The sequence below is a fragment of the Neomonachus schauinslandi genome, chromosome 14 (genome assembly GCF_002201575.2).
Source record: "Neomonachus schauinslandi chromosome 14, ASM220157v2, whole genome shotgun sequence".
NCBI lineage: Eukaryota > Metazoa > Chordata > Mammalia > Carnivora > Phocidae > Neomonachus > Neomonachus schauinslandi.
Window position 1 is genome coordinate 33,761,351 of NC_058416.1, and position 72,089 is coordinate 33,833,439.

Genomic DNA, 72,089 nt, shown 5'->3' on the forward strand with positions numbered 1-72,089 from the left:
ATGAGAATTTTGTCTTTGCTGGCCTAATTCAATGAAATCATATGAACAGAAAAACTTACCAAAAAAACCCAAAACCAACAGGCTATGACATACTATAACCATTAAGAACAATATCAAGAAATCAGACAAAATAAAATAATTCAGTCTAACTTTCAGTGGTTACAGATCTCAAAATGTCTGATAGTAGTTAGAATTTTCCATAAACCTTGCTGCATTTGACATCCTGTAGCCCAAGCCTTTTGGCCTCCTCCTTATGGTCCTATAAGGAAGTAAGGCTTTGTAGTATGCCGCGGTGAAGTTCCATTTCAAATCCAGGCAGCAGACAGGATGAAGTTGCTACATGACTCTCTTCTCCTTAAAAACATATTATCCCCTAATGGGTATATCCTCACCTTCCAACCCTTCCCTAGGAGACAACAGTCCATGGCATTTTAGAAATATGTGCTGCAAACTGGCAGGCACAAGCACCCTAAAAGACTATAAAATAAACATGAATCCCCTTTGAAAAAAACTTTATATTTTCATCACATCCCCTGTAAGCTAACACACTGAACTGTTTACAGTCTTCCACTACAATATATTTTGAAACGATTACCTTCTTCTGAGTCATTTGTGTCATAATGCTCTCCATAGGTACCCATAAAATGAAAATGTAAGCCGTTTTTATTGGCCACACTACATCTTAATTGAAAATATTAAAGGGGATTGCTCTCCTACTGATTTTTTTCCTCCATTTAATTGGCTAATCATATGATATTTTTAATGGAATAATCGTGAAGGAAAATATGAATCTAATTTAAATTCAAACTGGATTTGGGATATTTAAGAGATTATCCCAGAGTAGCAGAGGGTGCATGAGGCAATAAACAGCTGTTCATTCCTGACCACTAGCCTTGGTGTTTATGAGCTTGGGGGATATTTATTTTCAGGAGACATGATTCTCTCTACATTTGAGCTTCAGCTGTTTTACTGCTGTGTTTTTAGTGAAAAATTTTAAATTTATCAGCAGATTTTTGTCCATTTTTTTTTACCTCCCTCTTTGTACTTTTATCAAAATGCAATTCTGACAAATGAGAAATTGTCCCAGGGAATCACTACACCCTACTGAGAGGAAGAATTCAACCATTTATTTATTATTGGCTACAATATAGTGTAAATAGATGAACCAAACCATGTAACAGCAACTGGGCATGTCCTTCTATAAGACTATCATAGCCTTAGTGATGGAAAATTAAACATTTCATTCATGCATTCATTCAAGTGCTTTTGAGTATATACCACTGCTACAACACAGTAGAAACTACTCTAAGCTACATAAGGACAAGTCCCAACAATCTCAGTGTTTGCAGTCTAGAGAGGGAGATAGAGTCCACTCCTGTGAAAACTAAAAGAACATCTCTGCAGTTTTAGGCATTCAGGATAATATAGGAATGACACAAATGAATCCATAATGGCGTTCACAAATATCAACTATACTTCAATTTAAAAAAATTAATTGATTTTTAAAAATCATCACTAAATGAATGGTACAGGCAACAACTAATATGCAAATTCAAAGAAGAATCAGTTCATAGTGGACTCAGGTAGCCAAGAAAGTGTTCACTTTAGAATATTGGCTTTGACTTTCAGGGATGGAAAACCTTTTCGAATTTTGATTAAAAGTAACTCAAACAGATGCTATAGGATGTATAAATACCCATGGCTGGCTAGTGAATAGTAAGGGACAAAGCTTACAAGTATGTCACCTGAAGTTTCTCTGGTCTTATCAACCTGTGAGTATAAAAGAGCTCTCAGCAATAGCAATAGTGCCTATATAACAGATTTCCTTTTTCTATCTAATTCAAGTTGAAGTCCCCTGCAAATTTTCCTAGAGTATATCTAAGAATCTATAGGTGGCATTTCACCAATGTTTATAATCACCACAGTGTCAGGCATTAAAGAACATCCTTTTGCAAAATTGTTGCTTCTCTAAGTCTTGCTACTCTCTCTTCAGGCTCCAAAGTCTCATTATTGGCATTCTCACTGCAACACTGGGTGATGTGGTTTTAGCCATACCTCTGCAGGACACCACCATCTCCTGGAATGGTTCAATGTACATTGCTGGCTGGTGAGAATCTAAACTCATAGAATCCTAAGATGTTCAACCTCTACCTATTTCCAAGGTAAAGCGGGGTCCACCTCTCTCAACTTTGCATTAGATTCATTTAGAGGAATCTCAAGAATATGACACTTACACTTCAAAACCCCTAAAAGCTTTGGGTGAAACCACTCTTCCTTGTTTCTTAGGGCTCCTGCCATAAGGCTCCTGAGGTTGCAGACTTTAAGCCCTGGGTGCTGGTCCATCAGTTTATTTGAAGCCAAAGCTTTGTCCCTGGGTCAGCTCATCAGGTTGGACTTCTTCCCTTCAGATGATTTCCAACTTTTCAATTCTTCTATAAAAAATATGTTTCTGTGGGATCTTCCAACAGGTAACCAATCCTATGTACTCAGGCCTTAGACCCTGCAACACTAATTAGTACCTGGACTTGAGGTAATGTACCAAATTTAGTATCTCAGAGGACATAAGACATTAATACATACCAGCCATTATCATTCTGCTGGGCTTATATTATGCTAACTGAAATATTCTCAGAAAGTGTCTTTAACATAGGAATTCAGTTAAAACCTAAGGAATCCACTTGGGGCCCCTTTGGGCATTTCCAAGTAACTTGTGAGATTACAAAGCAGCTTCAGAAACTGCCCTACAGATTAACATTTGGTTTGAGAATAGTTACAAAGAAATGCATGGGATTTTAAATGGTTTTAGAGAGCTGCAAGGAATAACAGGGATGGCAATTTTTGAAATTGTACATTACTCTGTTAAATAACATATACTCCATCTTTGAGTTAGATCTTTTACTGCAAAAAAGAAATACATGGGACAGGGATTTAAGCAACCAAACTGTTATTGTCAGTGGTATAAGTGGTGATCTTAATTCACTGTAGTTCAGAGCAAAATTTCTTCCCAAGGTGAATGCCTCATCAAATGACCATTCATCTTAATTTGGAGCCAAGATATCAGTGGTATCCTTGCTCGGAAAACAGAAAGAACCTTTAGAAATAAATAATATATTGGGTGAGGGATCAAAGTTAGGTTAAGTGAATCATGAGGCAGAAATGAGTAAGCAAATGTGGTCTATGACCTCATAATACTGCTCCTGTTCTTGTATATCTAAGGTCTGTAATTTAATGTCCTCTGTATAATCAAGGTCTTGAGAAGGGTAAATAGTATAAACCTCCTAAAATGGGTTTATACATATATGCACATTTAATATTACCTCTTTGGATTTTATCACCACTAACCTCAGATGACAGATAACTGGGGCTGGAAATTAGATGGTGTGGTTTTGTTCCAGCTCTGACTTTAACGTTTTATGTTTTTCTAGGCATATGTTTTTCCTTGTCTGGGACTCAGGTTCACACAGTATAAAATGAAGATCGTTGACCCTGGTATTCTCAGAGGTCTTCTATTCTAGTATTCTGTGGTGCTTTGATTCTCTTTGTCTATTCCCAAGTGTTGGCTAAGAACCAGTTCTTACTAGTAGGGCTGGTTTCTGCCCCATAAGAACTATGTGAAAGATTAGGGGAGGAACTTTCTGGAACAATCAAATACCCCTGATCCTATTCCTTTATGTTGCCTATATATATTCTTCTTGGCCTGAAATTACTTATCTAAGTGTTTGGGTTGACTTTGTAATTAAGCCACCCAAAACAAGTGTCTTCCTGATTTCTTTTAGTTTCCCTTTCAATTTTCTGATGCTTCTTGCAAACCTAGGCCTCTCCTGACTTCCTGGTATACATGTTGGTCCTTCAGATTTTTATGCACTTCATTCCTGATATTTGATACATATAGGAGACTAGATAATTTTTGGTACTCAAGTCTCAATGATGATGTACATTTTCCTGCTTTGTATCTGGCTTATCTAAAGACTATCTAAATATAAGATACATATTTCAAAAACGTGTGGCATCAAAATCATAACCACAGGGGGTAGATTATTTATTCTTCTGAATTTTAAGATTTTATCTTCAGATAATTGGAAAGATAATATGTATTTATAAAGCTTCCTGGTGACTCTTAAACCTCAAAAACTTGAGATCCTGAGACTGTCATTTCTTCTCAGCCCATGTAATTAAAGCAGTTCACTATTTCCACTATGGCATACATTTATACATTGAGGAAAATGAATATCTTTCCTTCTTTGAAGCACACTGAACTTGGAAAGAGAAGACATAAACAGCCTTCTAGACCACAGACAGGGTAAAATTCAGAGAAATAAATTCCTATACCAACAAGTAGGCATTCTAGTGCAGAAACTGAAAGTATGCATTTCCAAACAGCTTCATGTTCTGCTAATTCATAACTTCACATGTGACTGGGCATGGTGCAGGATATGAAAGAGTGGAATTATTTATTTTTATTAGTTTTATTTTGTTGCTACCTTATTAAACACTAGTGCAGAGGTAGTTGTTACCTTACATTAAATACTGTTGTTACCTTATTAAACACTAGAGCAGAGGCAGTTTTGCTCAAATAACATGAGGTTGGGATAGAATATTACACATCCTGCGTATTTTAGCCACACATTTCATTCTCTGGCTCTCCAACATACCTTTTAAAAATCTCTTCTGCTTGTAGTGATTGTTCAAGTTGTGTAAATACATGAGATAACCAAAGAAACAGTAAAGAAGAGGCAGAGAAGAAGGTCAAGATCATAACCCAGGGGGTTCCTTATACTGAAGTATTGTGTTAATGAGGAACAAAGGATAAGGGTAATGTCAGGGTTATAGTTGGAGGACAAAAACACTTTAATGACTGGCAAGAAGAAAAATTTGAGAAGGAGAAGAGACAGTCAACAGTCTGAAAACAGATGGTAAGTAGGATATAAAGGTGGGGAAAGGACAGTAAATCTAGGAACATGGAGGAAACTGTTTCTGTATGTAATTGTAGGTAGATACAGTATACATACTTTACTTATCCCCACGGCCCAACTCCACCACACCCAGAATGTTATAAGGCAGTATCTTATACATAGAATTTATAACCACCTGTTTAAAGGAAAAATTGATAGTCAATGGTATATCAAATTAACATATTATTTCTCTCCTCAATGGAGACATGGTACAAATAAATGATAAATTAATTCTTGGAATTTAGCTCTGAGATGCATATCCATCAATACTAAAACTTAGTATACATCATATATCTTTCTCAGCCAGTATTTTGCATAACCTCTTTTTAATGGTGGACACTGCCTCTAAGCTTCTCACTTAAACTCTCACATGCAAATGACTCATCTACTATTGAAGCTCATTACTTTATTGAAACTTTATAGGACATGAAGTGACATGGAAAATTTAGAGTCCACCGCTGTCATTATGATCACATTAATTAAGCAATAAGACCCAGCAGTGCAGGAACTACATTGTACTAATTCATATCTTGGGATGAATGTTCAAAGTGGTGCTTGGGAATGAAGCCACCGGACTCCCATTAATGTCATGAGACTATGTGGATTAATGCTGGACACCTGCTCCCCAACTCTGCCATTGCTGTGAGTCCTGACTTAATCCTTGTGGAAATGTGATTATGCCTCACTTCTCTTCTTCATATCTCTGTTCAAAATCATCTTATTTGCCAGTATTTTTCTTCATATCAAATGTATGATTCAAAAATTTTAATGCATAAAATTAAATAGTTTAATTATAATTAGTTTAATTAATAGTTTAATTAAAATTATAGTTTCACTACTAAAACTGGGAGGTGTAGCAGGTATCCTAGATATGGACAAAGAAGTTTCAGAATCTGAGAATTCATGAATCTAGTAAAGTTTCAGACTTCTCAAATCCCATGAAGGAATCTCATATTTGAATAAGTCTGTCTTTATCTCTGTAGTGTTTTTTACTCCCTGTTTAGTGTTGGTGACTTTGGATCACTTCTTATTAATGACAGTTCAGGAAAGTTTTACTCAGATTCAGGGGTTCTCAAATTGTGATCTCTGACATACATCATCAGTATCACATGGAAATTTGTTAGAAATGCAAATTATCAGGCCTCCCCATAGATATACTGAATCGGAAACTCTGGAGGTGGGGCCAGAAACCTGTGCTTTAACAAGCTCTCTGGGTAATTCTGAGAAATGTCAAAATTTGAAAAACAAAGCTATAATTGAAATACTAATAGAAATGCTGTCATTATTTCTGAATAGTCTGTCTTTTCTATCTGTCAGAGATAGAATCTTGGTTATGGGCTTGCTAGAAAGCTCTTTTAGGTATTTACATTAAATTTTAATATGGCTTTAATTTCAATAGGATTCAATAAGTTGGTTTGGCTCTCGCTACAAAATATGCCCATCAGGACCTACTCAGTTATTCTTCCTCAAAAGTCTACAGTGATACAGGCATACTGAACATAATTTCAGCTCTACCAAAAGCTTGGCTTTACAATGCAAATAGCTCAATTGGTTCAGCATCATGTCAACAGTGGTTTGGTTCTAGTTTGTCTCTGACCTGTACCTCTTTCTAGCACACAAGATGTCTGTCTTGATCCTGAGATGAAATCAACAACTTCTTTCTCTTTTGTGGTTACTAGATCCCTGCCTTATATTCTCAACCTCTGTCCCTGTCTTGATATATAGTTCCTCTAGGACCAGAAATGTACCTTCCTCTAATAAGTTCCTCTGAGAGAAAGAGCCATAGATCAGCCATAGAACTGAACTTCAAATACTACCTTACCGGATTTCTGCATATGGTTCTATTTCTGAAACACATTCATGCTTCATCTGCCAGTTAAGATACTCCCCTTTCTCCTTGTTGGATCTGCCTGATAGTGGCTGCTTGTCTGGACACAATGTCTGAAACTCTTCTTTCTGGACTCAGTGTTCAATCTTCCTTCCTGCCTATCTCCTACAGCGAAGCCTGTGTCCACCACTAGGCCTCCACAGTGTTTATGTCTGGACCTAGTCTTTCCCAGCTGACACTGCTCTGTTTTGGCTAGATCTTTTGTCACTAACCCCCCCATGTGAAAATGCTATGCCAGCTTCCATCTAGGACTCTCTCCATTGCCTATTTAAGATAAGCAGGTTTATTACTACAGAAATAGCAAAATGAATCTCCACTGCCAAAGGCTAGATTCAGGTCAAGACCACTACATTTATAATACAAAGGTTAAGAGATGAGTTCTGGAATTAGACAATCTTGTTTCAAAACCTAGCTCAAGTTCTCAGTAACTATGTGATTTCAGCACGCTGCTGCCTAAACATCCGGGCTTCTTCTTGTTTTTCCTACAAACTAGTAATAATACTACTACCTTTGACATAGGATCATTGAGAAGAGTAAAAGAGCCAAAGAGAGAGTACCTGACACATATCTGTCCTCAATAACCATGCATTATTTATTACCCTTTCATTTCCTGAGGATATACAGAGGAATTGCACTGTGGTCCCTGTTCTCAAGAAGTTGACAATGAAGCAGAGGAAATTAAATACATGTTTAGATAGTGATAAATATTAACAGAGGTACAAATACAATTATGCATTACATTTAGGAAGCAAAACTTTCAACTAGGGGAATCAGGAAAAGGATCTTGGAGGTGTTAGCATTTAACTGTATCTTGGCATTTGGGAGCGATTATCTTTTCAGCGAAACTAGTAACAATGGGTGACATAGTGGGGGTGGATTACAGTGGATTCCAGATGCTGAATTAAATATTGTAAAGATACTATGTAATTTAATCTTCATGGCAAAAGAATGAGATAGGTTTGATTATGTCCATCTTTAAGATGAGGAAACTGAAAGTCTGAAAGTCAGTGGGAGTAGTGAGAGGCTAGGACGGTATGGCTGAGAACAGGAGTCTTGAAGTGTCCAAACCCTGGTCTAAATCACAATTTCTCTTCTAGCAGCCTGGAAAGAACAAACAGGTCAACCCATCTCTCTTTGAATGTCTTCACTAACAGGGCACTCATGAGGTGATTTTTTCTATACCTAAAGAGCTCTGGTTTGTTAAAAATATTAGTTTTAGAAATAATATTTATCCAATTATTTTAGGTTCTTTCTCTGACCTTTTCAATATTATGTTAGGAAAAAGCCCTGACAGTTCAGGGGTGAATTCTTGGTCCTGGACTGGTAGAGACTACCATGTGACTCATATGGAGCAGGACATGTTGATCTCTCTTTTTTTTTTTAAAGATTTTTATTTATTTATTTGAGAGAGAGAGACACAGTGAGAGAGGGAACACAAGCAGGGGGAGTGGGGGAGGGAGAAGCAGGCTTCCCGCAGAGCAGGGAGACCAACACGGGGCTCGATCCCAGGACCCTGGGATCATGACCTGAGCCGAAGGCAGATGCTTAATGACTGAGCCACCCAGGCGCCCCATGTTGATCATTTTTAAAGTGAAATAAATTTATTTGGATAATGTGGATAGCATTTATTTTTGAGTGAGCACAGACACTGAGTGTGGTATTATGGGATGGAATAAATGCAGCCAAAATACTTATTTTCAAAAAGAATGATCATAACAACACTGCCTATATGAAGTAAGAGAGAGAAAAGCAGAATGGCAACTTTTGGATTTACATGAAGAAATATGCTTAGACGTTTTATGTATTACACTATCAGACGAACTGTATGTGCTACGAAAGATGTTCAGATAAAGGAGATAAAAGAGCTAGAATGGTTAAACTGTGTTTTTTTATCCAAGACATAAGTTGCTTCTAACAGAATCTTAAAATAGCATTAATATATACTATGCCCACTTCCATTATCCAGTTTAAATGTGTGTTTTATCCATGCCAAGGATATTTTCCTGCCTTTTTACCTCTTCCAGGTATCCCTTAAGGTTCATTTCATGTCCCAATCTCTCCTTTGTTAAATATTCCACACCATATCTGACTCTCCTCTTTATGACATTTATTGTCTCTTCCACAAAATTTAGCAATGGATTAAACAGAGTGGAATTTCTCTCCACTCTTTGTGTTTGATTTTCTTCCCTAGATGATTATAAAATAATCTCAAGCAAAAGTTACGTCTTATGCTTTTTCACTTGTTTCAGTAAATATTTGATTGAATGATAGAATTGATGGACTTAAATTGTGCGTATGTGTGTGTTTAATTTCTCAGTATATAAGCTAAAAAATATAGGGCAAAGTAGAAATCCACTAAAATCTATTACAGTAGAGGGATAGGGTCAGTATAGTTAGTATACACTATGTAAAAATGTGCATATTGCTCGGTTTTATTTTTAAAATAATTTTACCTTGAAGTCATTAAAAATCTCCCTTATAATGTAGGGGTTTTTTTAAAGATTTAATTTTTTTTTAAAGATTTAATTTATTTATTTGAGAGAGAGAGAGTGAGAGAGAGAGAGAGCACAAGAGGGGGGAGCGGGAGAGGGAGAAGCAGACTCCCTGCTGAGCAGGTAGCCCAATGCGGGACTCGATCCCGGGACTCCAGGATCATGACCTGAGCCGAAGACAGTCGCTTAACCAACTGAGCCCCCCAGGCGCCCTATTTCTGGTTTTTGTTTAATTTTTTTTCTCATTGGAATGGCATTAGCATTTATTTCAACCCAAGTGCACATGACAATAGAATAATGGTAGTCCTTTATGGCTGTGACTGGGCATGAGTCTAGTTTCCAATAGAGGGAGTGGTGAGGCATGGAATTCCAGCTCTGTGGTAATATTCTTCCTTCTGCAGAGGAATGCTGTGTGATGGTTAATTTTATATGTTAACTTGACTAGGCCACGGGTGTTCCCAGAGGATAGTGGTGAAGAGAAATCCTCCCGGGGGCAGAACTTTGAGTAGTGGACCTGGTTGTTTACTTTACTTGAAAGGAGAAATGACCAGCCATGTAACTGTATAATGATTTATGAGCTGTGACCAATGGATGGTCAGGGCCTTGGAAGGATCAGGATTGGAAATCAGTGACAAGGCAACTGGGGAAGAGGTATGTGGAGAGACATCTCTGAATGGGCAAAAAATAGGACTATATTTGTGTCCCATGTGGATGCTCACCAAAGAAGAGGATTTTAATAATCAAGTGGATAGGATGACCCATTCTGTGGATATCAGCCAGCCTTTCCTCAGCCACCTCTGCCATTGCCCAATAGGCTCATAAAAAAAGAGGCCATGGTGACAGGGATAGATATTATGTGTGGACTCAAAAACACAGACTTCCATTCACCAAAATCAACCTGGATACAACCACTTCTGAGTGCCCAACTTGCTTGTACCAGAAACTAATACTGTGTCTCTAATATGGCATCATTACTCAAGGTGATCAACCAGCTACCTGGTAGCAAATGAATGACTCTGGACACTTCCATTACAGAAGGGGCAGCAGTTTGTTCTTACTATGAGGTTTCTAGATGAAATTAACACTTAAATCAGCAGACTGAATAAAGCAGATTGCCCTTTCCCAAGGTGGGGCTCATTTAGTCTGTGGAAGGCATGAATAGGAAAAAAGGCTGAGTAAGAAAGAATTCTCTCTCTGTGTGCCTGTTTTTTAGCTGAGATATTGGTCTTCTCCTGCCTTTGAATTTGGACTGGAACTTACATCATTGGCTCCCCAGTTCTCAGGCCTGTGGATTTGGACTGAAATTACACTATCAGCTCTCCTGGGTCTATACCATGCCAACTGCAGATCTTGGAACTTCCTAACCTCCATAATTGTGTGGGCCAATTTCTTATAATAAAACTCTCTCTCTCTCTCCATCTCTCTCTCTCTCACTAGACGTAGATACAGATATAGATAGATATCTCTCTATGTTTTGTATTGGCTCTGTTTCTCGGAGAACCCAGACTAATACCTAATGCATACTGATTCCAACTAAATCTGAATAAGTCCAACCTAACTTCCCTGGGGCTAGAGGCTAACTGCCCCAGGGGTTGGTACTTACCAGCATGTATGTCTGTGGATCAAGAAAGCCTTGAGCTCTTCTGCCTCCTTAGTAGTACTTTTCAGACAAAGTCATTTTCTAACCCCAAATCCTGAATAAATTACCTTTATTTCCTTCTTGGTGTCTTAACTTTTCACTGGTCTTTAATTTCCATTGTTTCCTTAGCTGATGATTAATGTTTTTCTCAATAAAATTTATTATATTACACTTTTAAATTAGGATATAATATTATAGAGATATCTTGCTTCAAGCAGCTTAAAAGTATAGAAAGTTTTCATGTGGGAGAATGTGTGTGTGTGTTTGAGACCATACATGGAAGCCGGTCCAGCTGATGATGGGCATCCAAAAACATAATATATATACATGTATTAATATATAATTCCATATATACACACATTGACATTAAAATATTGTTGAATTTCACTTTATAAAGTAAATTTTTGTATTTCACTATTTAGTTTTAAAGAAAGACTTATAAATGCTTTTAAATATACTTTTTATTTATATATTAGATTATATAGAAAGAAAATAAATGTGTTTTCCAAGAGTACACCGTTAGATCTGGGATTGAACTAAAAGCTTTTGAAATCTAATCAGTTTTCTATATAAAATATGTTGTATCAATCAAGAAATAAATGAACACCTAATATGTTTTAGATGTTATTCTATGTAAAGACAAAAGTGTGACCATTGCTTTTTGGGTCTTACAATCTAGTTGAGTGGATAATACAACTGCTATTTTGTCATCCTTATTACATGTCCACTAACATACATGTATTTTGCAATGTATCCTTCAATTAAACTACAAAATAGATCCCATATCTACCGAAGCAGATGGGAAGACACTGAAGTTCAGTCAGTCAGGTAAACCATGGATTCAAGGCAAAGGATTTAAGACTGAACCCAGGTCCTTTTCTTCTCACTACATCAAGGTCTCTCAACGACTAAGAGTCAGTTCCAAATAAGGAAGTTATCTTCAGTGTTCAGAGAAAACAGTCACCAAGTTTCTGTTCTTGAGCTGGGATTTTTGAAATCAGTAAAGACAGAACAAATGCAGACTTCTTTATACAAAGGAAAGAGCCCTGTTGCCTATCTAAATCAAAGCCACACTAATTCTCAAAGCTAGACGTTTCCCAAGCACCTTGCAAGAAGTACATTATTGTTTAGCATCTTGTACCTCCCAAAGGCCAAGTAACATGTGCTCGTATAGCTCACAGACTCTCAATGAGGTATAGTCACTTTGCTGTTAATTCGGAACAAACCATATTGTCTCAGCACTGGGTAATGCCAACTGACCGATTACAAAGCAGAAACACTTGATTGCAAACATGCTGTTTCCCATATATAAATGCATACAATACTTTTCATTTTGGCAAATGTAATGAAACCAAACCTGCCAGGAATTTTCTCAAGACAAAAATCATCCTGGGGTTGGAGATAATCAATTTATAATTTGAAGAGCAATGATTTGGGCCTCTAGACTTCCAAAAGAGTAAAGTGGAACAAACATTCACAGCAAGAAAAATCAAGCATTTCACCTCTTGTCACATCTAAGCTTGAACCTCAGCTCTGGGGCAGAACTCAAGATCTGATATTAAAGTGTTTCATTTGCAGCCAATTAGGCCTAGGATTAGACTTCGCAGCCTCCTTGCATATAAGGACAATAGTGCGATTTCTAGCAACCTTATTTCCACTCCCTTACCCCCTCACACATCCCTTCAGAACCATCACCGCCTTCATCAAAACAATTTCATTTGTACTTATGAAAGCGTTACAGCCGGTAAGCGGAAGGTACGGAACAAGCTTAACCACTGTAGCTTTTTTCCCATCTGAGTATCACGAATCTTGTATCTCACTGTGGTGTGTAAGGTCTCTGATTACATCAACCTCTCCAAATTATGCTGAAATGAAGGCCATTCAATTTGCTACAATCAGTAACTTTCGAAAGAGCTCACATAATTGATTTCACAGTAATATAGGCATAGGTGACTGAGAGCCTCAGCTTCATTTAGACAATGTTTTCTTTCATTCCAAAGTGCAGTATTCAATAGAAATCAAATTCTTTTCCCAACAGTTGGCAGCTAAGCTTTGGCACATACGAGGTTTTTTTTCTTCTTCTTCTTTTTTATGGTGCAGAAACATGAAATTGAAATTAATGCCCAGGGTGATCTAATAGAAGTTGACAGGCGTTAGGTGAAATAACTTCTTTTTGGAGCTTGCCCTGATGAGGATTTCAGCCAGCAGCCAAGGAGCCATTCTGAATGCCATTCAGACCTCCAGCGACATTTGTTACTGAGGTAGTTTCTCAGCACCCAGCTGATGGAGAGCTGCGATGTGAATGTGGCTATTATTTCAAATGCTGCTCTCCCATTGTTTGCTTATTTACAGTGTGATCTGATTTTGACTCCATTTTTTACCTATAACTGCCGAGGATCTCCACTATTTCCAGACACACACACAACTTTGAATCAGCTGAACCTCCTCCTTTGACCTTCAGATGGATAAAATGCACATAGAATGCTTACTTTTACTGTCCAAATTGGGAACTATCTGAAAGTTGTGAAGAAGCAGGTTCTGAACCTAGAAAGTGTACAGTCAAATACTCTCAAAGTTTTCATTGAGAAGTTAGGCATATAATGAACTGTTAAATTCATGACTTTATTAGGCAGACATTTGGTTGGGGGTGGGAGAGAGCATGACTTAACTCAGAGCCTGGCAGCCTTGGATTCAATTCTCAGCTATAACTTTGGCACCTATGTGATAATCTTCACTGAATTTAGTTTACTCATTAATGTGATACTTTTTTAATAAAATTGTTGTGAAAATTATGCCCTTAATAATGGGTATATTATGACTATAGAATACATACTGGGTATAGCTGGGTGATCTTGGGTAACTTACAGGATCCTATGAACCTCAGTTTCCTTAGCTGTAAAATTGGAATAATAATGCCCCTTACAGTTTTTAAAAGAATCAAATTAAGTAATGCCTGCTAATTGTTAATCACAGTATCTGGCAATAATTATAAAAGATTTAATGATGATTATTATTATAAATTGTATTTTATCACTCCAAATCTCCTTGGTTGATAACTGTCAGTGACACTGAGTAAAGTTTCATGTTTAAATTCTACATTTCCAAATCACAGCATATACTATGTTTTTAAGGTAACCATAACAGAAAAGAAAGCACATTCATTTAACTTATTTACAGAGTATTAATGTACAATTGTCAAAGGTAATTTCCACTGGAAAATAAGGTACTGAACCAACAGTTCCAATATTTGGGGCACTTTTAGAAGTCATGATTGGGAGGGTGATAGCACCAGAATGAGCAAGGCGGTAAAAGTGCAATAAGATTTAGAGTACAAGCAGTGCTGTGATCTAGCTGTGGTGTCCTCCATGGGAGAGGGACATATGTGACAGCATAGATGCCATGCCTTTTCCATCTCTGGTTTGACCTGGTTTTGTCTATGTATCATCAGACTTTCACCATACACAGTACCTAAAAATAAATCACGGTTTCTCATTTTATTTGTTCTTTATCTTTAGCTCTTCTTCTCCAGTGGCCCTTGATACCTACAGCATTAAGAAGACATTGGTTTCTATACGACAGATGTTGGCGGGGATGCGGAGAAAGGGGAACCCTCCTACACTGTTGGTGGGAATGCAAGCTGGTGCAGCCACTCTGGAAAACACTATGGAGGTTCCTCAAAAAGTTGAAAATAGAGCTACCATATGATCCAGCAATTGCACTACTGGGTATTTACCCCAAAGATACAAAAGTAGGGATCCGAAGGGGTACGTGCACCCCGATGTTTATAGCAGCAATGTCCACAATAGCTAAACTGTGGAAAGAGCCAAGATGTCCACTGACAGATGAATGGATAAATAAGAAGTGGTATATATATACAATGGAATATTATGCAGCCATCAAAAGGAATGAGATCTTGCCATTTGCAACGACGTGGATGGAACTGGAGGGTATTATGTTGAGTGAAATAAGTCAAACAGAGAAAGACATGTATCATATGATCTCACTGATATGAGGAATTCTTAATTGCAGGAAACAAACTGAGGGTTGATGGAGTGGGGTGTGGGGTGGGAGGGATGGGGTGACTGGGTGATAGACACTGGGGAGGGTATGTGCTCTGGTGAGCGCTGTGAAATGTGCAAGACTGTTGAATCTCAGATCTGTACCTCTGAAACAAATAATGCAATATATGTTAAGAAAAAAAAAAGAAGAAGAAGAAGAAGGTAGCAGGAGGGGAAGAATGAAGCGGGGGAAATCGGGAGGGGTAGACGAACCATGAGAGACGATGGACTCTGAAAAACAAACTGAGGGTTCTAGAGGGGAGGGGGGTGGGAGGATGGGTTAGCCTGGTGGTGGGTATTGAGGAGGGCACATTCTGCATGGAGCACTGGGTGTTATGCACAAACAATGAATCATGGAACACTACATCTAAAACTAATGATGTAATGTATGGGGATTAACATAAGAATAAAAAAATTAAAAAAAAAAGAAGACATTGGTTTCTATAATTGACAAAGATAATTTTTATCATTAAAAATCTTTATGTGATTATGTGATATCAATAAAATCAGAACTATATGCTAAAAGAGAGAGATTTGGAGACTATATTAGATAAAGAGGAAACAAATGCAGAAGGAGTGATTTTTAAAAAAACAAAATTTAATATGACCTACAAAAAAAGTTTCTGCTATTACATGTTTATTATCAATCTGTTGGACTGAAAAAAAGGAATATCAATTTTCTCTGCAATAAATGACCATGGCACATATATTTAATGACTTATTTATAAATGATAACATAACTCTAAATAAAAATCAGCTATGCCACATCATCAGAAAATAATTTTTCTACCCAATAGCCTTAATGTAAAACTTAGCATGAGCCTCAAGGCACATTTTTTGAAAAACAAGACTGATCTCCTTAGATGTTGAAAGCAGAGACTACTGTGGTGAAGAAAGTAACATTATGAACCAAAAACACAGCAAAATCCAGTCAAGGATGTCACCAATGATCGAGAATTTTCCTAGGGAATTCCACCATTCATTCTCTCATTCATATATTCAAACAACAAAACTGTTCAAATGTTTTATTAGTGAGGCAGCTCAGATCTCAAAAAACTGGTCAAAATGTATTTGACTAAATGATTCATATGGTTCAAAAATGCATTTAATTTCAAAGTGAAATCAAAAAGATAGTTCACAGTAGATTCATACCGTATTTTCATCATAATTTTTAAATTTAATTACAAAATTTTTCATTTGGAAATATATAATTTCCTAGAGTGAAAAATGTTTTAATCTTTCTAAAGTTGTCTCATGGTCTCAGTTACTCACTGAGTTGTGTTAGCTATTTCTTGATTTGTCTCTCTGGACCTACTCCTCACCCTTTTCCATCATGCTTTTTGCCCCAAGACATCAATCTTCATAAACTAAAGGGTACCTTCTTCTGGCTTCCTATTGGGTTTGCCCAGTGGTGGGTACCTATAGAAGACTAAAGGACAGGAATGTTGAGCTGGGGTATTCATTCTTCTTGCTCTTGTCTGGCCAAGATGCCACAGGTTGGTTGTGTGCCTCTACCAAAGGCCACAATTTCTGTTTGATATTCCTTCCCTACAACTCCCCTTTCCACTTACTCCTCTTGACCTTTCAGGAGTGGTGAAGACTCTTCACTGTCACTAGCCTTGGAATACAGTGTCATTCTTTATTGATTTCTCTTAATCCTGCCTGTATTTTTTCTAAACAGTCTCCTTATTAATTTTCCTTAATTACTCCATTTGAGTGCACCATCTAATTTCCTGATGAGACTCTGAGTGGTACCTTGAAATAGAAGATGCTGGTTCTTCCCTTAGGTATAGCCTCCCCCACCCAGGTTGTTCTATTGACTGGCCTACATTAACATTCTCAGATACAAAGTGAGGGACAGACTAGAAGAAACTTCCAATTGCAGTGTGAATTAGTCTAGGCTCTAGAAGTTCCCAGGCTAGGAAGGATGGCCAGGAGGAAAAGCAGTGACAGATTGTCATTCCATATGCTCATACCAGGCATCATTAGAATAGCAATTTTATAACTTGCTTTTTTATTTAATGTATGATTTAATCATTTTGTCATATTCTTTTTTTTTTTTTTTTTTTTTTTTTTTTTTTTTTTTTTTTTTTTTTTAAAGATTTTATTTATTTATTTCAGAGAGAGAGAATGAGAGAGAGCACATGAGAGGGGGGAGGGTCAGAGGGAGAAGCAGACTCCCCGCCGAGCAGGGAGCCCGATGTGGGACTCGATCCCGGGACTCCAGGATCATGACCTGAGCCGAAGGCAGTCGCTTAACCAACTGAGCCACCCAGGCGCCCTCATTTTGTCATATTCTTAAGGCTTCATTGTAAACATCATTTTGGCTACATATTATTCCAAATTAAAGGCTGGTTTTCTAGGATTCATAAATTATGGAAGTATAAGAAACATCTCTCAATTTTATTTGCTATTCTACTTTTCCCATTCCTATGATGCAGTGTCCAGTTGCGCATGTAGATCTCCCCAAAGGAACTTAATGGCTGAATGAATAAAAAAAACCTCAGGTTTTTTCCAAAGATGCCTATATTCATCTTAGGCCCTCTACCTAGGATGCGAGTATCTTCTTCACTTGGTTTCATACAGTTGAGTCAATAGCTTCATGAGGGATCCAATCTGGATTAAGTCATATATTTTAAAAGAGGCTCCCGTGACTTACCTTATAGGAGTGAGCAGTGTAAGCAGTTACACACATAAGGCAGGTAGAAGTGAAGAGATACTTCGGGAGCTTTCATAGCATACTGGACGGTTGTCAGATCCAGTGAAAACTGGTTTCTGGGTAAAATGTGACTGACTTCATTTAACCTGCACTCAGCACACAGTGGAACTCTATAGTCCACTGCATCAGAGTCTGGTGAGAGACAGGGGACTGCAGCCAATACAACACTGACATTAAACCATAAAGAAAGATAAGAGCAATCAACAGAGTAAAAATTCTAAGGGATAATTTGGTTTTGTTAGTTAGAAAACCTAGAACTCCCCTACTCCCCTCAAAAATTTTTTAAAAAGGATGTAAAGAATAGAAAATAATGGGGCACCTGGGTGGCTCAGTCGTTAAGCGTCTGCCTTCGTCTCAGGTCATGATCCCAGGGTCCTGGGATCGAGCCCCGCATCGGGCTCCCTGCTCCGCGGGAAGCCTGCTTCTCCCTCTCCCACTCCCGCTGCTTTTGTTCCCTCTCTCGCTGTATCTCTCTCTGTCAAATAAATAAAATCTTAAAAAAAAAAAAAGAATAGAAAATAGTACTTCACAATCTTATAAGGGACCCAAACTGCCTTTGAATATCCATAATGGTTCATATAGAACTGGGTGCAAATTGTGGCTCCTCTCTACTTGTTCTCTCTTCCTAGACCTGGGCCAGGCATATACTGATGTGAAATTCTGGTAATCACTGGTTTCAGGTCCTGGATCAGAAATGCAGAGACATTACCACATTGCCATTCCGCCACACTGCCATTCTCCCAACAGGGGATTTTTCAGAGTGTGCAAAGCTAGTTAGACCAAGCAACCTTTTCTCACATCAACCCCACTTTCAGATACATTTGAGAGCTGTTTAAATAAAGAGGTCACCCTCTATTTTGGAGGTTTTGATTTTAAGAGGGTCAATTAAAAAAAAAAATCCTTCTGCGGAATGTACTTCCTCATCCCACTTGCGTACAGAAAATCTGGCCTTTCTGTAAATTAGTCTATATACATATATATAAAAATATAGATAGATATAGATATAAAATTAAGAATTGTTTGTTGTGATTTTGTGTGTATATGTATGTTGCACATATTTGTTTGTTTGTTTGAACATGGGAGTTCAATTATAAACTAGCCAGAAAATATATTTCTACACAGCAGATTTGAGCAGCATTAAAGTTTATGCTGCTTAAATCACTTCAGATTGCGGGATATTCAGATCTCAGAATTTTATGATAATGTCAAGAGAGCTTCTGGTGAGTTCCATTAATTTTTTTGGTATTGTTTAATTTTACATGAGTAAATATAATTACTCCTTTTGTCATGAAGAGCAAGTTCTAATACCAATTTATAATTCATGGAGCTAATTATGTTAATGAGAAGGCAATCTTTCCTCAGCTAGCTTCCCTGTAATTTTAAAGGATTTTGATTTTTTCCCCTTTCCTCTACAATTTCTCTTCCAGCTATGAAAAGGAAGTGTACACAATTCATCTGTGATATAATTATTTACCATGGCAACAGTTTGTGAATGGGATTGGGAAGTTGCACAGAAGGAGAAAGCAGCTTAAGGGAAACAGCCGAAGAAATCCTTTCAAGACAAGTGAAGAGGCCTTTCAGGTGGGGATGGTTTTTGTTTTCCTGACATTTTAAGGAGGGGCTCAGGTTTGCCTAACATTGTAAAAACTGTTGTTGATCCTAAAATAAAAGAGTCTATTTTCTGCAGCTGCATTTCAGAAAATCACTTTAAGAGAGTGGCACAAAAGGCAAACGTACATTTCCCTCTGCATTTCAATGAACAGCCCCCAGGAAGGTGAAGGGAAAGTGTTTGCTGCTAAATTATCAGATGGCATTGCCAGGGAACATTTGGGGGAAAAAAAGAGACTGAGTTCCTTGCATTCTTAAAATGAGTAATAAGCTCCAACCCTGCTCGGCAACAAAAATCTTCCTTTTGGGTGACATACAGATTCTGAGGAAAGTAAAGAAAATCTATCCGAATTCACTGGTCCAACCTATGGGCTTCACCTGAGGCTCCACAAATTCTCTCTTCAACTCCCCTGTTCAATGGGATATTGATGATTGTATCCCCAATTGTGTAATGCCAATGAATGTAATCAATATTCTTCAAAAGAACACTAGCATGCATGTTAAAATAATAATAATATCAAAATATAAGCCACCTTTTCCTGGGTGTTTGCAGGCTTATGTTCTTTTTACCTGACAACAATGTTACTTTTCATAACTTCCTTTCTTTCAGTGTTCAGCAATAACTAACATCTAGCTTTAGCTGAAGTATTCTTGATTGCATGATAAAATTACTTCTGTTCAATATTCCAGGATGCTAATTGCATCAAGAGCTGTGGGAAAAGCTCACAACTGGGAGCTGTATGAGTAGAAAACTCCAGAGAGCTTCATCTTCTCAGGAACATACATAAAAGGATGAGGCTGGAAAGAGTCTGGCCATACAACATTTTAAAATGAAAACATTTGAAAAAAATACAATTTGATTCAACAAAACTTAGAGTTCCTATGTTCTAGCTGCAGAACCCGCAGAGCTGCTTCATGAGATAACTGTACTGGTTTGAGTTCTTGCTGGCGTTGCTGCATTTGGAGGGCTGACATTTATACGTGCCCATGGTGTGCCTGGAGTCTAGTACTAAGCATTGCTCTTCTGGTGTTCTGCTTAAACTGGACTGAACATAGGATTGTGCAAACTAAACAAAGAAAAATATACTTCCCTTCAGGGAGAATGACAGGGAAGTACAACATAGTTTCACAGGACAATAGAACTGGAGCTGACCTTTGAGATCTATATTCCTGTTTCTTCATCTTAATAGATAAGAAAATTGAGTTTCTAGGAGGTTAAAAGACTAACTTTAGGTCTCTGAAACTTCTTACCTCCAGGCTATAATTGCTCATTCAAGCAAGATGTACAAATAGGAAACAGAAAAAACTTTAAAATCAAGCACAGGTAAAACACTTAAGAAGGACAAACTCCACAGAAATTTAGAGAAGGAAAGATTAATTGTGCTGGTTAGTCAGGACAGACTCCATGGAAGAGGGGGCCCTGACATGAACCACACATGATATGTGGGATTTCATTTGGGAAAGAAAAGGAGGTCCTTTCCCAACCGTCAGACCATGAAGCCTGCCCTTGAGTTTGCCATGAACAATACTATTGATGAAAACCCTTAATAATTGCAGCTTTACCTTTTTGCCTTGTGGCCTAGACAAGGAATAATGGTTATTTTTCCAAAGTAAAGGCGATTGATGCCCATAGGAAAAGGGAAACTATCCTTAATTCAATCTCTACAATTAGGATTAGTTCAAGTGTGATATTACTAAAAAGTTAGTTGAATCCTTTAACCACACCCCATCTAACCAACCCAGATACCTCCTTTTCATTACTGATAAGATCATCATTTCAGCAACCACAGCCTTTAAGTGACTCCTCACTGTCTCCACCATGAGGTTGTATGTATAACTTCAGCCCTCTTGCTATATCTGGATTGATCTTTTTTTCTTTCTTTTCTTTTTCCTTTTTTTTTTTTTGTTCCTTTAGTTGCTCATGTCCTTCCCCCATGTATTCTCATTCTGTTACTTTATTGCCAAGTTTCTCAAAACTCACTTAACTTCCCTAGACTTTTCTCTGTTTAGAAATTCCCGCTTTGGACAAAACCCCCTCTTGTTAAGGTGCCCTGTTCTATCGGTGTATTTTCTAGCAGAATGAAAGCAAATAATGAATTTATTCACGTGAAGTTGTTTATGCCTAAAAGTGACTTTTTAAAAAAGCCGAAAAATAAGAGACTGCCTTCAGAAAGCCAAGGTCTGAGAGCAATAGGATCTCTCTGGTATGAAGGGGAAGGTAGGTGGAGAGGGTAGTGTTTACTATTGAAGACTGAACAAATGAAAAGAAAAGAAGCAATGGTTGGCTGTGCCCATCCCACCACTATTCAAGAGAAAAGCTTTACTCTAAGAATGCTGGCTATTTCAGCTCCTTAAGGCAGTCCTGGATTCGGTGAAGACAGTCTTGGCTGTACCTACTCTATCAATAAGAGGGTGAAGAGTTGAATTCATCTTTCCTTCCCTGGTGATTCCTTGATCACAAGCACAAGCTTTAGTTTAGGATTTTGCTGGTTTACCTATAATGTCTGCACTAGTCATGTGACCTCTGTATGTTCCAAATCCTGTTGTCTTATTATTTCTCACTGTGAATTACTTAAATCAGCACTCTGGTCTGGTAAAACAATTCCACAAACTTAGTGCATATGCAAGTGACAGTATGTTTCTGTAAGTGATGGGATCACAATCAACTAATAGAAATTAGGTTTCAGCACCAACAAGGCTAAGAGTCCACCCCAGGTCCAGAGTGAGTGCCCCAGAACAATGAGGCCAATTCTTGAGGCCTCTTGGACCAGACCTTATTGGCCTTTGCCAACAAAATTTCCACTATGTTTTATATCTTTGGTTGTGTTTGAGAGCATATATTCTTTTCTCCAAGAAATAATGGTGACTTACTATTTTGGAACCCTTGGAAATATAATGTTTTCATTTAAATTGATGATTTCCTAATAATGGACTTTTAGATACTGAGGGAGATTAGTGGTATAAAGATACTTCGATTGGGCCAGTGCACCTGCTTCCCTGGGGCCCAGCTAAACCCTAGTGCAGTCTTATTGGCAATACTTATACAGGCAATACTTATTCTGTGTATAAAGTTATCCCTGGTGGTCATTTTACCCTTCTATGTACATGTGGCCTGTGACTCCTCAAAATGTTACATTGAGTGTGTCAAGCCAAACAGAGGGGATCCTTCTGCACTTAACGGGGTAAATATACAGTCTGTGCTCCTGCAACAACTAGATGCTTCTGTGCCTTGGGGTAGGAGTGAGGGGAAAGAATATTCTGATTGGAATCACAGCATGCCTGTATGCAAATCAACAGTTAAAGGCTACTCTGTAATTATGCTAAAATGACCCACTGTTAAACATTTCTCTTGTCCTTTTCCTGACCCCCAGGTAAAAAAGAAGAGGTTGTTAAGTGGCATTGACCATCTATGTCCTCATCCATGAGGCAGCTCAGGCTATCGCTGTGGCAAAATGGTATATCCCAGCCCTGTTTGTGTCCAGATGGCTGGTTTAAAGCATCATGAAGTGAAATGAAAAAAAAGAGGAAAACATTAGCAGACAGAATTGTAGCTTGTTCACGGAAAATTAGAAGACGCACCCTTTGATACCTTTGTGGTTCCCCACCCCCACCCCCAAGTGGTTTAGAATTAAAATGGGGACAAAAACATCTCTAGATTTATTTGCCTCTGCCATATTAACCATAAAAAAGATCTAGCCTGTTCCAATCTTAACCCAGCAGTAAACTATAAATCCAACTTCCCCTCTCTGCTGGGGAAATAAAATCCAAATACAGTAGCATCCAAATAATTATCAAGAGTTGAGCTGTGCTGGCAGGGTGCAATGTACAAGATTCAATTTTAACTAGTGATTACAGACTGGCAACCTTCTAGCCCTGAATGTCAAACGGCCATGTCACTTTCTCCTGTCACGGAGCATGTCAGGACTCACCGCAGCCCGGTGACTTTTCATCAGAGGTAATGAATCTTGTACTCCTGAGATGGGAAATGTCACTGTGCCTCCCTGCCCCTCCCTCTCCCCCCACTTCACCCCTCATTCCCTTCCTGCCACCTGTCCAGGTCCCAATAATTAGGAAAAGAATGTTGTGTGTGACATTGCTTCTCACATCCCCACCAGGGCCCTGCTACTGTCGATTTAAATTGTGTGGTCAGTACTCAACCCGCAACCATACGTGATGAAATGGCTACCTCAGTAGACGGTTTATGGGGCTGGAGTCTCATGTATCAAGTTCCCTTGTCCTTGAGCAATAAAATGGAAAAACAGTTACACTCTGACCTTACAGCCTGTATGGTATGGGGCTTCAGTCCAACTCCTGAAACTTTGCCTTTAAATCTTTCAAACTTGAGAGTTTTTTTTGTTTCTGACCTTTCTGCTACTCACTGCCATTTGGGACATCAATGAGGGTGAAGCCTAGTAGGTCTATGTGGGTGGTGACAGAGAAGGAGAGGACACGGTTTGTGATGTCATCTTTTAACTCTAAAGTTCAGTGTCCAACATAAAAAGAAACTGGACAAGCACTTTGTGTTTTTTTGGACCCAATGGAAACACAGATGACATACATACACATGTAGCCACTGGTTTTTGAAAACTATTTCTTGAATTTCTTAAATTCATAATATAAATCCCAGAATCTTAGAGGTCTGGAAGGAGTACATATGAATTTCTATTAGTGATAAGAAAATTCCCCTTATCTTTTATGCATTTCATCATTTTTTAAAAACACTGACTACCTAAAATGTTCAACATAATATTGCTACTTATTTAGAGATATAATAAAGCAATATATGGCATGATCCCTGCCTCACTTAATATGAGCAATAAGACATATGTATGATAGGTATAAAATTAGGAAATATGTAGTAAGTGAAAGGAGACAGTCTTCCTAGTATGGATAACAATGCCCACAAGACCTAAGTGAGTTAAAGTCATCTCAGATGATAGAAAAGACATATAAAACCAAATATGGTCTGGAGTCAACCAAGGAAAAGGTATCAAGGTAACAGTGCATGCAAACACAGGATCACACTGTTTGTTAGTGCTAGGAACACCTCCATATCTGGCTGTAGTGATTAGGTATCCCATGGAACACAGCAGTAAATTATAGCTGGAGGTCAGTTAATCCACTGTCATCCAATATAAGTCAGACAGATGGAAGGCAAAATCAAGGCTAATGATAGTGTCAAAGATAGTTCCAAAGGAGCTGTGGGCCAGCTAGTTTCCCTTGCTAAGTAGGTATTTTGTTTTTCTTGAAAAGTTCGGGGCTCTTTTATGAGTCAAGATTCTAGGAGAAACACTTAAACCTTAATGTACCAGGACTTGTTAGAGAAAGTTTATTTCTAGATACGAGACATGCCTTCCTTCCTTCTTTTTTTTTTCCTCCCTCCCTCCCTCTCTCCCATATTATGTTCCAGACATTGAGCCAGGCATAAGCAATGAAACACTAAGCAAGGCCAACAGGCTTCTTGTCATAATGTAGCCTAAAGCCTGGTGGAGAAAATGGGCAAGTATCCAGGCAATTACAATCCAGTATGAGAGGAAAATGAGAGAGGCTACAACATGCTAATGGGGCCCTAATAGGGGCACCTGGTCCAGACATAGGACGGTAATAGGAAGAGCTTTCCAGAGGAGACCCAAAGGTAAACAGGAAGTCTTTACCACTGATCCTCTCAGGAGTCATGAACCTCTGGGTAGATTTCAAGTTCTTTGATCGGATCCTGAAATCTCCTCTATCAGCCACTAGAATGGGTCTCCTCGCTGGTGGGGGGGGGATGGAAATTTACCCTTACTGTCATCAGTGTCTTTATTCTGTTATTTAACATGGCATTTAGAGGAGTTCTTTAAGAACAGAAAGGGGCTGAATTTGAGGCACATATAATAGTCTGATCAAGGTTCTGTGTCATGATATTGCATGGCATAAGCATGCCTTCTCCTTCATCTTCTCTGTGCCATCACAAATTCATTACAACTAAAGATTGGGTAGTAAAGTTAGAAATTTTTCCAAACCATCTCCCCCAAGTATTACGGAAAGTTGATTTTCTAGTATTTATTCTCCCCATATCTATTTTTTACATTTGTTTTTATTTTTGTTTTAAATTGATTCAAAAATTGAGACTCTATCATGTAGCAGGCCAAGTTCAAATTATTGAGGGACCCAAGAATAAAAAAACAAGAGTTTCTTTCCATTATGTAACTTGCAGTCTAGGAGAGAGAGTCGTAGACAAATAATCACAAAGCAATATGATGCCTATGATGATATGGGAAGATTGACCTTGTATACTAAGTGGGGAATTGTGGCTCTGCAAAAATTCACGGACCTTTAAAAAAATAGGCATAAGTCAGTATACCTGTTTTTGTTAAATAAGCTGTGAGCTGCCTTTCCAAAATATAGAGATAATTCTCCACTGATCATTAGTAGAACCATTTGTAGCTTCACAGATAGGGCAGGTGCTACTATGGGTCCTGTGATGATCCTGAACAGTGCAGAAGTGAGGGACGTGATAGGTGTGGCAAACAAAAAGAAGGTGCTAGAATGTTCCCTAATTAGACAAGATGCATGACAGACATATATTTCAGGAGGCTTCTTATAAGTCAAACAGAATTAAATTGCAAATGTCCTCCATTCATCACCAACCCTTAGGCCCTGGTCTTTCTTATCTTCAAGTCAGGATGAATGAAATGCATTTCTTTGGGGACAAACATACTCCCTGCTCAGTGGAGCTGAGAAAACTGATGTCTCAGTGTTTGTACAAGCAGTCACCAAAGGGACACAACCTCTTTGAAATGCAGGTGTGTCAGGGACAAAAGTGAGTAGGTCACAGAGAAGTCAAACTCTTATTAACTGGCACACAAGAACATGTAACAAGAGAAACTAGAAATTATTTTGTATGATACTGTAATGGTGGATACACGTCATTATACACTTGTCAAAACCCATAGAATATACAGCATAAACAGTGAAACCTAATGGAAACTATGGACTTTAATTAATAATAATCTATCAATACTGGCTCATCAATTCTAACAAATGTACCACATTAATGGAAGATGTTAATAACAAGGAAATGGGGTGGGTGTTGAGGGAGTATATGAGAACCCTCTATAGTTTGCCCTCAATTTGTTGTAAACATAAAAATTCTCAAAAAGGGTATTTTTTAAAAAATACTTGTGATATTGTATGGTGGTTATTCATGTAATCTTGGTCTTCTTGTTAGTCTATAAGCTATGAGATGTTTGTATTTTTAAAATTTTCTATTTGGTAACTTAAAAAAATGTTGCATGATATAAAGAAATCTAGGGTTTAGGAAATGCTTCTTTGTTATAAAATATAAAACTGAGATGCTTAGGAATTAGCAGGCAAAAGAAAAATGGCAGCAGTCTGAGTGGCAGTTCCAGGCAGAGATGACACACTGTACAAAGGTCTGGGTGCAAAAGCAGGTTCATTTGACAATTTGAAAGGACCTCTCCTTGTGGAAGGCCTTTGGGGAACCTGAACCATGACCTTGGTCCATTGCTGTGGGAATATGTAAATGCAGGTCCTCATGACTCCATACTAAATGTCCTGAGATAATCTTTCCTGGAATGTCTATTTAGCTACATTCATCCTACTGTCTTTGATTCTGGAAAAAATTAAAATTCTGATAATTGAAAAAAAAAATGCTCTTTTACTTGAAGCCAAAAAACAGCATCATGAATACCCTATTTAAATGCAAACTTCAGAAATTATATTTCAAATAGTCCTAAGAGGACTAATTAATAATTGTAAAGTGCTTTGAAGATGGAAAGTGCTAAATTAACGTCAATATTTATTTATTAATAATCAGAGAAGGTGATGCTGCCATCTTGAAGTTGCCTCTTTTACGATCAAGTACCGACTACTACCATGATTTCACCCTCTTAATTGCCTTCTCCAGCCACTATTGCCATGTGGGAATTCCAGACTTTATGCTTGTGTTTAGTATCTTATTATTTGAAAATACTGCCAATTCTATATACATGACTGGAAAGAATTTCTACACTTTGTGTGCAGTGAAGCTATGCATGACAATCAAATTTCAGGCATCAGATAAAAAGAAACTATACTTAATAGTTAACACTAAGCACAGTATCCATAGAGTAGGAGCTCAGTAACAAAGTTTTGAATGAATAAATGAATGAAAAACAAATTAACCCAGTTTCTTTTTATATAAAGTGTAAATGTTGCCTTTAGCCTCCACATCATATCTATTTGTATCACTTGGGAACCTACTTCACATATTAGCTGGAACTCAAAAATATGCTTTTTTATTTCTTGAATGCTAGATTGCAATCTTCACTACCATATATATTTTTTAGCAGTCCATATGCATGGTGTGTTACTTCCAATTATGTTTGAAGGTGTGCCAGTGGAAGGAGAAGTTTTTTTGTTGTTTTTTTTTTAAAGATTTTATTTATTTATTTGAGAGAGAGAGAATGACAGAGAGCACATGAGAGTGGGGAGGGTCAGAGGGAGAAGCAGACTTCCCGCCCAGCAGGGAGCCCGATGCGGGACTCGATCCAGGGACTCTAGGATCATGACCTGAGCCGAAGGCAGTCGCTTAACCAACTGAGCCACCCAGGCGCCCGGAAGGAGAAGTTTAAAAAAAAAAAAAAAAAACTCAACAAATAATTAAAATATTTAAAATGCCCAAATAGCTGGCATCACTGAGATCAAACCTCAAGAGGGCTTCTTGGTTTTCTAATTTTAGAGTTAACTATTTTACACTGTCCACAGTGAATAGTGTTGCAAGAACTGTTGACACAGCCTGGAGTCCATGGCTCAGTTTCTACCTTACAATCTCCCTCTAGCTATAAACCAGAAACAGTCAGGACTCTAGTGTGAGAGATACCCATCTGGAGCAGTGCTGGTTACTAGCCAGAAACCACAACCCTTTCTTAGGAGCAGCACATATCTTTAGTCAACTAGTCATAGGGACAAGAAGAAGGGAGCTGGCAAAGAACAGTAGGCAGTAAAAATTCACTTACAGTTTCAAGTTGTGGTCTTCAAAACTAAGGTTCAGATGCATAAAGATGGGGAAGATTATGAGGGGAACACGTGGACCAGGAGAGAAATACCAGTGTGAATACGGCATATCAAGTCCTCTCTGATTTGGAAAGCTGAGCATCCTGGCCTATTTTTTGACTAAATAAATGTACTTTATTTGTTTTATTTTTTTAAAAGATTTATTTATTTATTTGAAGGGGGATGCAGAGGAAATGAATCTTAAGCAGACTTCCTGCTGAGCATGGAGCCTGATATGGGGCTCGATCTCCATGACCCTGAGATCATGACCTGAGCTGAAGTCAAGAGTCAGACACCCAACCGACTAAAGCCACCCAAGTGCCCCCTAAATAAATGTATTTTAAACACCATGAACCCAAAGCCTTAAATTAGGCTTTATGGCAGATACACTTATATGGCACTTTGAAGATTTGAAATTCTGATTATTCTTAAGGAAACTCCATAAAGAGTACTTAGGCTGAAACACTCAGCAAATGAGTGACAACTCAACCACTTGTCAAGCCTTGCCATCTCCATGGGGCTCTGCTCCATTCTCTACCACATACTCAGTTATTTCCAGACAATTATATATATATATATATAGCTATTTTACACTGCCCACAGTGAATAGTGTGGACAGTGTAAAATATTTTTGGTTTTCTAATTTTAGAGTTAGCTAGTTAACCAGTATATAATTATATATATATATAATTTTATATGCTATATTATATATTTAGTTATAAAGCTTCAACACATAAGAGAAAAAAAGTAACTGAAAATTTTAAAGGTTGTTATATGAGAGCACATGCTCCTTGATAGAAAACTGATTCTGAAGGAAGCAAGAAACCTGTACAGTCATTTCCATATAGGTAATTTAGAGAGTTTGCCAAGAGCTTAAGTATGCCTCTTTGTGACCAACAATATTTTGTGATCTAAGACACCATTCATTTATTACCATGTGACAGGTAAATGCAAATTCTACGTGTTGGGAATACAACTGTAATGAGATAATCATTTATTTTTTTTCATACTTGTAAAATTTATCTTATCTACCAGATAACTAGTTGCTTAAATAACGGGCCGGTTCTTGATTAATTATTGTGCATACTGCCAGATATACACTCAGAATGGACTATGGTTGACTGATCAGTATAAAGCAGATAGAAAACAATACAAGGAAATCTACAGCTAAATTCTAACATTAGTGCAACAGATGCATGGGAAGCCAGAAGGAGAATTTCCAACTTTACTATTTTGAAGGATCTTAATGCCCCAATATTTAGTATAGAATTATGGAATGATGTTTATATATATATATATATATATATATATATATATATATATATATATATAAAACAAGTTAAGTCCTAAGGCCAACTCAAATAACTGTACATGATGAAAACAATACTATTAAGTTTATTTTCCTATCTTTACCTACCCTGTTATAATGTTCAGTGCAACTTCCCATACCAGCTGGGTGGTTTCAATGGCTACCTTCCCACTCCTTCAAACATTCATTGCAAATATCCTTTGGGAAATGCTTGGCATCTCTTCACTGTCTACCACTTCTACTTCAATTTCCTTGCTTTTCTTTGGTTTCCCACACATTCATCTAGTTGATTAAAAAGTGAGTTTCTCCAAAATTAGCATTTAAATAAATATTCATTTATTTTTGGTTTGATGTCTCCTTATGAGGGCTTTTCAGACACCCTCTTCCTCCACATATTCATAAGCTATATGTCATGGTCACCCACCAGAGCCTGACACCACAGTGCAGCCACCTTGGGGAACCCATCTGTGGGATAACGAGGGGCAGTTGAAGAGAATGGGGGAAGCCACCTCAAAATGTCATCCAAGAAATTACCTGTAAATGATAAAATTATATCTCAACTACTACTGAGAAATTATTTTGAAATAAAGTTATAAGAGATTCTCTGGAATTTTATTTTTGAGGAAAACACTGTTCTAGTTTGAGGTGAATTTTTTACTACCTTAATAGCCACCTCCTTTTGCTCTACATTTTTTTCTCCTCTTCCTCAACTCATTATCATCACACTTGTGTTTCCTACTAAAATAAGATCTTTCACCCATATTCGGACATCCATTTTGCAATTTAGTAGTGAGGATGCTTCCTTCCAGAGGGAAATCAACTATATTGAACTGCTGGGTATTTTACTACTCACATCTCTTATGTAGTCTCCTCAGTTATATCCTCTTTTTTTTAAAATTCCTAAAGCACTCCTGGTCATTCTCACATTGTCATTTTAAAGATATGTGTCCTAGTAAATACTCTGGATTTTCCAAGAAGGTAAATGCCGATCTTGGAAAACTTTCTTGAGGACAGGACTACGTTGTATGCTTTCATATCTTCTGCCGTTACTGGCACAGAACTAGGTATATTAGAAATGATCAGATTTTATTTGATATTTGATTGACAGATTTATTGACTGGCTGAATCTTTATGGTAGAGGCTGTAGCAGAGACAATTATTCTTTCAATTTATTGTTGTTTTGTGCTTGGTAGATAGATGGTCTAAACATAATTACAATAGAATTCTGAGGAGAATACATCTAAGGAAAAGAATTCTGAGGGGAAGACTTCTAAGGAATAATACTGGATGTTATATGATGTAATTTGTAATTATGATGAAAACGGTTTCTATCATATTTTACAACTTCATATAGGTTAATATAAATTTGTGTTTTTCTCTTACTTTTACAATAAAACAATAAAAGAAAACTTCATTGCAAAGACACAGGAAGATTGTACAGTCTACTATACACACACATTTGGACATACACACACATACACACACACACATACACACACCCCTCTATATATCAAATAGATACCACAAGAAACACTAAGCATCTTTGTTGGGTCTTTGACAGCTAAATTAGATTAATTTAAGTTAAGTTAAATCAAATACCTTGCTTTGTATATTTAAGTTGCCATTCAAATCGTACAGATTTTTCTGCCTGTCATTTAGAATGAATTCAGTACCACAAGTTTTCCATTGAATGAACAGAGCTAACTGAGGGCATCCAAGAAGAAACCTTCATAGATAATTGGCTCGCTCAGGGAGCTAGTGTAGCGGAACATGATTCCAGATTGAATCAAATTCTGGAGCTCTCCTGAAGAGAGGACTAAAGAATGGGGGGAAAACAAGGTTATATGCCAATTAAAGAATAATTTGTACTTTTAGTTTTATCTATATGTATTTCTTCACCTGTAATACAAATGTCTTTATGAAAATACTTAAGAAAACTTGGTCTCTCTTTTTTACATATTATGAAGTAGAGCAAGAGCAAATTTCTGTTAAGTGAAAGAATGATGAGCACACAAAATAATCAGAATTCTATTTTCCCATTTTTTTTAACTTTGGAAAAAAGTTAGTTTAATGGAGACTTTGGTAGAATTGTCACCATGACATTCATTAGGCACATGGAAGTTCTACAAGGAAATTTACCTCTAATGAAATTTAACACATCACTGACAACATCAGAGATTAAAATGGGCTTTTGGTCCAAACAAACATTATCATCCTTGATGTGAAAAGTTGAAATAAGATTACATTTACTCAGTCAATCAATTTTGTTTCATATTTGTGAATATAACTCTAAGATTAAAATTGGTCCTTTATCATTTACCCCAGCTAACTCTCTATTGTCTATCTACCTACCTACCTAAGTATCCATCCATCCATCTATCATTTATTTTTCATCACAATTTCTAAAAACATACTGTTTTACCATTCATATTTATGTATTTTAAAAATACATTTTTGTGTCTATGATATCTGTCTAAAGCCACACAATATCATCTCTAAAGACACAGAGACTTATCCATGCAAAGATATCTGAATACTCTGCGAATACAAGGATATTTGTCATCAGTTGTGTTGCTGGTCTGTATCATATGCGGTCTACATTGTAATCATAAAAACTGTGTTTCTGTTTTATAATCCTGTGGCTAGATACCTCTGTGATCAACTCACAAGGCCCCTTTTCTTTTTCATCACTCCATCAAATGTGTATTTTGCTTACTTTTCTGTCAGATCCTTGGTTCCTCTGAGGGCACTGCTTTATTCATCTGAATTTTCTATAACATTAGCAGGATGAATTGTATATAACATGTGCCTCTTGTATCTTTAATAAATTCATGAATCATCCCTGTCTGACTTCAATGGATGGGAGGAGACTGAAATTTCAACTTGAAACATTCTTTTCTATTTTTCTTATAGGCACACTAATGTTACTAATATGGTATAGCCTGAATATTGGATGCTACTCTCTGTTTTACGTAACAATGGGATGCTATCTTTCTCTAAACAAACTGAACACTTAGTTTTACTGTTTCAGACCAAAGAATAGATGGTGTAAGGCCTCCACCCTATTGCAAAGTCCTATTCACTGCCCTCTTTGCAAGTGCCACCCCTAAAAGTTGTGCAGTGCTCAGGCTGACAGCCCTGGCTGCAGTGTCTTCCCTTTCCTCACAATTCATCCAACCTCACAATTCAAAAGCCAAGCAGGTTCCAGTTGACCTAATCTGTGTTATGAGCATTGCAACCTATGGTGCATGCTACTGTTACAGGAAGACATTTCCTTCTCTCACTCTGTGTACTTGGAAGCTAGAATTTAACAGATTCTTAGAACACTGAGGTGATGAAAATGGAAAAAAAAAAAAACCACCAAAACACAGCTCTGCTGAGTAGAATAACTAAGCCATACAGAGCAATGGTTTGGGGTATTCTCTCTAATAACCTGAGTGACTTTAACCACAGAATGACCTCTCCTTTGGCAAAATGGCTAAATGGGAGACTTTACTGTAAATGAAATATAGTGTAGGTGTATAAACAAACACATTAGTGAACAAAATGCTTTAAAAGGTATAGTTGTCTAAAGAAACATACAGCACTGAACTGAAAGATCAGTGGTGATTCATGTTTTTTGTTACTTTTGAAAGAGGACTGGAAGAGTAGAAAAATATCTTCAAGTTCTCCTGTGAGAAAATCAATGGAAAGATCTGGAATTATAATTAGGCAAGATGACTTGCCAGATGGCATAAATTTTTTATTAAGGAAGTATTCGCATTTTATAGGCAAAAAAAGAGTGATTAACAGGAACTTCTGGCCACCTTCAGCACACTTTCAATAAATGGAAACTATGCCCTCCACGGCCACGCTACAACTGACTGGCAAGCTGTCCTTATTTCTCATCCTAACACATGCTCCCCAGTGTTGCCTTGATTTTGTGGGTCCAAGGGCTATGATGGAAAAAAAAAAATTAAACCACAGCAATAAGCACATTGTATCCTGTCAGTTCTAAACAATCGATTCTGCCACTTACAAAATATTGTCATGTCTTTCTTCTTCCCCATCACTCCATTAAATGTGTACTTATCTCTCTCCTGCCATATAACAGGTTTCTTTGAGGGTAATGCCTTAGCCACTATTGAATTTTCCATAATTTTTACTATAATGCATTGCATAGTTTATATCTTTTAGATCTTTGATAAGCACATAAATCATTCATGTTTGGTTTTCAATGGATAAAATGTAGGATGAGACTCAGATTTTAATTTCATATATTCTATTTTATAAAGTATCATTGTGCACAAAAGCACAGCTGAGAGCGCTAAGCTTTAACTCTGATAATCATGTAGACCACTTTCAGTTGACTTTTTCAATCTATTTCTCCCTGCTCCAGTATTCTCCAGCACTTCACACACCTTGCACTACCAGTACTTCAGATCTGACCAACAGTTTTTCTCGGTAGATGCAATCTAGTATTTGATTCCAGCTTGATACACAGCACAGAGCTAAAATTGAAGAAACCTCTTTTGCTCTTTCTTCTCCCCATCTACAATGGACCATACCCATCGGTCCACTCTTTCAAAAAAAAGGAAAAAATGTTAAGAAATATGGAGTCAAAAGAGGTTTGGACATGTGATTGAATAAGACAGACAAGGTTAGTATAAATGAGAAGATTCAAATGAGTTATCAGAGGGAGGAGGATGCTGAGGCATATAACACACACCAGATTACATCATGAATAGCCTAGAAGTTTAGGGAGGGCGAAAGCAGGGTGAGTTAATAAAAGCAGGTGGACAGAAGGGAGGTTTGGATGGATTATGAAAACCATGCTGCTGTCAACACTGGACATTTGGAATAGGCATGATTTTATATACCCAACATAGGATGGATGTAAGCACCAATAAATCACCCAAGAGCACTTGTGAAAATATTTTTCAGAAGTACCAGATGTATTCTTACAAGAACTGAGGAAAATGACTTGGGGGATAATTATAGATGCAGGGAACTACAAGAATAAAACCTGAATTCAAGATTCTTTGAGATACAACATCTTCTAAAATGCAAACAGAAAACCTACTAAAATGTTTTAGCTTTTCTGATAATTACTACTTTTATTATTTTTTTAGTTTCTTTTTAATTAAGTCACTGCAACTTGTTACACTCAAAAACAGAACTACTAGTTTAAGAATGGAATTTTGCATTGGTCATATCCAACTTTTTCCAAGACCCAGTTAAAAAAAAAATAAAAAAAGATATGGCAAGAGAAAGGGCTATTGATTCAAATCCTGACTTTCATCTGCCTTCTATTGTCCTACAATGTTCTTTTCAAACAGCTTAAGAACCATGAAAAGATGTCAATGCACCTTGTGTCCAGGAAACAATAAAAATACCCACCTGTGTTCGAGCTATACAAACTCATCACATATGGCCCTCCACGAGTGCATACTGGATGGCACTGCAGAAGAGCAAAGTCCAATTCAGTCTTTGGTTTTCTGCAAGTGCACAGGATGATCTCTGGTTTGATATGGTGATCAAGTGCCTGCATTTGCCTCTACTTCTCATTAAAATAAGTGAGAATAAAAACAGAATTAAACCCATAAAGCCTAATAGGAAATAGAATGGGAGAAGGGCCATCATTCAACATTAGATGTCAAAGCATTTCTGGGAGATGAAAAATGGATGAGAACCATACAACTGAACAAATAAGACTGAGAAATCTGCAGCCCAAAATTAACATAGGAAAGGATGGTAGGGAAAGAGGGAGTTAATTTTCTAGGCAGAACTCCCAAAACTTCTGGAATAAAATTAAAAAGAATAGAGTGTAGGATTATGAAAATGAGCCAAAACTGGTAGAGAGAAATATAAGTCTGACCGAAATTCTGTTTCTAGAACAAGGAGCCAATCACTTCCCACCCTTCTCTCTCCCACATTTCTATCTGGATATAACAACAGTACAAGAAAGCTCCTATGGCTTTAAGGCCAAAGAAAACAAAGCAAATAATAATTACCATAACAAAAACAATGACCCCTACATTAAGAAATGTAATGAGTTGAGGGGGGAGAATTAGGGCTACTAGCTGGGTGCTAGCACCATGGAATAGATTTCTTCCCATTTTAGTAATCCCTTATCAAAAGCCTGGCTCCTCAGTGATTTAAGTACAGATCTGGCCAGGTCAGCCTTCTGACTGAAGGAAAAATCTTGTAAGGAAAACATGCATGCAAATATAGCAGTGGAGAAGATCCAACCCACTCCCTGGAAAAGCCAACTCAGTATTTCCTGTTTTAAAAATGCACAAATAACTTATAATCACTCACGCATATAAAGAAAATTAGCAGCATTAAAATGGCAAAATAAACAAAACAATCCCAGTGGAAACAGAAATAACTCATTGAAGAGAAGAAACTTGAAAAAACCTAATTAGTATTCTCAGAGATTTGAAAGATTATACCAAAAAAACAAAAACAAAACACAGTAACACAGTAAGATAAAATCAAAGAACTCTACATAAGTATAGAGCAAAAAGGACAAAGAGACAGAGAATATGTGATAAAATATAAAAGGCATAAGAGGATAATCACTGATATCAGACATCCAACAAATATGAGCTCTAGAAGGAGAAAACAGAAAAGGAAAGAAATAAGCAAAATAAAACACAGGAAAATTTTGCACAACATGAATCTATTTAAAGGGTACCCTGCTTACATACAAGAATGAGTGAAAAAAAAATACCTACTATAAACATAACATTAGGAAATCTGAGAACATAAAAAGAAAGAAAAAAAAACAACAACACAAAAAAGCAGCCATCTCAAATTTTGCTAGTTGCTATGGCAGAGGACTGACAGATATACACTTAGGTGCCCAGATCTGAGAATGACTCACTTCCCTGCTGCTCAATTAATTGGCCAAAGCTAGTCCCTTGGCTTCACCAGCCACAAGGGGTACAAAGTTCAATAATTCCATGTGCAAAGAAGGCAGAGAGGAAGAAAAATTATTTGTGAACAGCACCAATGTCCACAACAACTGCTTCTACATACCTTTATGAATAGTTTGTATATGAAATTATTCTAGTACAATGAGAGTGAAAACTGAGATGTGCAGAAACACATTAATTTTTATATGAAGGTCAAAAGATAAGAAAAGTTGAATAGGAGATATTTTTATATTTTTTATTGTGGTAAGATATACATAACAAAATTTACCATTTTAAGAATTTTTAAGTATATACAGCTCAGTGATATTAAGTATATTCACACTGTCGCATAGACATCATCATCATTCATCTCCAGAACTTTTTCATCTTCCCCCACTAAAACTCTATACCATTAAATAACAACTCTTATTGCCCCCTCTCCCCAGCTCCTGGCAACCACCATTCTACTTTCTGTCTCCAGGATTTCATTACTAGAGGTACCTCATATAAGTAGAACCATAGAACATTTGTCCTTTGTCTCTGGCTTATTTCACTTAGCCTGATGTCTTCCAGGGTCTCCCCTTGAAGTGCAATCTTTTTTAAGGCTGAACAATATTCCATAAAAATATGCAATGCTTCATTAATTTGCATGTCATCCTTGAGCAGGGGCCATGCTAATCTTTGTACCATTCCAAATTTAGCATATGTGCTGCTGAAGCAAGTACGAAAGATTTAACCAACTAGAAAACTAAAATATTAACCATGAGTTGAGTAGAGGAAGGGAAGTTGGGGTCATATAAGTGAGCTAAATCTTCATCTTTAATAGACAGGAAATGATAATGCCTATGTTTCATAAATCAAGAAAAAGTCATACCAACACCTTGCTTACAGCTATGGATGTAGCCTCCACAAGAAGCAAAATTTTTAAAACTAACAAGAATAAGGACTAGGTAATTGGAGAGGTAGAGCGAGGGGGAGGTGTTAGTTTAAGCATTACTGCATTACTGTAGTTGGTGGTTGTTTTTAAATTTTTACATATAATAATCTAATAATAAAAAGTATCTCCAACAACAGTACTACTTAATTACCAGAACTGTAACTGAGAACTCCTGACATTTAATAGCATCTATTTTTCAATGCAATAGGTTACCTCTCCCATGACACTTCCTTGAAGACCCTATTGCCAGGGACACCATTAAATCACATGGAAAAGGACATGGAAAGGCGTAGCAATGGCCTAACTCCAAAGGCCTTCTTTTCTCCTTATTTCCATGTTTGACTTCTTATATTACTGATATTATTCTATTTTACATAATACTTTATTACTATAATTACCACTTTTACTACTACTTTTCTTTTTTTAACAAGGTCTATCTGCTTCTTTTGGCACTGGTTTTGCTACTTGACTAGAATGTGTATGAATTCCTTGAAAGCATACTAGCTTACTTCCCCTACACATCTCAGGAATTTTCTCAAAGACCTGTTCCTGTTCAGCACAGTTTCTACATAAGCATCTGAACTTTCCTGAGAGTTCCAGGCAAAGGCATCAGCAGCCAGGAACTTCTGTAGTGGCCCCAACTTCCACTATAGCTATGGGAGGAATGCCTCCCCTCTCCTGCTCTTCAATTTTCCTTAACCACCCAAAGCCAGTCCAACCTACTTCTCATTTCTCTTTCTGATTAATCTGAAAGCCTGAGCTCTGTTAGCAACATTAGCTTGGCCAGAAATTTACAGTGGAGCTCTTAAATGCACAAGAATGAGGCACCTCCTGTGTGGCTGCACCTGAGGTGGCTGAGATGAAAGCATTATCACTCCAAATTTCAGCTGATGGAGGAAGATGTAGTTACAGGTCCTCAAATCAAGTAAGAAATCATTTAAATTAAGTAGTTTTTTTTTTTAAAGATTTTATTTACTTATTTGAGAGAAAGAGAGCACAAGCAGGTGTTGGGGCATGGGGAGAGGGACAAGGAGACTCCCTGCTGAGCGGGGAGCCCAATGTGAGACTCAATCCCAGGACCTTGGGATCAGGACCTGAGTGGAAGGCAGATGCTTAACCGACTGAGCCACCCAGGCACCCTTAAACTAAGTTTTGTATTCAGTTTTACAGAGAAAATGGTGATGTTTCAAATAAAAAAAAGAATCCTTCTGATCTGAAAATTGGGTCTTCTCAATTGTAAATATTTTCTCTTCTTTAAGTTTTGTACTTTGGTATTCTTCTGATGTCAGTTATTATTCCTTAATAACTTTTGCAGATGCAAAAACTTGATTTGGAAAAATGATGAAGAAGGGTGGCCATAGAATCTTCTATATGCTGCATTTGTCAAACATTTCTGTATTATTTCCAGCTCAAAGTTCCATACATTAGGAAAGAAAGTTAGAAACCTATAAAACAGAATCAGCTATGATCATGTGGTGACTGAAAGTCATATTAATCAAGGAATTCTTAAGGATGCAGAGATGTGCAACCCAGAAAAAAAAGGGGTAAGAAGATAACATGGAAAATGAGGAGCTAGAAGCTTTTTGTGCGTCCACTATGCAGAGTGCCTAAGAGCTTGAGCTCTGCAATCCAACAGACGTGGGTACAAATTCTAACTCTCCATTTATTAGTAGTGTGACTCTCAGCAAGGTCACTTTAGCACTCTAGGTCTTGATTCCGTTTTCTGTAAAATGGGAGCAAATATTGGGGTGCCTGGGTGACTCAGTTGTTAAGCGTCTGCCTTTGGCTCAGGTCATGATCCCAGGGTCCTGGGATCGAGCTCCGCATCAGGCTCCCGGCTCAGCAGGAGTCTGCTTCTCCCTCTCCCACTCCCCCTACTTGTGTTCCTGCTCTCACTCGTTCACTCTCTGTCAAATAAATAAAATCTTTAAAAAAATGGGAGCAAATATTAATGCCTATAATATAAAATGTTTGTGATAACAAATGAACATAAACATATGCAATTTTATTACATGCCTAGTATATAGGAAAAAATTCTGTGAGCCATCATCATCATCATAATTATCATTATTATTGTTTTTATCAGACATTATTCTTATTATTCCAAATGGGAAAGCAAATACTAATGGAAAAATGTCCTAGATAAATAAAAGGGTGACTTTCTTAACAAATGAAACAACTAACCATGGGATGGAAAGTTCAATGAAATAATGAGCTTCCAATGGCCATCTCACAGGAATTCTGTAATTAAAAGGAGCTCCTGCATCAAGAAGGAGGTAATACCCGATGATCATTAAGGTCCCACTTACTTTTCAAATATAATGTAATGATTAAGTTCATGCAGCTCATTAGTGTCAGCAAGTTGTGGGTGTTGTGTGGTCCCAAACTGTCCTTCCTTCCAGTTAATAAGGGGAGAGGCTGACTAGGGAGTTTCCAGTTACTATTTCCACACAGCGCTGCCAAGTAAAGTTTCTTATACCCCACAAGCTGGCAGGCCTTACTCTCCTCCTGTTTTCATCATGAAAGCCTTAGGAAGCAGAGACGCCTGTTCTTCCCATCCACTCCCCCAAGAAAATGACAAAATGACATTCTTTCCCACTCTCTGTGAAATGATTTCTGTTAACAGCTCTGGAAAGAGGCTGCAAAGATGTGAGTGAAATGATGGCAGGATTTGTTGACAAGAAGGCAAAATGAGGGAATTCAGAAAAAATCACCCACATTAGAGACTGAGGGGCCTGTGGATTCCATCTGCTACTCTCTCCCCTGGCCTGGGGTAGTCTCAGAATCATCTCAGGAGATCGTCACTCTTCTTTTAAATGACTCAATCAATGGGGCTTCTAATAAAGTCTAATGGATCTCACTATTAACAGATTTTTTCTTTATATTCAGTCTAAAATTTTCCTTTGATTAATTTAACCTATTTCTCTTCATTAGATGATGGCAGTAATTTCGAAACAAAGGAAAGCATGCAAATTTGAAAAGAGTCACTGTGGAAATTTCTGCTTAAAATATCTTATTTCTGCAGGAACACAGGGCGTAATGAGTGTTCAAACAACCTCTAGAGAAGTGAGGTTTCCCAAACAGGAAGGATACTTGGAGCTCACCTTGCCCTGATGTACATATTTCTACTCTTGAAACTGTGATTACAGGGATACAAAGAAAGGTTACCTGCCCACCCATATCAGGCCAACGTGCCAGATGTTATCTGCAGAAATTCACTCTAGACCTTTCTAGATACTTTTTTTTTTTTACTAGAATATCTTTGAAAGTTGTTACATAAACTAATAAGAGGATGAATGAAAAAGAAAATACCACTCTGAGGGCAACAATCACTGTACTGGGAGATAAACACAGGCTTTGGGGACAGTGACTCGTAGTTCCTGGCTGTGCCACGAGCACTGCCTTAGACAATTTACTCATCTTTTGAAGCCTCAATTTTTGTCCTATAAAATGGTCACAATAACCCATACTTCACAGAAGAGTTGCAAGGCAATTTTTGAGAAGACCTTAGCATAATATAAAGGCAGAAATCTAACACTCAATAAAGATTATAAATAATCATTCCCTTTTTGGTATAAATGAGGTTATTATAGATATAAGTATGAGATTTGGGAAAGAGTTATTGAAATGTTTCCTGATGACTGAAAGCAGGTGATAACAGACAAATGTAATTAATTGTGAATTTGCATGAAACTAAGGGAAGGGAGCTCATTTAAGAGCAAAATGATTGGGGGGTGTCGCCAGAAAATCTCAATCTTGGTATTCAATGGTGGGAGAATAAATAAGATGGCAATTCAGGCAAGGGAACACATGGCATGTTAAACTGAGCATGGAGTATTCAAGGAACAATAAGCAAACAATCTGATTTAAACAAAGATGAATACTGGAGAATGAGTGGACAGAAAGATGGAAGGAATAGGTGGAGAAAGGCCAGAATAGGGAGAATATGAGAAGCCAGGCAGCTATCATTGCAAGCTGAGTGACCCCTTTTGAAAATGCTCCTATCCTTTGTAAAGAAGACACTGGTGTGCGTCCCCAAATGTCACAAGTATTACCCTGTGTCACAGGCTTAAACAGCAGTATGTATACTATAAAAGCTCTATACTTGAATGAGGAAATCGGAGTTAAGATCTTTTTTTTTTTTTTTTTTTTTTTAAAGATTTTATTTATTTATTTGAGAGAGAGAGAATGAGAGAGAGCAAGCTCATGAGAGGGGGGAGGGACAGAGGGAGAAGCAGACTCCCTGCCGAGCAGGGAGCCCGATGCGGGACTCGATCCTGGGACTCCAGGATCATGACCTGAGCCGAAGGCAGTCGCTTAACCAACTGAGCCACCCAGGCGCCCCCGGAGTTAAGATCTTTGCTCAGCCAGAAAAACCTGGGCAAATGACTTAACTTAAACAAATCACCTAATCTCTTTTTGCCCCAATGTTTTCATATGTGAAATGGGCACAATGCTAGTGCACAGCCCATAAGGACATCATGATGATTAGATGAGGTTGGTGTATGTAAAGTGTTTTTGCCTAGTTCTGGGCACAAAGGAAGCACTCAGTATTGGTTTAAAAATAATACAAACAAACAAAAACCCTAGTTCAATGGATTGAACCATTTAAATGGGATCATCTCTCATAAAACTCCATGAGTAGCCCATAAAACAAGGCTTGCGAAATCCTCTAACACAGTGACTGTGTTGCTTGTAGCAGGAATGTGGAGACAAAATGATGGTGGGGCCAACTTTGCAGCTCTGCCCTGTGAATTTCGGGATACTCCGTCTCCCTATACCAAGCAAGTGCTTGGCATGTTTCATTAGAATCTGGAGTTCAAAAAAATAATGAAGAACAGAGTACCAGAAACACAGCATTCTGTACATGTTGCACGGTACTACTCAATGGTCATTGAGTTTTTATTAAATGCTATTTTAACAAAAAGAGCTGTAACTGCCTTTTTTCCTACCACCTTTCTGGTGCTTGTACTTTCTGAGTATAATCAAGCTACTCTGTTGCAGACCTAGACAGAGCTCACCTTTCCCATCACATTTTCCTTCCTCCCCATTCACCAAACATTCTTAATCCATAAAGATGATTGGTTGGGCTTGTTAATTCACCACACAAGTGTTTTGTTGAAGATAAGATCCCAAGATCTGTTGTAAAACAAAGAGTATCCTTATGTTTTAGGTAATAAAATCATTGATCACCAATAGAGAGCAAACCACATTTATCTGAAGACCTCGCTCTCAAAGGATTTACTCATAGCAATAATACTTACCTATAGGAAACTAGCCGCTTCTCTGCTTTGCCAACTCTGGCCAGTAATGTCCCATACAAATGAATTTAGAGATTTTCTCAGCTTGTGTTCATATGCTACAAAAGGGAAATGGTCCAAATTGCACCTACTTGGGCCTGAATTATCGACTTCAGCTTTGAAGTGCAAATGAGCTGAATGAAAACATACTTAGGCTGCAACACAGAAACTATTCCTACTAGCTGATTGATGGTGCATTAACTCTCCTGTAAGGAAAGCCTTCTATTGCTATGGATTTGTAGTGCCCTGGCCCAATTATCCCACAGATGAAGGCAAATGCCACCCACCATATGAACCAGTCAATAGTGGTCATCTCTTAAAATTCTTTACTTTCTCTTTTTTTTTCCTAGTAATTTGAATTACTGGATCACCCATAAAATAGTTCTTTTGTGGTTTATTGGCCCTGCTGCTTCTAAAGCTAGACTTATGGACTCGAGCTAAGAAAACAAACTGCTATAAACAACTTCTCAGTAGGCTAAAATCATCAGTATTTATTGTGAATGCAAACTCCTTTGGAAACTTCTAATCACCATAATCCATCTGTATAAAAATAATCCTTGACTAAATGAATATGTCTGGAAGGAAAAGTGAACAGGGCATTTATATGACCACACAAAAGGCCATGTGCAAATTATTAAAGGGTTTTCAATATTTTGCAGCTTCAAAAAAAACAAATGAACCTTTTATAGAGCCTGACCATATTGCCCTGTGAATGAATGAATATTGACTTTAGAAAATAATGTTAGGTATTTTGGTAACTCCTGCATTAAATCATAGATACTTAAATGAATAAATATAGTCTTTGTTCATCACTTCCCATCTGTACCAATTTAAATCATGTATCAGGCATAGCTGAGAGGTTCTGCACCAAGATTTCTCCAGGGAATCTCTTGGTTGTGTTGGCATATTAGAATTTGCTTCTAAGGAGGGTCCCCTTCTTTATTGAAAAGAGTAACAAATAGGTAATGCTTAATATCTGCTTATGTTAAGGTACCATAAACATTTATTTCGTAAGATGATGATTTTTAACAACTCATTCATTCACCTTTATTATTTGTCCAAGAGAACTTTCTTTTCATATTCTAGAATACTACTTAGATCTTTTAAGAAGGTGAGAAAGAAACCAGGTTGAAAAGGGAACAAATAAGGATAAATCCACTTTCGTTTTTACAGACTCCTATGTTAGGAAAGTATTTTAAGCTTCACATGAAAATTCTACTACTAAAGTAGTAATTTTTTTTTTTTTACATAGAGGTTCTTTTTCCAGAAATGACAATGGCCCCAGGAGTGTTTGGGAATAGGTTCTAACATTGTGTTCCCCACTAATGAGACAAGGAGTATGGAAGTAATGAAATGTGGAGACAATCTTCCAAATTCATTGTACTCACCCAATACCTTTCACCAGTTCTCTCACAGCATTTTCAAGCATACATGTGAGAGAAGAGCAGGATTCACTGAATTGAAATTCCTATTGCTCATAAAAAAAGGGGACAGAACAAAGGAGTCTTGCTAGCCAACAAATGAACTAATCAGACTCCAAATAATTAGCAGGTATCAGTTCAGTGGTGCTGAAGTTTGAATTCCTTCATAAAGGGGTAAAATTATCATGCGATGGGAACCAAATGAGAAAGAAGCAAAGAAGATGAACCCATTTGACTATAAAATTGTACCTGAGCCATTTCCCCAGATTCGATAGACCTAAAGTCCCACTTTTTGCAGCTTCAAAATGGTTTCAGAAAAGTTTTTATTATTATCATTGTTCAATTTCATGCGTCTCTGCACTTGAACTTCCAGCCAGGAGCAGGAGTCGAACTGCCAGAAATGCTGTGAGGAAACTGTGTTTTTCATGGCTTTTCCAGCCAACATTTTCAGGCCCCGGAGATTTGAAGACACATCCAAACTTTTGAGTGCTAATATGATTTGAACCTCTGAATCTTCTGAGACTTTTTTTTTTTTTCTTTCTCAATCAGAACCCAATTATGAGCTAAGGAAGCAGAAGAACGGAATACAATTTCAGGAGTTATTTTCTGTACTGTATGCAGTATCTGCAGGCCTCCAGATTTCTGGTATGTTCCTTCTCTACTCTGAACATTAAGTGTAATATCTATAAAACTAATTATGATGCATATTATCAAAAGTGACCAATGTTTCTTGTGAATAGCCTCTTTGTGAAATTTCAATCTCTATTTGAATGAGTATTCAGCTTAACAAGAAAATGTATATGCTTAATGATCACCATAGAACATCTGTGTTCTATACAGAATATATTAAATTATCATTTAATTTATCTGGCATTATAAAGGGATGGGTATTTTCCAGATAACCAGAGCCTAGTTTCACAAGTCAAAACTAAGCTTATTTCAATATAGTGTGATAGAGATCTTTCTAAGCTGGCTGATCATAGAAAATGCTAAACATCATTTAACCATTTCTTGATAAATCACCACTATGATTATTTCTGTGCTATCTGGAAATATACACTTTATCTTTAGTATGACTTTTTTTGCATAACACTTTATTGCTCTTAACTATAATTTCTTGCAAATGCCAGTCTGCCTGATTCAAACAAAACCTCTGTCCCTTCCCTAATTTGAAACTCAAAATATGTTCTGCTATGAATAAGCAGATAATCAAGTGCAGTATGTTAAAGTTGTTAGGTGTTGAAAGAAGAGCCCAAGTACTTGCCTTTTATGGTGCGGTTATTATGACAATTAATTTCTGTTGTCAGAGAATTTTTTTAGTTCTAGATATGGGTTTATATTCACATGGGACAGGATTACTGTAATCTCTGCACACGATTCATCAGTTTTGGGCATCTTATTTAGGAGGTTGGTGATATAAAAGACATACGCCTACACTTTAGAAAAAGGAATTGAACTCATGTTCACAAAGACAAAGAAGACAACTCTCTGCAGAATGTAAATGGAGGGATGCTGGCATGATTACACCTGTCCTGAATATCTTGTATATCTTTTGGTCATGAGGCTATTTTCAAAATAACCTGTTTGTTAGGTATTACATTAGGTCTTCTCCATATAGAAGGAAGCACTGTCTTCAAATGATTAAAATCATCATAAAAAGACTGCAGTTTCTAAAGACAGCCTGAGTTCAAGGGCTGACTCAAACATTTTCTAGTTTTTAATCACATGCAAGCAATTTAATACCCATCAATAGGATTGTTTGGGATGAAAATATTTAATTTGTACACTTACATCAGTAAGCCCGATATGCACTTTGCCCTTACACCAGGCAGTGTTCTAACTCCTTTATATATGAAGAATTTGAATCCTATAATGTCCTTGTAGAGTGGGTACTACTGACACCTACATTTTACACTTAGGGGAACTGAGGCACAGAAGTTAACTAACTTGTCTAAAGCCATATGGTTAGGAAGTAGAGATTTGAATCTGAATCTCAAGATTTAGTCTAGATTTGAACTCAAGTAGCATGATTCTGGAACCTATACTTAACCATCCATCTACACTATAATTAGGAGAATGTTGAGCAATTTTTTTTTTTGTAATTGATGAATGTTATATTACCTGGGGAGGAAAAGAAGGTCTGTTCTATCATGTTACTTTCACCTCTCTTGTGACTTGCTGGAAGTTTGTGTCCTGCTGGTCAGCTGTTTCCTTGAAGAGCCTAAGACTCTAGCCAAAGGGGATTGAACACCATCTGATAAAGATTCCAGGCCTGCCCTTGGATAACATGTTGTGAGGAGCAGGAGACAGAAAAGTTGAAAGTGGAAAAAAAAAATGGCTAAAAGAAAAAGAAATAGTAGATTTATAGTCTGAAGACAGTGTGTGAAGGGGAGGCAGGGGCACTCTGGAGCAGTCCTCAGACAGAAAGGTGAAGTAAACAGACTGGATGGGCATGGGGGGAAGAAGAGGGAGTGCAGGATTTCCTTGGAATTTAAGGTTCCCCATTAGTCACTGTTGTCTTACTATTATCTTGAGTCGTTGTAGATTGACCTTTCTCTCTTCCCCATCTATGTCATGGTACAAAAAATGATCAATAAACTTGATGCTTCATGGACACCTAATTCTTCTTTTCAGTGATATCTCTTCATATAAATGATGTCTGGTTTGTGTTTTGAAAAAAAGGGGGGGCTAATTTAATTAATTAATGATTGCACTATATATTTACATTGAATTTAAATTTTGCTTTTGAGGAAAAAGGCATGGCATAATGTAGAACTTAAACATCTTATGTTGAGCTTAGGCATACACACACACATCCTACTTACAATATGCAATTATTATAAGTCAAAATAAAAACGTAAACAGTATGTTTTTCAAAATATAAATAATACTGCAGAATTGGTATTAACACATCAGGATTCTTTCATGATCTGGACAATACACTGTATGTGGAGAGTGATTCCATGTGCGTTTTTAAGGAAGCTTATCACTATCTGAAACTAACATCCAGAACTTCACCTAACTCCATGGACATAAATCATGCTGTTGTCACTCTGGGGAATAAAAATTGCATTTTGTAAATGCAGTGAAACATGCTCCTTCCTTCTTCATCACCATCTTTATCAAATAACTGTGAAGAACATGACAGTATAATCATGGTCACATGATTGAGTGATCAGGAAATAAGACTTACATGTATTTTCAGTTCTTCACCTTACTTTTGTCCTCAAATTTTATTTATTTGATAATAGGTTTTCAATTTACAGTGCAACTTCAGGTAGCTAAAAATGGGTGAACACAAAAATAAGAGGCCCACAACAGAAGAATCTGTATGTCTAATTTCTGGAATAGCTTGTATCTTAAAGAAATGCAAAAGTTGGTTCCTCTCATTTGAAACATATTTTTAAGTATTCTCTAAATATCAAAATCACAGGAAAAGGGTCAGGGAAGCGGTTGTTAAAAAGGGATTAGTCATATGAGAGCTCAAATTTTATTTATGGAAAACCTCTCTTCAATTTTTGACATGTGATGTAGAGCTTCCTTTATCTGACACATTTTAAATGATTCATCGTATGTAGGGCATCCATTTTGATTTTGTGGCCCTTATAACAAATGTAAAAAATGAAAAATAGAGCAGTTCATTCGGAAACTACACTGGGTAAAAAGTAGAGGCCACTGGGTTCTAGACTTCAGTTTACTCAAATGAGGCTGATAAGCCTGCTCTCTGACTATGATTGCCATTGTGAGCATGGGCTCAACATCCATGGATCCATTCTATAATACACTAGGCGAGACAAAAATATTAATCTCTAGTTGTTGTTGTCCTTAATTCCTAGAAACCAGCACAGTTACTGGCATACATAAATTGCCAATAAGCATGTGTTTAACTGAATGAAATGAAACTATGTAAACAACAAAAATTCAAATAATTTAGAAAGCAGCACATTCACTTAAACTACCTGGATGAAACGACAGTTTAAATTGTGAAGTGTAATCATCAGGATGTTTTTAAAGAAATGCAGAATTTCTGAAACATTCAATAATAGATTTAACATAGTATCATCATGTATTGATTCCAGGGAAACCATCTTAAGAATAAATAATATTTCACAATTAATAAATCAAACCAATACAATGAAAATTGGTGTGTCTAAAACATTTGGAAATGATTCTCTGAAGTTTTTCAGATATTCTTTTCAGAACTTAATTAGACTATGAAAATACTGAGCAAGTCCTTTTTGTATCACATGCTTTAGGTAAATCTCTGATTCAGAATATCACTACATTAATTCCAAAATACTGAAGGTATCAGAGAAGGAGATATTTAGCCGACTTCATAGAGTTCTGCTTGTTTGGTATTTCCGTCAGAATTGTGGTGCCTTACAGCAAGGAGAAGATCCTAGAGATCAGTGGATGAAGTCACTTTGTGGATGATGTGGGAAAGGGTAAAAGCCAACACTGTTCCTGACCTCCTGTTCTTTTCCTATGTTCTCACCAAGGGTTTCCTCCAACCTAATGTAGGAACATTCTGCCTCTCATTTGAGTCTCTAGAGACTCATAATCTACAATCCACCTGTGGACCAAACCAGATCAGCAGACAGCTGTGAAATGGCTATTTACCACATTGACCCCATGCAGAATGGCTTAAATGAAATAAACAGTAGGACTAATAGACCCATCGATATTGGTTGAGTCTGTGTCCACAATAGCTATAGAAGTATGAGTTTGTCAATGAAAACCGAGAGTTAATACAAAATTACCTCCCTATGAAATATATTACTGCACTTAGTGGAAGACTTTTATGTGTCTTGATTATTTACGTATTTTTAAGTGTTTAGGCTTTTTTTTTTTTTTTTTTTTACATATTTTACTATACTTCGGTTGATCTGGCAGCCTGGGCAACCTCAGGGTTGGTGTATATTGGCTCCAGCTGAACATGTACAGGAGACTTGGGAACAGAGTCTGTGAAGCAAGTGAAAGAGAGTCCAAAGCTGTACTTCTGGTGTAGAAGTGTGTAAACAGCTGTGAGGGTGAACTACTGCAGGAAATACAGGCAATGGGGTTGACTTTGGTTATTCCAAGTGCTCTCAAAGCAAGAAAAGCACACTACAATAAGCATATTTCAGAAGGCCTGACGTCTTCTGTCAAAACTAAACTACTCATTCCAGAAAGGACTGATTTTTGAAGAACCTAAGATCATGAACAGTCTATCAGAAATATTATTTACTTGGTCAAAAATACAGAACATAATTGAATGTCTTTCTGACCTTGAAATCTGATAATCCTTATATCCCTCTGAAATAGAGTTTGGTAAAAAGAATTGCAAACCACTGCTTGGAAAACTAAAAAGCTAACAATATTGTAACTATTCTGCTCCTAAATAAGCTTGTCTGATGTTATATTTATGGCTGAATTCATAACTGAACCTTATACAATGCAATTGCCTAACTTCAAAGTTCAGATGCTACTTTGTAATGGCAGAATTAATTTCTTTGATTGCTAATCCATCACGCCTAAGTGTGATGCATGCGGTATCAAACATGGGTATTTCTGCTATCATTAATTGTAGCATATTGTCACAACCGATAAGGAAATGCAGTAAGAGAAAAAGAAGAGAGGCCCTGGTATTGGCAGTTTAGTCTTGTTTTCCCATAAACCATGGCAGGTACAGCCAGACCCCTCAAAATAAAGGGGGGGGGGTCCTTGTGATTCTCACAAGGAGAAAAGACAGGCATCCAGAAGCATCAATCACTTGGCTAGCCTTGCTCTCCATTTGCAAAGCTGTTGTTTATTGTGAGATAATGATTGATAGGGTCTAAACAAATGCTGGGAGAAATCACCAAAGGTGCAGGCGCTTAGGTGTGACATTTTGCCACAGGAAATCTGCAGGGAATAGGCCAGCTGGCAATGAGGACAGTCTGAGGAAATTAACACAGATGCATTTAAAAGACGAGCAAATAATGAACTGTGGGTTAAATGACAGCAAGGTAAAATGGCAATTATGGATACCAGGTAAACTATGTGCCAGAGAGGAAAGAAAATGGGAAGACATAGGGCAATAAAAAACTAGTTAGGTGGTTTTCATTAAGAAAAGGGCATTTTTTTAAAGCAGCCACTCTTAATAAAAACAGAACATTCAGTTAGGAGGGTAGAAGATCCAAGAGATAAAGCACAGGTCAAAGAAGTAGTCTTGGAGATTTTTGTTATGAACATAGGCACAATTGGGCCAGAAAAGAGTGTGAATTATTGATATACATGTTTTTCTATATTAAAATTCAATGACGGGAGGATGAAGAAAGACAGCAAGGCTTGTTTGCCAGCATCAGAACCATGGGCTCTTCTTAATGCAATCCTAGCATCCAGGTACTGAGAAATGTCTGTATATTGAGGAAGCACAGACAAACATCCATACAGTTGACTTCATTTTCCCCTTTATCATGAGAGATAAGCACTGTGCAAACCAAACCTTACACAAGGTCTGCCCTAACACTGATTAAAGAAGACCTTTCTCCATTGCAAATCCTGTTTTGTTGTTGTTGTTTCAAATACCAACTCTTCAGTTTAGCCATCAATGACTTTCATCAATAGCTACAATTAGCTCAGTTCTTCTCGCCAGTCTCATTTCATTTCTCCCTTAAACATGCCATCATTCTTAAGGATCTATTCTCCCTGCTATCTTTTGCACCTGGCTTCTCTTGGTCACTTACTCCTGGTCTCCTTCTTTATTGGACTTTGGTCCATGCCTCTCTCAAAAGGTGATGCCAGGTTTCTTTAACCTCTCCTATTCTTGGCTTTATCTTTTTTAAATGAGAAAGTATGGAACCTACACAGAGAGTTATGAACATTGAATGAGTTAAGTTGTATAAAGCTTGATGCATGGTTTCTGGCTCAAAAAATACACTTGTTTTTGTTATATATATTTTTAAGATGTTGTGGTTAGGCATAGTAATGAGGCTATCAGTCCATCATACTGACACACAATGTTTTTTATGTAATAAGAGGGATAGAAGTCAATTATATTTTATTTCAAATCTCTTTTCTAGCACTACTGTTGCTAGACTTAATTTGCTGTTGGCCCTGATATGTCTATAACAGCACATGGATCTCATGTCTACACTTGCTTATCTGTTCCTTCATCATGTAAGGTCTCAATTTGTGTTGTGTTGGTGGGTGTTTGATGGGCTATCTTGAGAACTTTCTTTCCTTCTCTTTTTTTTTGATATTTCTTAATTTTTCTAACTTTATGGAAGAGGAGAGCTTTCTTTACTTAGCAAGAGCCATGGGACAGAAGACAGCTTCTTCTCTGAATCTGACATTGAAGCTCACCCATCAAGTGGTAGTGAGAACAATCAAATGGGCTTTAGGAGGTATGGTGCCTAGTCAAACCTAATAGAAATTTCCTGAAAGTAACAGAGGTAGTATTCCTGCTCAATAAATTGCACTTCTGATACCAGTCCCTCTTGCCTTTTCTCTGGTCTTAATTTAGGAGGAAAAAATGCATACAAACTCATACCCTACTGGAAAAGAGTAGAAGGGAAGTCACAATCAGGTAGGCAGGATTCAGAATTTTTTTTTCTTTTTTTGCATGAATTTCAGCTTCCATTCTGTGTTAATTGGGGAAAAAATTACTTAACCTTTTTTTTTTTTAAGATTTTATTTATTTATTTGACAGAGAGACAGCGAGAGCAGGAACACAAGCAGGGGGAGTGAGAGAGGGAGAAGCAGGCTTCCTGTCGAGCAGGGGGCCCGATGCGGGTCTCCATCCCAGGACCCTAGGATCATGACCTGAGCCGAAGGCAGACACTTAACAACTGAGCCACCCAGGCGCCCCTACTTAACCATGTTGAATTACAGTATAGTACATGGGAAAGAAGCCACAGGGATGAAATCAATATCTTCCTACTGACAGAACATGTTATTAAGAAATAACATAAAACTTTTTTCCTAGAAGATCTTTGAAAATTAAAAATAAAAGAGAGGAGGAAGGAAGGAAGGAAGGAAGGAAGGAAGGAAGGAAGGAAGGAAGGAAGGAAGGAAGGGAATCTCAATCTATTTCTTCTCTCTTCCAAATCCAGCTAAACAACTAAAACAAGTAAAGAAAAGCAAATAGGAAGAGGATATGACAACAACTGCTGGAAGTTTCAACAGATCCCTTTTTCTCAATTTTCTTATATACCCTCCTAGATTCTACCTTCCAGCCTTCCAGTTAGATACGGCTGAGTTCTTGTGTTCTGGCTTATGGAATGTGGGTGAAAGAAATGTGCATCGATTCTAGGCTAAGAACTGAAAAAATCTCCCCTATTAGTGATGAAGTTACCAAAGAACTGGTGACTACCTCTTGCAGTGACAAAACACTGAATAAGAAAGAAAATGTGCTCGCAGTGCATTCATGATTCAGTCATTAATAATTCTTATAGAATAGAGTACATAGTGAGGAAAAATCTGGCCTAGAGCTATGACCATGTTGGGTGGTGGGAGAAAGGGAAAGTACAAGCATGAAGCATGCAATAGCGCTGAATCCCCACCTCCAGTCAAAGAGGACCAATCATCACAGCAAAAATGTCATCAAAATTCAGCAGTATAAGCAGATGATTTCGAAGTATGTGAGTTAAGGAAAGTATAGCTAAAAGGGCAGGAATCTGCTGCCCTAGGTGTGAGAAGTGGAAACAAAGCAATCTCCCATTTCACATTATGAATCTTGTACTATGATTTGACTTAAAAAGTTATCTAAATACGGGCACCTAGGTAGCTCAGTCAGTTAAGTGTCTGCCTTTGGCTCAGGTCATGATCCCCAGGGTCCTGGGATGGAGTCCCTCATTGGGCTCCCTGCTCAGCCAGGAGCCTGCTTCTCCCTCTCCTCCCCGCTTGTGCTCTCTGTCGCTATCTCTGTCTCTCTCTCTCAAATAAATAAATAAAATATTTAAAAAAATGTTATCTAAATATATTAGTTGTTCAAAAATATTCTGTTAAAGAAAGATAAAGTAAGACGTAGAAAAATATTATAGCATAAAAAGTCTAAGGTATTACAGTTGAGGAGAGGTACAGCAATGACCACTTTGGGGTTGGCAAGATATATTCTAGCCTTGCCAAAAGCAGCAAGGTGAAATGTAAATATTTATACAATTGTCTCCTCAATGCCAAACCTCGCCTCCCAAATCCTGAGTATTAACCCTGGCTCTGTGATGGGCTTGAATCTAACTCAAGTCTCATTTCTTTCTTGGCTCCATATAATAATAATAATAATAATAATAATAATAATAATAATAATAACAACACAGAGCGGGTATGATGATGAGCTATGAATTTTGAAAACTGAAAAATGGTTTTGCCCATCCAAACTTCAATGACAGCATTCCTGCTGATTGCCCATATCCAATGTAAAAATACTTGCAGATTTACTCTCAAGAAGGCTTGCCTGGGAGTTTTATTTTACAGTGACTACGGAGCCTCAGGATTCCAGAAAACCCTTAACCACATGCAATCTTCTCAGGCCCCTTTCATTCAGTTCATGGATGTTGGCATCAATTGAACAATATTCTGACCTTTTTTAAAAGGGCAAATATAATACTACATCAGCTTGGTTAGCTGAACTTTAGACTCCTCTGAATTGGAGAGTATTTGGGAGCTCCTGGGTAGATTTTCATATATAATGTCATGGCAGAATTAATGATTTATTTCTTGTAGGAATTACAAAGCTTTCCTTTAAAAATAAGTTAAAATATATACCATTTAAACTTGAGTATTTAAACCTATTGTTGAATCAGCAGCCCTCAGGATAAGTGGAAGTATACTGAAAAGAAAACAATGATTGGATCAAGAAAAATATGCAAGATCAAAGGCATATTGTTCACAATTTTAGAAAAAGAACAAGAGTGGCTTTAGGCAGAAATGGAAAGTGGTTAGCACTTACCAGTAATCTAAAATACATTTTTGGGACCCTTCACTGGTTTTTTTCTTCCCTCTCTGGCCAAAATCTGTGTCCTATCCCTGGTACCCCTGACTTCTTCCTAAAGCATATTTTCTCTCATTGAAACTTATTCTTTTAAGTATCTTATCCCATAGGTCTTTCAGCATTCCAAAGTGAAATCCAACCACTCTGATAAATGGACTCATCATTGCAATCCATATCTCAATCATGTTTTACTGTTCACAGGATGTCATTAAATCCTCACAATAAACCAGTGAAACCACAATAAATCTGTTCATCTTAAAGTTGATGTTGGTAATGTATATACAATTCTATTATCTGACATACTATACTTAATATATAGTAGCTAATTTAATTTTCTCATATTCCATGATACAGCAGGGAGAATGGAACTGGGTATTTAAGAGAGAAAAGTTCTTCCCTCTTTGTATGCAAAGAAATTGTATGTGGCCTAAGATATGTTAAAAGAGGTACTGCCTCTTAAAATCAGATGAAAAATAGTTTCAATGATCATTAGTTAACGTGTATTTATTGATACTCTTGTATAAGGTACCTTAAGATGAATCGAATCGAATCGAATCGAATAAATAATAGCATCTCTAGTGCCAATAAGCTTATAGTCTAGTCAGGGAGTCAACAAAAAGTAAAAAAAAAAAAAAACAGAAGATAAAAGAACACATCCCTTAGTGACTACTTGCTTGATAAATGAGTGGAAGAGAAATAATAGTGAGTTCAAGAGAAGCTAGCATAAACTCAAGTGGCATGGGAGGTGTGCATGAAGACAGAAAGGCTTAGCAGGAACTTGCAGCAGCTCTATGCTCGACCAGCTCCCAGGAGTTGGGGTGACATCTGAACTGGAATGGAGCAAGGAGCTTATCTGTGTGGTTCTACCTCTGCTGTTGGGAAGCCCCTCCTCTGAACTGTGTCATCAAAGCCCACTTTCTTTATACTAGCTCTCCAGCATTTGAATGAGCAACAGCTTTGTTCCAGAAGCTGGGATGTTCCTGGCCATATTGCCAACTACAGAAGGGCCAGGAAAAGAAGCTGTGGAAGACTTTTCAGCCAAGAGATGGTAGCTGCTGACTTGTTTGTGAAACCTGACTTACCCTTGTCTAATGGTGGAGAGAAAGGAATCCTCGAATCATCTGCTGAATCACCCCAAAGCTAGTTTCACACTAAGGCTCCTCTCCAAAGGAGAAGAGATGGCCTCTGACTACAGACAGCTTCATTGTTAAGCTAATAAGACTAAGACTCAAGGGAAAAATAAAAATTTTGCTACAAAGTAGGGATAAAATCAGACCTTGTTCTGTGGCCAAGTAGGGTTTGACATTGGATAAGTCCCTTCTGTTCTGTTTACTCATTTCTAAAGTGAGGGGTTGAGTGAGGTTGTCTTGAACATTTTTGACTACCTTAAAGTCTTTTAATAAACCAAATTGTGAGATAGAATAGTACAAGGAATATTTGGCAACAAGAGTTAAAGAAGAGAGAAATGTATACATTATAACTAAGAATATTTACGATCTTTTTTTTTAAGATTTTATTTATTTATTTGACAGAGAGAGACACAGCGAGAGAGGGAACACAAGCAGGGAGAGTGGGGGAGGGAGAAGCAGGCGGGGAGCCCGATGCGGGGCTCGATCCCGATCCCAGGACCCTGGGATCATGACCTGAGCCAAAGGCAGATGCTTAATGACTGAGTCCCCCAGGCACCCCAAAAATATTTAAGTTCTTAGGGCTTTCTGCTATAAAAAGTGTTCAGTCCCATTTTTCCTGAAGGTAGTTAATGAGTGGGTGTACAGAGAGCTGGAAAGACACGACTGTATTTATTAATTACCTGCCTTGGGAATTACTGTCCATAATTTTGGCTATTGACTAAATTCATCCCAATTGACTAGTATAAGTTGCACCCCCACTCCCCCTCTAGGAGATCGTTCTATCTTCTACCTTATTCACATGTGTGTACAAGAGCAGTCTCGGAGGCTGGATACATGTGCTGCAGCGGGGAGGGACAGGCTGGAGATCACTGAGAGAAGCTTCCTAGTCTTACCAGTTGGTCCACAGTTTATCCAGCTTCCCAAACTCAAACCTTAAACTCCATTAAAGTCTGAAACTACTGACTGAGGACAGAATGAAATCACAATCCAGAAAAGCTCCACAGAAGGGAGGGGGAGGGAAAAGAACTGCCATTTTCTGGACAGAGCAACCAACCACCCCTTTCTCCTAGTTATGAAACTCAAGAGAAAGACAAGGTAATGAAATATGGACCTACAGGTCTCAATAAAAACAAGAGTGAAACTATATGTTATTGACCAGTTATAACTTACACTAACCCACCTGCTCTCCCAGGATTTTATTTTGTTCCTTCATCTCTGATGACTCTGTAGGATGCAGTCAGTGCTCTTCCGATGTTTCTCACTCCCACTCTCATCCTGGCCTCAACTTGAAGCCCCCAACCACCTTGGTGGCTGGACCAAGTGTAACATAAAGTAGCAGGAGCAAGCCAGCATGGCAGGAGCAAGCTAGCATGCCAGATGGTTCTGAGTTATTCACCTTGGCACAGTCCTGCCTGAAGATGCCCTTTTAAGACCCATGATACAGGGGAGGCAGGAGAGAAAGAACCAATGCATATGAGCATCTGCAGAGTGCCAAGTACTATCCAGGTACTTTAAAAAGATAAAAATCAAATAAAATTTCTAATCACTGTTTTTTTAAAATTATTGCTGTGTTTTCTTCCTCCTAAAAGGAGATGCTCAGAAAAGTTCAGTAATACTGGCAGAACCCGAATACTACCACCTAAATGTATTAAGCTATGTCTATGTTACAGCTTGCTTCCTTTGTGATCACCAGATGTTTGTGTAATGTAAGGGCATGCTAATCTACTGCCCTGGCTGAGGGTATCAGTTCCCAAACCCTGGTATTATTGTAGGGATTTTCCTTTCTTCTATCTACCTTTTCGCATGTGTTCAGGGTTATGTCTTCTTTGGACTGTGTTAATAGAGAAGTCTGCCAGAAAATTAGCAAGATCTTGGGTTGTCTTCATAGGGGGAAAAAAAAAAAAGGATGGGCACCAACTAGGATCTTGAGGCACAGATGGCACTCCTAAAGGTGACCAAATGGCACAATCCTGGATACCCTTGAAAGGAATTCCAAAAGAGAAACCCTAAGAAGGAAATCATTGGTAATCACTTAGGTAAAAACAGGTGATCTGTGGATAAAGATAGAGCCACCCCACTTGGCTTCTGAGTACCTCAGTAATCTTCATCCATAGAGCTTTGTGTCTAGCCCTTTCTCTCTGGATTTTATAAAACTCCTCCATCTCTCTTCTGTCTATGTTTCTTTCCACAGAACCATCTCTTTAAAGTCTTCTCAATCTATAAGTAAATATGTACTCTGTGCCAAAACCCATTCTAGGTGAGCCAAGAAAAACCAAAGAAATGACTTCATTTCAACATATTTCAGTGTCACTGGGTTAAGAAAGGCATAAAACCATGAAGTTAGAAGAGGCTAAAGAAGATAGTGTGAACTCAAAAGCAGATCATGAATGATTTACTCAAGATTCTAAGTAACCTAACCTACTGATTCTGCCAATGCTATCCTAGTTTACACCTTGTGGAAGGCAGGGGCCCGGAGTCCAAAGTTTGTTGGTAATATTTGTATTTATATTTGTATTGTAGTGTCATGAAAACTGATGAGCATCTAGTGGATATAAACTTATGTTACTTATATATGTGTATATATATATAAGTATAAATAATATCTTGCTTTAGCAGAGAGATATGGTAGTGATCTGAATTATTAATGCTTTTATTTCCCCCATGGGATTGCATAACAGATGATCATTTATACATTTATAAAAATAATATCTAAAACAGAGAGCCAGGAAGGTCAGAGAAAGGAAAGGTTTAGGATCAGACTATCTTGCCAAGGTATAAAAGATTCTTTCCCATGTGTTTCTGACCTTGACTTTTTTGAGGATAGTTTTTACTAAGTAACTTTCCCAACTGTTGATATGAGTGTACACAGCACAGAGAACAGGGGTTGGCACATAGTGTCCAATAAATCCAAATTTATGGAATGACTGAATAAATGTACATCACTCATGAAAACTGTCTGTTTCCCTATAATCAGGTCATTCCATTACATCACCACAGTATATTCTTTCATTTCTTTATATCAAGTACCTCTAGATACTTCTAGACACTGACCAATCCCCCTTTACCTTCTCTCAAATGGACACTTCCTTCTCTAAGTCTCTCAACATATTCTTTTTCTTCATTACCTCCATCGTTCTAGACTCTAAGATAAATAGAAATATGCTTCTTGCTTGTTCAATTCAGTTTATTTCAACAGATATTTTTAAGCATCTAATATTGCTGCACACTGTGGTAGGCGTTGGGGATGTAAGAGTACCTATAACACTGAACGTAAGCATTTCAGTTTGGTAAACAGATTATTTCAATATAGCCACTCTGGAAAACAGAATGGAGTTTCCTCAAAAAGTTAAAAATAGAACTACCCTACAACCCAGCAATTGCACTACTAGGTATTTATCCAAAGGATACTAAAATAGTGATTTGAAGGAACATATGCACCCCAATGTTTATAGCAGCAATGTGCACAATAGCCAAACTCTGGAAAGAGCATAGATGTCCATCGATAGATGAATGGATAAAGAAGAGGTGAGATTATATATATATCTAAGATATAGAGGTATCTTACTCAGCCATCAAAAAGAATGAAATCCTGCCACTTGCAACAGTGTGAATAGAACCAGAGTGTATCATGCTAAGCAAATTAAGTCAGTCAGAGAAAGACAAGTACCATATGATTTCACTTACATGTGGAATTTAAGAAACAAAACAGATGAACATAGGGGAAGGGAAGGAAAGTAGAACAAGATGAAAACAGAGAGGGAGGCAAACCATAAGAGATGCTGAACTGTAGGAAACAAACTGAGGGTTGCTGGAGGGGAGGTGGGTGGGATGGGGTAACTGGGGGATGGGACTTAAGTTGGACATTAATGTAATGAGCACCGGGTGTTATATACAACTGATGAATCACTAAATTCGACCCCAAAATTAATAATACATTATATGTTAACTCGAATTTAAATAAAACCAATAAGTAAATAAATAAATTATCCAGAAATATGATTAAGATGAGCATTGCAGTTTAAGAGAGCTACATAAATCAGGTAGAGGCTCCTAGAAGGGTTGCACTCAAACTATATTTTGGAGAATGAGGAAGAGTTAACTAGGTAAAGAGGCAAGAGAGGAGAGGAAACAGCTATTGCAGATAAAAGGAATAATAAGGAAAACAGCATGTTGTTGTTAAGCCACATGTGAAGAGAGAAGCATATTGGGAGAGATGTCTGAAGAAATTAATTTGGTTCTATCTATACACCTTCTCAACAAAGGGGTTCACTGTTTCTCCTCCCATAGCCCTAAGCAACTGGAGGGTAATCATAACAGGCTAACACTTTCTAACACTGAATAAAGGTAAGATACATTTTACATGCTTTACATATATGTTAATTGTCTATATTAACGCATATAAACTTCACAATAACCCTATGAAATTAGGTGCTATTATTACTTCAACTTCACAGATGAGAAAGCTGAGGAATAGACACCTTATATAACTTGCTGGAACTGTGATTTCAACCAGCAACCTACTCGGGAATCTGTGCTTTAAACCTGTACATGATACACACACAAAGTGATCAATTAAGAGGCATAGCTTTACCTCTTCTCTTTTATATTGAGTAGTAAAGACATCCTTTCAGAGGTTCCAAAAGAGCTTAGAGTTTCCTGGATATCCATGGTTGAGACATGGGGAGAAACAAAGTGTATGCATTGGGAGGGTATAATTATACATTCATGGTCATCTATCTATAACAATTCTCACTCAAAACAATCTTCTGCAGTGTGAATTTAATCAGCAGAAGTATCTGGAAACCTAGTCTAGTCAATTCCTTCAGTAGTTTTGTGACTGAGGGAAGAATTACTTTTGTATCCATTTCTTCATTTATAAAATAAGGAATTTGGTATAGAAGACACCAAGGTCCTTCCAAATAGAACATTCCATATTAGCTCCCATGCAGCTTTCACAGTTAGGTTCCTACACACAATTTTCATACTTTGATAGCTGACAATATCCTCAGCTAGGAAACTCGATAAAACAAAAAAGAATCTCAATCAGTAAAGAAGGTCAGCTCACAGACTTAAACATATTGCATTCTTGAGATAAAATTCAATCTAGGTATGCCATAAACACTTATTCAAAGAGGTATATGTAAATAAATTTTACATATAAATTTAAGAATATAAATATAAAAATAGTTATATTCTCAAAATCTAGGGATCCTAATAAGAGAGATTTGGTAACCATAAATAATCTTAAGTCAAGGACTCTACATTCGTTCCCAGTATCATAGGGACTATATCTCATCTGCCCATAGCTCTTCCGGAATAATAGCTACAATAGTGAAGATGGGGCACTTTCTATCCAAAGAGATGTAAACTAAAGAGAAAAGAGACCTAGACCAATAACTTGGCCAATCTCAACAGTCCAATAGTGCCATGCTACTTGCAAGTCCTTGTCTCCTCTTTTGCATACAAGGCCGGCTACACAGGGAGAATGTGTGTACTTGGGAGAGCTCTTCCCCACATGGTGCAGCTGGACAGGATTTCTCCTATGGTTGCTCCTCAACCCAATCATAAGTAAATACTCTCATGGGGCAGAAACCATCTCTTGACAGACTTGCTGAATGTATCTTCTAGAAATATGAAAAAGATACCATGAAGAATGGCCCCTCTCAATGAAGAATCAGAAAAAGACAGTAATTCTTACATGGAACGATTAGATATAGTGCGATTTTCATTTACATCTTTCAGTTAAAATATACTGTAGAAATAATACAGTATTGTACTCTCTGATGTTTCTGCAAAAAAACGCCCTTCACAGGGCCATGTTTGAAACATCCCAAATCTATCTTTCTAACCATGTCCAGAATGTGTCATGTCTGCCAACCTGGCATCTAACGGAGATTCATTGAAATGTGTTGGAAATATGATTTGTGTGGGAGTCAAATAGAAATCAGATTGGCCCCATCCCTTATATCTATATCTCTCTATATACATTTGGCTTTGACATTCATCAAATTACTCTGTCCTAACAAAGCTTTCTTGCACAAAGTAATCTCAAGCGACAGTGCATAGCAATGTGTATAATATGAAAGGAGTTGAATGGCTAAGTAGTCAGCTTGACAGTATCGCTGAAATCTTTTATTGCATATATTAGAGAGTTAAACATTGCAATCTGCTTTTCCTGTGAGACCCAATAAGTAAGGAAAAAGCCAGGTTTACTCAGGATTACACTAGTTTTCCTTTGTTTTCTTTCCAAAATAGAAAAAGTCTTGATTAGCTTATGGAAGGCAAAATTTGCATCTCTATGCTTAGAGGGGTGAGATTTTCCTGCTAGAAATCCATTTTCAGAAGGAGCCTCTTGAGCTAGATATTTTATCCCACTCTTCGGTCTCCTAAATTAAAAACAATTTTATTTTCATTTCTGACTTTGTAAATGGGAATTTTATCCACTTCATGAGAATGACTCATATATGAATCACACACTTCAGGGAACTGCTGAATCGAAAAGTCTTTTTGTTTGTTGTTTGTTTATCTCACTCCAAAAGCAGCTCTTGTGCTCAACCCAGCTCTCCTGGACATGTCAGCCTCGACACACTCTGATAATCAGATGAATATAAATTATAACAATGCCAGTAACAATGACAATGGAGAATGAAGAGGAGAAAAGAGCTGCCAGTTCTCGAACGGCCACTGACAGTCTCTGACCAGAACATCAGTGCTCTGGAAAAAAAAAAATGTGTATATATACACATATACATACACACTCATACATACATACAAATGAAATCTTCCATGACTTATGCCACTTCCTCGTATTTGGGTGGAGTTTGTTCTTTGGGGAAGCTACATTAACTCTTCTACCATTTCTTTTTCTTTCCTTTTTTTTTTTTTTAAGATTTTATTTATTTGACAGAGAGAGACACAGCGAGAGAGGGAACACAAGCACGGGGAGTGGGAGAGGGAGAAGCAGGTTTCCCGCGGAGCAGGGAGCCCGATGCGGGATTCCATCCCAGGACCCTGAGCCAAAGGCAGACGCTTAACGACTGATCCACCCAGGTGCCCCCTCTTGAACCATTTCTATAACTGTCTAGAAACTTGACTAATTTCCTAAAAGTAACACACTCTTAAGCAAATCCTGATTTAAGGTACTCAGATTTCTCCATTGTTGCTGTTTTTCTTTTCTAAGAGTAAAAATAAATGGCATTCTTACAGTATCATATGAACCATTGTAGCCAGATGAATCGATGTATTTTAGTTAACAAACCTTGCTCAATACTTACAAGATAGCAGGATACCATGTGTTCTAAGCCTTTACCCACTACGACTCATTTGATCCTCAGGAAGCCACTACAGGTGAAGTGGTTACTATCCTTCTGTGAGGAAACTAAGGTACAGAGGGGTTAAATAGCTTGCCCAAGTCCACATGGGTAGGGAGTCACAGAGTCTCACTTGAACACAAACACTTGGCTCTAGAATTCATTTTAACCACTTCTGCTATGCTTGGAAACTAAGAAACCATAGTAAGAAATTAAATATAAAGAATAAGCATAGATTGGCCAGAAATATGATTTCAGAGACTGATAAGTGAGCCTCTTGAAGAGTATGTCCTCCACTCATCTTTCCCACTATTTGAAATTATACTGTTAAAGATTTATTGTGGAATTATAACATTTTAGAGTTAAAAGACAGGTGAGAATTTACCCATTTTATTGGCAGATAAATTGAGAACTACAGTAGTTGATCAACCTATTCAAGATGACATGGCAAATGAATTGTAGAACTAGAGCCCTATTCCTGTGCTTTCCATTCTTAGGAGAAATATTCCAAAGGAATCAGGAGGGACTAAATTAAATCATAATAATCATATGTTTAAATGGAACAGTTCTAGCAACTTTATACATGCTAAGATTATCTTTCTACCTAAATCACTCATAAAAAGTGCATACTGCCAAAGCTAGTTAATGACATATTTTAAGTTAACAATAAAAAATTATTAAGATGTATTTGATATGCTCTAGAATAAATGGTTCATAAGCAGAATAAAGAAATATTTCAAAAGACAATTCTACTTCTAGATAGGAGCTCTGGGAATTTATGGAAGACTTTCTAATTTTATTTCATGCATTTTGTGTTTTAGATTTTTGTAAGCATTTAACTCTTATAATTAAAACAAAGCACCGTAAATGACAAGTTAGTAGGAAAAAAATTCTGAGGAGGTAAAAAAAAGTGACAAGTTGATAAATCAAAAAATGTGACCCAGAGGTGAAAATAATTAGCTTTTTTTTTTTCATTTTAAACTGACTTTAGATTTGTAGAAAAGTTGCAAAAATAATGAAACAGTGCTTGTATATACCTCACCCAGCTTCCTCTAATATTAAGACCCTAGGTAAATATAGAAGTATCAAAACCAGGAATTAACCCTAGCACAATACTAGTAATAAAACTATACCCCTTATTCGAATTTCATAATTTATTCATGTTCATGTTTTGTCCTTTGCATTTAAGAAGTTATTTCTTACTGGTCACCTCTAATCTATAACACTTCTTCAGTATTTCCTTCTCTTCCATGTTATTGACACTTGAAAAATATTTGTCAATTGTTGTGTAGAATATCCCTATGTTAGGGTCTAACATTTTCTCATGATTAGACTGAAGTTACATGTTTTTCGCAAGAAAACCACAGAAATGATACTGTGTTCTTCTCAGTTCATCATATCAAGGGGTTCATGATAGTATTTGTCTTACTTTTGGTGACATTAACTTTAATCACTTGATTTCTCCTGAGTTTCTGCACTATAAAGAGATACAAACTTTTCCTTTCTAGTTAATAAATATTTGCAGGTAGATATTTGAGAATATACAAGAAATATATGTATTTCTCCTCAAGCTTTCACCCACTAATATGAGCATCCATCAAGGGACCTTGTCTGCAAACAACCATTGCTCTGCTATTTACTTAATGCTGATTTTTTTTCTACATTTACTAACAGAAAAATTTAGATTAACAGAATTAATAGATTGACAGGAAATCTATAAGAAGGAATGATCTCTTCTCACCCATTTATTTAATTATTTTTATCAAAACAGATTTATAACTATTTATTTTATTCTACGGGTTAAGATTCAGTTCTTATTTGTTGTCCAAATTGTTCCAGCTTTGGCCATTAGCAGCTCCTTCAAGTTGGTTCCTATATTGTTTAAACAAGTGCTTATTCTTTCTTGAGAACTTCCTTACTTTCTAGTACTACAAGATACTCCAGGATCACCTTGTATTGCTCTGCCCAAGAGCTGGAATCAACCACTTCTCCAAAGAGAACTTGTTCCTTTTTCTTGGAGGCTGGTGTTTAGCAAGCAAGATGTATGCTAGGTGTGCTCCTTGCTACTAGGGTATAATTGACTCTAAGCCCTGTCAGGAGACAAATGTAAAAAAAAAAAAAAAAAAAAAAAAAACTGTGTGTGTATACACACACACACACACACACACACACATCTCTCTGCATACTAACCCCAGGCATATGCACACATTTCTCTCTCTCTCTCTGTGTACACACACATACACATATACACCACATGGGCAGATACATCTGTATCTATATGCATATCTATATAGATCTATCTATATTGATAGAAATGAATACAGATATATCTCTATGTCTATACCTATATTGGTATCTGTATCTGTACCTATATCTACCACTATGCATTCATGCTTATACCTTGGATTCTAATCCAATATCACACGGTTACATTTAACCCATTTGTTCCTTTTTGTAACTTCTTTCTCCAACAGAAAAAAACTAATTCTTACTAACTTTGGTAAATCTATTTGTTCAATTCTGCTGTACACATTAGTGTCATGATTGTTAATCTATATTCCCATAAGAAATACAGTTAGTGACTAAATACCTACCTTTATGTACAGTTCATCTTGCTTTTATCCTTACAGCATCCCATCAAGAATTTATACTGCCTTTGCCTCCAGCACAGCACTACCACCACATTCTGGTTAGAGTTATTTACTTGGAGATACATGAAATAGAGATAACTTTGTTTCTAAGAGTAACAGCTATAAAAAAAGATGTAATCAGAGAAGTCTCAGGTATTCTTCATCTCTGCTGTGTCAGTCCCATCCTCCCTTTTGCTTCTTTCCACCCCTTTTGCTCCCATCCCCCCTGGAGGTAACCAGTCTCTATTGTTTGCTTTATCTTTTTTGTATTGCTGTTTTATGAATGAGTAGGTAGCTGTGCATTTTCTTATATCTCTTTTCCTACAGAAAGAATAGTATATTATTTTATGCTTTTCCCCCCCAATTATAAACATGTCCTAGAACTCACTCAAATATCTGGTTCATAGAGATCTTCAATTTTTTTTAATAGTGGCATAGTACTCCATGGTGTAAATACATCAGTGTATTCAACGATTCTCTAATATATGGACAAATGGGCATTTAGGTTGGTTACAATATCTCGTAATCAATCGCAAACAATGCTACAAGGAAAATCTTCATACACATATATTTTGATATTTGCCCAAGTATATATTCAGAGATAGCCAGAAATGGGGTTTCTGGGCCAAAACCTAAGTGCGTATTACGTTCTGTTACTTATTACCAAATTGCCTTCTGAAAGGCTGTAACAATTGGTGTACCAAACAGCCATAAATGAAGAGTGCCTGTTCCCCTTAGCTTTGCCAACAAAATGTGCTGTCTTGTTTTTAATTTCTTCAGACAGATGTGTAAGAAATGGTATCTGTGTTATTTTAAATACATTTCTCTAATTATAACAACAAACATTTATATCATGAGTCCCAGGGTCAATTTCATCTCTTGTTTTTTCTGAATTTTCTGTTCATGTCTTTTTTCTCATTTTCCTGTTTGGTTTTGGTTATTTGTTTTTCAATTTTATATAAGTTTTATATACTGGGGACACTAGCTCTCTGTAGATGATATATATTATGAATATTTTTTTCCCAATCTGTCTTTTTACTTTTTGATGGTATCTCTTGTCATTCATGGTTTTATTTTATAAATTCAAATTTATCAAAATTTTTTTTATTATCTTTGATTTTCAGTCATAGAAAGCATTTTCCTAAACACAATTAAAAAGGAAGTGCTGTGAATTGTGTAAGACTGATGAATCACAGACCTGTACCTCTGAAAGAAATAATATATGTTAAAAAGAGAAAAAAGAAGAAGATAGTAGGAAGGGAAAAATGAAGGGGGGAATCGGAGGGGGAGACAAACCATGAGAGACTATGGACTCTGAGAAACAAACTGAGGGTTTTAAGGAGGGGGTGGGTAGGGGGCTGGGTTAGCACTGTGATGGGTATTAAGGAGGGCAGTATTGAATGGAGCACTGGGTTTTATATGCAAACAATGAATCATGGAACACTACTTCAAAAACTAATGATGCAATGTATAGTGACTAAGAACATAATAAAATAAAATTTTAAAATAAGGAATGTACTCATTTTATAATACTACTTTAATGGTTTCCTTTTATACATTAGCTTCTCTAATCAACTTGGAACTTAACTTCACATAAAGGATAAGATTTGGATCTAATTTTAGCTTTTTCAATTGGCTACTCAGTTGTCCCAGCATTGTTATTAGGAAAGTTCCCTTTATCTGAATGATTTGAAGTGACATCTTTGTCACACAATAAATCTCCATATGTAGTTGGGTCTAGTATTAGGCCTTCCAATTTAGTTACTGGTGGGTATGTCTATTCATGTACCAGTGTCATGTGATTTAATTAGAGGTTTAATAATATAAAATGTCTAAAAAGGCTATTCAAACCTTGTAGTTAGCCAAATGGTGGCCCCAAAAAAGATATGACCACATCCTAATCTGCAGAACCTGTGAATATTACCTTCTACGAACAAAGACCGAATACAGCCTTATTGACAAAAGATGGAATTAAATTGAGGGGAGGAGCTTACACTGGGTTATCTGAGTGGCCCTAAATGATATTACAGTATTTTTATAAAAAAGCAACAGACGGATTTTAAGACAGACTCAGAGGAGAAGGTAATATGAAGAAAAAGCAGAGAGAGATGCTACCAAAAGCCAAAGAATTCTGACAGCCAACAGACTGTATGAGTCAAGGATCTGATTTTTCTCTTGGAACTTCCTGGGGAGTACATTCCTGTTGGAGCATTGATTTCAATCTTCCGTCCTCCAGAACTGTGAAATAATACATTTCTGTTGTTTTGTTTTAAGTCATCCTGTTTTAGGTAATTTTTTGTAGTAGTTTCAAGAAACTAATATACCCCTCATAGTTTTCTTGTCAGCTATTCTTGTATATTTGTTTTTCCAATATAAACTTTAATATCAATTTTTCCATAGATGGCTTATTGGTATTTTTAATTGAAATTGCACTGAATTTTACAAATTAATTGGAAAGAACTGACATCTTTATAATGTTGAGTCATCCTATCCTAAAACAAGGCATGTTTTTTCATTTGTTCAGCCTCCTTTTGTGTTTTAGAATTTTTTAAATTGTTCTTTGTATCAATTTGTGCATTTTCACTAATTTTATTTCTAAGTGTTTAATCTCCTTTGTTTCTATTGTAAAATGGGTTTACATCATACTTGTATATAACAAAGGCTTCAAATATTAAATTTTTATTCAAGGAATTATAAAATAATTAAATTTATTATGTTTAAATATATAAATTATAAGCTTGAAAATATTTGCAGCAAGGGAATGACAAAGCAAACAAAGAAGCAAATATAATTTCTAAAAATGTTAGATGTGAAAGTAAAATGATATATTTAACAGACTGATTTAATAGCATATTAAATATAGCTGAAGAAAGAATTAGTGTAAAGTCATGAAATGCAGTAAAGACCTGGAGAAGTTTTTCAGAATGTAGCACAGGGACATGAAAGTTGGATATGAGAGAAAGCCTAAGTGATATGGAGCATGAATGTCTAAAATGTGTGTAACTGATGGATTAAATAAGAAATAAAATCATTAAGCATATAGATTTTAACAGGCTTGGTCTTAAGGAGATTTTATTTATCTATATAAATATTCACATACACACATATATGATATATGCATGTACATGTATACACACATACATGTGTACATGTGTGTATGGATATAAAATTATTTCCAGTTGTTAGGTGAAGTGTCATTATACAACATTTACCTATATACGTGACACATATCATACATATCACATACATGACATATATATGACATTTTACCTTACAGCTAGAAAGTAAATAATTTTTATCTGCATATATGGAAATTTTACCAAAAAAAAATCATGCACTCTAACAAAGACAAATTTCAACATACTCTAAGCACAATGAAGCTAAGTTTAAAATATTTCTAGAAGACTCCTTAGAGTTTAGGCAGCCCCAAAACGTCTTCTTGAATATGTTTTGCCAGTTTACCAGACATGCCTAGAAAAGTCTTAATCCCTGCAGAGGACAGATATAGCTTAAGCTCAACTGGGGCTGAACCTAAATACACTAGATTTAATGCAGTTTTTTTAGGAGGGGGCACTCTTTACAAATAATAACTACATTAGATTTCTTGGATTCTCTGTGGCTTGGCATATATAGGAAAAATCATTATTTAAGACTGAGAAAACCTGAGTGTTAGTTTTGGCTCCACTGCTGGCTTGATCCCATTTAACCTCATCGTATCCCAGTTTATGCTAACTCGATTAAAGGGAAGTAATAATAGTCATCCTATTCATAGTATCACTCAACTGATTAACCCCAATAATGATTATGACAGCTCTAAATGTATAACAGCAGCAGTAATTTAAATAATTTGTTTGGACAATGGGGAGAAGAAACACTGGTGAACCTGAGAAAACAGGTGAGGCTGGAGGTGAGGTAGGGGATAACATGAGATTAGAGGAAGTGTAAGTTGAAGGGCAGAAAATAACCACAAATCCAGGGCCAGAGGTGAATTAGTCCACTTATTTTTTTTAATTGCTGGTGGTGGAATTACTGTTTCAGGAGAGTTTTAGTCATACTCCTTCCTTTATTCACATCAGCGTCTCCCCTCATCATTCTGCAGATGTTCATTAAGCCATAGGAAGAAGGGACCCCAGCCAGGATGCTTCCCAGACATAAAATACAAAGGCAACCCCAGCTTCTCAAAAATTAAATCACTGAAAACTCCTGAAAGTCAGAAGTTTCAATAAACTCACAGGCAGCTCAAGCAATTTCAGTGATTGAGGTATTGTTTTGGAGACTGACATGTAGCTTATAAGTACTAGGTGAAAGGAATAACAACAAAAAATCTTTATTAAAAAAAAAGCAATTAATGAAAAGCTAATTAAAGTTTTATAGGAAACTTTCCCTTCAGCTGGAACTGCCAGTATTCAGACCTAGAGAAAAAATAGCATGAAGGGGCTTTCAGGAAGCAATAAAAGAAGTGATGAGGGGACAGATCAATAGGATACAGGATCAGGCCCCTGAATCCAGCTCCAGCCCCTGGTAACTGTGAGGAGCATGGATCTCTGGTTCATGGGGACACACAGAGGGCATGGACTGGACTAGCTTGCATGGTTTACTCAGTCCATCTCTGATCTTCCTTCCATGATAGTTTGTACCACCTCATCCACTAAAAAGAAAAAGTGTTCCCCTCTGCTTAACATTTTCAGCTGCCAGTTTTTTTATATGCCCATCATCTACCCCTCTTTGCTTGAAAGTCACATATAATACACCTATAGGTACCTAGTGGAGAAACTGTGTTTGTTCACTTACTAACTCCTGAATTCATTCATTCAATAAATACATTCGGAGGCATTATGCTAGATGCTAAACAATGCCAAACAAAGTCAGACATGGTGTCTGCTACAAGGAAAACCCATATTTGAAAATGAACTTAGTTAACAAGAAGAACTTTAAAATAAATGAAACCTTGTTGAAATAACTCTATGCTTATGGTAGACACTTTTCTTTGGTCAGCAGCATTTTCAATCTCAGTGCCCTTCTCCCTTGCTCACTTCCCACATTTCAGAATATAAAGTCATATACCTGGTCTTCCAACCTCTTTGCGGCTAAAAGAGATAAGAGACCAACTCCTTGTAAGAACAAAAAAGAATAAATGTCTGAGGGTCTTTAATTTCTTGATAAGAAGAAAAGAAGCAAGAGGAAGTTTCCTGGCCCTACCTCTTTCCCCCTTCCTCCACTTTAAATAAAAAGTTAGACCAAATGTGAGTCAGCCATTATATGATGTTGGGCCAACCAATAATGTCAAAAGTAATTGTGATCTGGACAGCAGAGCAAAAAAACAGACAGTGGCTTTGTTTTTATTGTCATAGAACAGGTGACCAAATGCCAGCAGACTTTCTGTTATGAAATCAAACCTATTTCTTGATAATATTGGTAGTTTTTTGTTTGTTTGATATTAACAGCTGAATATTGGGAATATACTCTTAACTGATACAATAGATTTTCATGTTGGCTACTTTGAAGAGGACTTGTCTTCTTTGAATGAATATATGCTACTATGTTTGCTTAAAACAATCAGTCTCATTATATTATAAGCTTACCTCAAATACCAACATCCCTTTTACCAACACAGTACCACGTTTACAATTACTGACTCCATAGCAGTGAACAAAGACTCTCTGCCCTCGAAAATAAATATTATTATAAATGGTATTAAAATCATAACAAATTAAACAAGTCCTTATTTTTATGCTTTTTCTTTTGGTGGTCTGTGGAAATTTGAATTTTTTTTTTTTCCATTTCTAAGAAATACCCTGGAGGTGCACGCCTCTATGGCACTGCCCCCAATGAATCAAAAGGCTAAATTCTGTTTAGAAGTGCAGGGCAGCTGATTATGAAGAAAAGTATCCCCTTTGTGGGCAGAAGAGAAAAAGAAGAAGGAAAAAAAAAAACAAAAACAAAAACTTCACCCACTACTCAGCCTGTACTTATTAGTATTAGTTCCAGACCCAGTGGTAAGTCAAGTATTTTGAGATGCTAGTCCATGAATAATAATGTCATCGAAGCACAATAACTAATAAAACAGGAGAATGCTCCCTGAAGAGGAGACACAGTATTGCAAGGGGAGAGACAACCTCGCCTTTCCAATGCGTCTGATACGGACGCTTGAACTTTGATTTCTAAAGGTGGGGGAGAGGTAAAATGAATTATAATTCATTAGCAATGTGGAGGGAGACACAGCCTCTAGTCTCTAGAGAAGCAGCCTTTAATTGTTAAACTCCCAGCATTCTCTGGTGGATTGCAAGCCAGATTCTCTGTCCTGATTTTGCTGAACACAGGTAGCATTTTTTTCATGATTGGCTATAATTTTCTTCTCCTGTCTGTCATCATTATTGAAACTATTTATTAAATTATGCAGCACTGCTCATACATAGAACAAAGGGCTTTGTGGACAAGGTACCTCAATGCCTCATCTAGAAAATGGAAAGGCACAGTGTCTTCTTTGCTTACGCTTAGTGTTATGTGAGGAACAGCATTCCCTGTGTTTGTATTTATCACATTTCATTACCAAACACATTTTAGGCAGCCTGTAAAATACATGATAAAATAAGTATTGAGTTTAGGAGCAATAAAATAAAAGTAAGCATCTGAAGAAGCCAAGGTGAAAAGTAACAAAAGACACAGGAAAAAAAAAAGGACACAATGTGTAAAATTGGAATTCTGAAATGTGTACAATGAGAACTTGTAAAACTTCTGGGAAAACATGATAAATTTATCTCTGCACTACTAGTAGGAAAGCAGGGAAGGCAAAGAGTAGTATTATACTG

The 72,089-nt window shown here is 37.1% G+C and overlaps 1 non-coding gene across 1 annotated transcript; it reads right to left on the reverse strand.

Moving 5' to 3' along the window:
- Positions 1-37,221: 37,221 nt before the first annotated feature.
- LOC123326649 lies at positions 37,222-37,325 on the reverse strand. Its single transcript, XR_006541224.1, has one exon. It is a non-coding gene; the product is annotated as a U6 spliceosomal RNA (small nuclear RNA).
- Positions 37,326-72,089: the final 34,764 nt, after the last annotated feature.